Genomic DNA, 72,089 nt, shown 5'->3' with positions numbered 1-72,089 from the left:
CTGCCCTGCGACATAATTCATGACTCACCTAGAGTGCGCATGTACGAAGAAAGAGAAGCCGAGCTCGATCGGCAGGACAACTTGGACGCCCTAGAGGAAGAGCGCGACGTGGCAAAAGCCCGTTCCGCATTTTATCAATAGCAGGCCCGAAGATATCAAAGCAGAGAAGTACATGACAAAAATTACAATGTTGGCGAACTAGTTCTACGCCTGCCGGATAAGAAAAAGGACAAACTCAAGCCCAAGTGGGAAGGTCCATTCATAATCGACCAAGTCCTGACTGGCGGGGCATACCGCCTGCGAGATGCGTCGGATAACCGACTCGAGCCGAACCCATGGAACGCCACCCGTCTCCGAAGATTCTATGCCTAGCGCCGGACTCTGTGTTCGTCTCCTTCCTCTGTCCATTTTTTGCATTTTTCTATCTTACATTTCTCTCCTTCCCCTCTTTTCTTTTATAGCCCTTAAAGGCTTATCTAGTGACGCGCCACTCGCGCTCATTAAACCTGGGGGCTTCTTTAACAGAAGCTTATTTATACGGGCTTCACGCCCAACACATGCGTCAAACTTCCGCATGTACCTTTTTCTTCACCATTATATGCATCGATATGACTTCAGTTTTGGCCAAGCTGGGTTGCCTGGCTCCTGTGCTTACCCCTACGTTCCCGATTGTTCGGCTAGGTGGTAAAGGGAGCACCTCTGGGATTGTTACTGCCGGGTCAGCCGGATGTGTACCTCAGACTGGCTGAAGCCGAAAGCTAGCGTTCTTAAGGGAATATTCGGTCGGTGAGATAAGAGATGATCCTTTTCTTTTTATGCACCCCCAGATGCTTTTTTCTGCGTCTTTTTACGCAGTCCGGACATGCACTTTAGGGCATGCCTCCCAGTGAAAGGAACCCCTAACGGAACTATTCTCTCTGGAAGATGTTTCTTACTAACCATGTAATATAACATAACTAGTTGGGTACTTGTCTGATAAAGCACTAATGACCCCTACGCCTGGTCTCCACGCATACCACGGTTCTTATATAACCGCTATGGTATTCGGACACACTCCGGACCCTCAGGTCCCGAGGTCGAAGCGAAAAGGTCGGCAACGACAAATGATCTACAATCCGGCTAGAAGGCATTACACATGTCAATTCAAAATTACATAGTCATTCTGACTGATTGTATTCCTCTTCTATACCATCTAACAGGCTGTCTAATTTACAGTCCTGCTGGGAATACTTCGCGGCCAACTCTACTTGGCCGTATACTAAGCTCACAGGGATCTCCTTCCTGTCAGGCCCCACTGGTCCGACCTCGGCCATGTGGTTTGGGTCAGACTTCGTAAAACGGGTCTTCACCATGGCCCAGGCTTCCCTAGCGCCTTGTCGGCAGGCCGATATCTTCCACAACCGGAAGCGCCGCCGAGCTCCCTTCAGCTTCTCCGCAAGCTCTCCAAGGCCCTCGGGCATGGAGTGGGCAGGCCATAAGGCTTGGGCAACACCTCGCATCGCCTGCTGAATTCGCTTGTGCAGTTGCATGAGTTCGGGAAGAAGGTCACCCGTAGAACCGGGCATCTCCTCTGCAGGACGACGTATGAGCATACCTACAGACATTACTCTGTTAGTTGACTTCTTCGCCGAACTCTTTTTTCAAAGTTCGTTCAAGCACTTACTAAAAATTCCGCGTCGAAGCCGCTGATTCTCCTTCGTGGAGTCCGACAGCTGGCCACGAACATCTTTAAGTTCGACGTCCAGCTTGGTGTTGGCATCCTGAAGATCATTCTTCTCTCGCCTCACCCTTGTCAACATACTCTCACCGGCCTTTAGCTGGCGTAAGAGTTGTTGTTTGTCCGGATCGAGTCCGGCGCCATCTGCAATATGATTTGTCAGATTTACACCCACACCGCACAATACTAATCTTTCGAAGTGTATCTTACCTGAGGGGGTCTCTTTGGACTCCCCTGCTGCGGCTAGTGCGGCCTCTAGTTGGGCCCTGCACTTTTCCAGCTCCTGGGACAGTACAGTATTCTTCTCTGATGATAACAGAGAAGCTGGTCATGTTGAAATGGACCTTTGCTAGAAGCGCTCTGATGATAACTCACGGGTTTGGACCGGAGGGGCGAGGGGAGGATCTGCGATGGCTGGTCATGTTGAAATGGACCTTTGCTGGAAGCGCTCTGATGATAACTCACGGAAAGGAGAAGGTGTGGTTTGGACCTCAATGGTCGTGTTCATGCCAACCACACTGATCTCAATGAAGTTCTAGACCAGCCTGCTATCGTGATGGGTACACTCCTTGTAAATTTAGTACCTGCATCCGTTTTATTCGATTTAGGAGCATCACATTCATTCATGTCAGACGATTTTGCATACAAGCATGATGTTAAATGTGAGGAGATGAACACTTCGGTATTGGTAAAAACCCCGTGGGACAATGTCAAACCTCACTGGTTGGCATCGACGTCCGCATGGAAATCGAAGGGCTGGAATTCTATGCCTCTCCCATTATCCTGAAGTCGTCTAACATCGATCTCATTCTGGGGATGGATTGGTTGAAAGCGCATACTGCTTCTATAGTTTGCGCCACTAAGGTCGTCCATCTGCTACACCCTTCTAATGAAATAATTTCTTACCAAGCTCATCTAGTTCAGAACGCCGAGGCACGACTTTATGCCTTGAATGCGTTGAACGCTGCACCACTCGAGGGCATTGAAAACATTCTCATCGTTTGTGAATTCCAAGACGTCTTCACAGAAGAACTTCCAGGGATTCCCCCTGCTAGAGCTGTCGAATTCATCATCGACTTGAAACCCGGCACCACCCCTATAGCCAAACAACCCTACAAGATGCCGCCACATGAACTCATTGAGCTTAAGGAGGAAATTGACAAATCTCTTGTCAAAGGTTTCATTCGCCCAAGTTGCCCTCCTTGGGGAGCACCTTCTCTCTTTGTTAAGAAGAAGGATGGGACAAACCGATTAGTCCAAGACTACCGTCCTATAAACCAAGCTACCATTCAGAATAAATACCCTCTTCCTCGGATCAATGATCTTTATGATCAACTGGCTGGCTCATCAGTGTTCTCCAAACTCAACTTGAGGTTGGGTTACCACCAGATCCGTGTTCGTGAAGAGGATATCCCAAAAACCGCCTTCGTGACTCGGTATGGATCATACGAGTACACCGTCATGTCATTCGGCTTAACGAATGCTCCAGCCACCTTCTCTCGTCTGATAAACTATATATTCATGGATTACCTCGACAAGTTCGTCGTGGTTTATTTGGACGATATCCTTGTATTTTCCAAGATCAAGGAAGAACATGCTGAACATCTTCGTCTTGTGCTGGAAAAGCTTCGAGAGCATCAACTGTATGCTAAGTATTCCAAGTGTGAATTCTGGCTCCCCAAAGTAACCTATCTTGGGCATGTCATCTCCAAGGATGGTATTGCCGTCAACCCTGAACGACTTCAGGCTATTCTCGATTGGACTCCTCCGAAGAATGTCAAGCAAGTTCGAAGTTTTCTCGGTCTCGCCAGCTATTGCCGTTGATTCGTCGAGAACTTCTCCAAGATTGACAGGCCTCTGACTAATCTGTTGCATAAGGGTGTCAAGTTCGACTGGACAGACAAGTGTTAGGAAAGTTTCCAGGCGCTCAAAGACAAGTTGACTTCTGCCCCAGTGCTTGCTCCACCTGATACTAAGGACTTCGTCATTTACTACGATGCTTCCCGTCAAGGATTAGGCTGTGTCCTAATGCAAGAGCGCAGAGTGATTGCTTATGCCTCTCATCAACTGCGCCCTCACGAAGAAAACTACCCAGTTCACGACCTCGAGCTTGCTGCTGTCATTCATGCACTGAAGCAGTGGCGACATTACCTTCTCGGTAATCGTTGCGAAATCTTCACCGTGTTGGAAATATGCCCTAGAGGCAATAATAAATTGATTATTATTATATTTCCTTGTTCATGATAATCGTTTATTATCCATGCTAGAATTGTATTGATAGGAAACTTAGATACATGTGTGGATACATAGACAACACCATTTCCCTAGTAAGCCTCTAGTTGACTAGCTCGTTGATCAATAGATGGTTACGGTTTCCTGACCATGGACATTGGATGTCATTGATAACGGGATCACATCATTAGGAGAATGATGTGATGGACAAGACCCAATCCTAAGCATAGCACAAGATCGTGTAGTTCGTATGCTAAAGCTTTTCTAATGTCAAGTATCATTTCCTTAGACCATGAGATTGTGCAACTCCCGGATACCGTAGGAGTGCTTTGGGTGTGCCAAACGTCACAATGTAACTGGGTGGCTATAAAGGTACACTACGGGTATCTCCGAAAGGTGTCTGTTGGGTTGGCACGAATCGAGACTGGGATTTGTCACTCTGTGTGACGGAGAGGTATCTCTGGGCCCACTCGGTAGGACATCATCATAATGTGCACAATGTGGTCAAGGAGTTGATCATGGGATGATGTGTTACGGAACGAGTAAAGAGACTTGCCGGTAACGAGATTGAACAAGGTATCGGGATACCGGCGATCGAATCTCGGGCAAGTACAATGCCGCTAGACAAAGGGAATTGTATACGGGATTGATTAAGTCCTTGACATCGTGGAACATGTGGGAACCAACATGGGTATCCAGATCCCGCTGTTGGTTATTGACCGGAGAGTCATCTCGGTCATGTCTGCATGTCTCCCGAACCCGTAGCGTCTACACACTTAAGGTTCGGTGACGCTAGGGTTATAGAGATATTAGTATGCGGTAACCCGAAAGTTGTTTGGAGTCCCGGATGAGATCCCGGACGTCACGAGGAGTTCCGGAGTGGTCCGGAGGTTAAGAATTATATATAGGAAGTGCTATTTCGGCCACCGGGACAAGTTTCGGGGTCACCGGTATTGTACCGGGACCACCGGAAGGGTCCCGGGGGTCCACCGGGTGGGTCCACCTGCCCCGGGGGGCCACATGGGCTGTAGGGGGTGCGCCTTGGACTACATGGGCCAAGGGCACCAGCCCCAAGAGGCCCATGCGCCAAGAGAAGAGAAAAAGGGGAGAGTCCTAAAAGGGGAAGGCACCTCCGAGGTGCCTTGGGGAGGATGGACTCCTCCCCCCCTTGGCCGCACCCTTCCTTGGAGGAAGGGGCAAGGGCTGCGCCTCCCCCCTCTCCCTTGGCCCTATATATAGTGGGGAAAAGGAGGAGCAACCATACCTAAGGCCTGGCACCTCCCTCTCCCTCCCGTGACACATCTCCCTCCTCCCGCAGCGCTTAGCGAAGCCCTGTTGGAATCCCGCTACTTCCACCACCACGCCGTCGTGTTGTTGGATCTCCATCAACCTCTCCTTCCCCCTTGCTGGATCAAGAAGGAGGAGACGTTGCTGCTCCGTACGTGTGTTGAACGCGGAGGTGCCGTCCGTTCGGCGCTAGGATCATCGGTGATTTGAATCACGACGAGTACGACTCCATCAACTCCGTTCTCTTGAACGTTTCCGCGCGCGATCTACAAGGGTATGTAGATCCAATCCTCCCTCGTTGCTAGATGACTCCATAGATTGATCTTGGTGACACGTAGGAAATTTTTGAATTTATGCTACGTTCCCCAACAGTGGCATGATGAGCTAGGTCTATGTGTAGTTTCTATGCACGAGTAGAACACAAAGTAGTTGTGGGCATTGATTTTGTTCAATATGCTTGCCGTTACTAGTCTTATCTTTATTCGGCGGCATCGTGGGATGAAGCGGCCCGGACCGACCTTACATGTACTCTTACGTGAGACTGGTTCCACCGACAGACATGCACTAGTTGCATAAGGTGGCTAGTGGGTGTCTGTCTCTCCCACTTTAGTCGGATCGGATTCGATGAAAAGGGTCCTTGTGAAGGGTAAATAACAATTGGCATATCACGTTGTGGTCTTTGCGTAGGTAAGAAACGTTCTTGCTAGAAACCCATAGCAGCCACGTAAAACATGCAAACAACAATTAGAGGACGTCTAACTTGTTTTTGCAGGGTATGCCTTGTGATGTGATATGGCCAAAAGGATGTGATGAATGATATATGTGATGTATGAGATTGATCATGTTCTTGTAATAGGAATCACGACTTGCATGTCGATGAGTATGACAACCGGCAGGAGCCATAGGAGTTGTCTTTATTTATGACCTGCGTGTTAACATAAAAGTCATGTAATTACTTTACTTTATTGCTCACCGTTAGCTGTAGAAGTAGAAGTAATAGTTGGCGAGGCAACTTCATGGAGACACGATGATGGAGATCATGATGATGGAGATCATGGTGTCATGCCGATGACAAGATGATCATGGAGCCCCAAGATGGAGATCAAAGGAGCTATATGATATTGGCCATATCATGTCACTATTATTTGATTGCATGTGATGTTTATCATGTTTATACATCTTGTTTACTAAGAACAACGGTAGTAAATAAGATGATCTCTCATTAAAATTTCAAGAAAGTGTTCCCCCTAACTGTGCACCGTTGCGATAGTTCGTAGTTTCGAAGCACCACGTGATGATCGGGTGTATAGATTCTTACGTTCGAATACAACGGGTGTTGACGAGCCTAGCATGTACAGACATGGCCTCGGAACACATGCAAACACTTAGGTTGACTTGACGAGCCTAGCATGTACAGACATGGCCTCGGAACACAGAAGACCGAAAGGTCGAGCATGAGTCGTATGGTAGATATGATCAACATGAAGATGTTCACCGATGATGACTAGTCCGTCTCACGTGATGATCGGACACGGCCAAGTTGACTCGGATCATGTAATCACTTAGATGACTAGAGGGATGTCTATCTGAGTGGGAGTTCATAAGATGAACTTAATTATCCTAAACGTAGTCAAAAGATCTTCGCAAATTATGTCGTAGCTCGCGCTTTAGTTCTACTATTTAGATATGTTCCTAGAGAAAATTTAGTTGAAAGTTGATAGTAGCAATTATGCGGACTAGGTCCGTAAACTGAGGATTGTCCTCATTGCTTCATAGAAGGCTTATGTCCTTAATGCACCGCTCAGTGTGCTGAACCTCGAACGTTGTCTGTGGATGTTGCGAACATCTGACATACACATTTTGATAACTACGTGATAGTTCAGTTAAACGGTTTAGAGTTGAGGCACCGAAGACGTTTTGAAACATCGCGAAACATATGAGATGTTTCGAGAGCTGAAATTGGGATTTCAGGCTCGTGCCCACGTCAAGAGGTATAAGACCTCCGACGATTTTCTTAGCCTGCAAACTAAGGAGAAAAGCTCAATTGTTGTGCTTGTGCTCAGATTGTCTGAGTACAACAATCGCTTGAATCGAGTGGGAGTTGATCTTCCAGATGAAATAGTGATGGTTCTCCAAAGTCATTGCAACCAAGCTGCTAGAGCTTCGTGATGAACTATAATATATCAGGGACATATATGATGATCCTTGAGATATTCGCGATGTTTGACACCAAAGTAGAAATCAAGAAGGAGCGTCAATTGTTGATGGTTGGTGAAACCACTAGTTTCAAGAAGGGCAAGGGCAAGAAGGGATACTTCATGAAACGGCAATTCAGCTGCTGCTCTGGTGAAGAAACCCAAGGTTGAACCCAAACCCGAGACTAAGTGCTTCTGTAATAAGGGGAACAGCCACTGGAGCAGAATTACCCTAGATACTTGGTAGATTAGAAGGCTGGCAAGGTCGATAGAAGTATGTTGGATATACATTGTGTTGATGTGTACTTTACTAGTACTCTAGCACCAGGGTATTAGATACCGGTTCGGTTGCTGAGTGTTAGTAACTCGAAATAAAAGCTACGGATTGAACGGAGACTAGCTAAAGGTGAGCTGACGATATGTGTTGGAAGTGTTTCCAGGGTTGATATGATCAAGCATCGCATGCTCCCTCTACCATCGAGATTGGTATTAAAACCTAAATAATTGTTATTTGGTGTTTGCATTGAGCATAGACATGATTGGATTATGTCTATCGCAATATGGTTATTCATTTAAGGAGAATAACGGTTACTCTATTTATTTGAATAATACCTTCAATGGTCTTGCACCTAAAATGAATGGTTCATTGAATCTCGATCGTAGTGATACACATGTTCATGCCAAAAGATAGTAATGATAGTACCACCTACTTGTGGCACTGCCACTTAAGTCATATCGGTATAAAACACATGAAGAAGCTCCATGTTGATGGATCTTTGGACTCACTCATTTTTGAAAGGATTGAGACATGCGAACCATGTTTGTTGGTAGATATGCATGAAGTAACTCTATACAGATGGATCGTTTGGACTCACTTGATTTTGAATCACTTGAGACATGCAAATCATACCACATGGGCAAGATGACTGAAAGCCTCGTTTTTCAGTAAAATGGAACTAGAAAGCAACTTGTTGGAAGTAATACATTTTGATGTGTGCAATCCAATGAGTGTTGAGGCGTGTAGTGGACATCGTTATGTTCTTACTTCACAGATGGTTTGAGTAGATGTTGAGTACATTTACTTGATGAATCACGAGTCTGAATTATTGAAATGTTCAAGTAATTTCAGGGTGAAGTTGAAAGATCGTCGTGACAAGAGGATAAAAGATCTATGATATGATCATAGAGATGAATTACGAGTTTGGCACAGAACTAAGACATTGTGGAAATTGTTTCACAACCAATACAGTCTGGAACACCATAGTGTGATGGTGTGTCCGAACATCATAACTGCACCCTATTGGATATGATGCATACCATGATGTCTCTTATCGAATTACCACAATAGTTTATGGGTTAGGCATTAGAGACAACCACATTCACTTTAAATAGGGCACCACGTAATTCCGATGAGGTGACACCATATGAACTATGGTTTAGAGAAACCTAAGCTATCATTTCTTAAAAGTTTGGGGCTGCGACGCTTATGTGAAAAAGTTTCAGGCTGATAAGCTTGAACCCAAAGTGGATAAATGCATCTTCATAGGACACCCAAAACAGTTGGGTATACCTCCTGTCTTAGATCCGAAAGCAATAAGGGATTGTTTCTAGAATCGGGCCCTTTCTCGAGGAAAAGTTTCTCTCGAAAGAATTGAGTGGGAGGATGGTGGAGACTTGATGAGGTTATTGAACCGTCTCTTCAACTAGTGTGTGGCAGGGCACATGAAGTTGTTCCTGTGGCACCTACACCAATTGAAGTGGAAGCTTATGATAGTGATCATGAAACTTTAGATCAAGCCACTACCAAACCTCGTGGGATAACAAGGATGCGTACTACTTCAGAATGGTACGTAATCCTGTCTTGGAAGTCATGTTGCTAGACAACAATGAACCTACAAGCTATGGAGAAGCGATGGTGGGCCTGGATTCCAAAATGGCTCGAGGCCATATAATCCGAGAGAGGATCCATATATGAAAACAAAGTGTAGACTTTGGCAGAACTACTTGATGGTCGTAAGGCTGTTAGGTACATATGGATTTTAAAAGGAAGACAGACAATGATGGTAAATGTCACCATTAAGAAAGCTCGACTTGTCGTTAAGAAGTTTCCGACAAGTTCAAGGATTTGACTACGGTGAGACTTTCTCACTCGTAGCGATGCTAAGAGTCTGTTGGAACTATATTAGCAATTACTGCATCATTTATGAAATCTTGCAGATAGGATATCAAAACATTGTTTCCTCGATGATTTTTGAGGAAAGGTTGTATGTGATACAACCGGAATGTTTTGTCAATCCTGAAAGATGCTAATAAGTATGCAAAGCTCCAGCAATCCTTCTAAGGACTGGAGTAAGCATCTCGGAGTTGGAATGTATGCTTTGATGAGATGATCAAAGATTTTGGGTTTATACAAAGTTTATGAGAAACTTGTATTTCCAAAGAAGTGAGTGGGAGCACTATAGAATTTCTGATGAGTATATGTTGTTGACATATTGTTGATCAGAAATGACGTAGAATTTCTGGAAAGCATATAGGGTTATTTGGAAAGTGTTTTTCAATGGAAAGCTTGGATTAAGCTACTTGAACATTGAGCATCAAGATCTATAAGGTTAGATCAAAACGCTTAATGGTACTTTCAAATGAGCACATACCTTGACATGATCTTGAAGGTGTTCAAGATGGACCAGTCAAAGAAGGAGTTCTTGCCTGAGTGGTAAGGTATGAAGTTAAGACTTAAAGCTCGACCATGGCAGAATAGAGAGAAAGGACGAAGGTCGTCCCCTATGCTTAAGACATAGGCTCTACAGTATGATGTGCTGTGTACCGCACCTGAAGTGTGCCTTGCCATGAGTCAGTCAAGGGGTACAAGAGTGATCCAAGTATGGATCACAGGATAGCGGTCAAAGTTATCCTTAGTAACTAGTGGACTAAGGAATTTTCTCGATTATGGAGGTGGTAAAAGAGTTCGTCGTAAAGGGTTACGTCGATGCAAGCTTAACACCTATCCGGATAGCTCTGAGTAGAGATACCGGATACGTATAATGGAGCAACAATTTAGAATAGCTCCATGTAGAACAGTTATTTGAAATGGCTCCAAATAGAGCGTGGTAGCTGCATCTAGGAGATGACATAGAGATTTGTAAAGCACACACGGATCTGAAAGGTTCAGACCCGTTGACTATAACCTCTCTCACAAGCATAACATGATTAAACCCAGAACTCATTGAGTGTTAATCACATAGTGATGTGAACTAGACTATTGACTCTAGTAAACTCTTTGGGTGTTAGTCACATGGGGATGTGACCTTGAGTGTTAATCACATGGCGATGTGAACTAGATTATTCACTCTAGTGCAAGTGGGAGACTGTTGGAAATATGCCCTAGAGGCAATAAAAAATTGATTATTATTATATTTCCTTGTTCATGATAATCGTTTATTATCCATGCTAGAATTGTATTGATAGGAAACTCAGATACATGTGTGGATACATAGACAACACCATGTCCCTAGTAAGCCTCCAGTTGACTAGCTCGTTGATCAATAGATGGTTATGGTTTCCTGACCATGGACATTGGATGTCATTGATAACGGGATCATCATTAGGAGAATGATGTGATGGACAAGACCCAATCCTAAGCATAGCACAAGATCGTGTAGTTCGTATGCTAAAGCTTTTCTAATGTCAAGTATCATTTCCTTAGACCATGAGATTGTGCAACTCCCGGATACTGTAGGAGTGCTTTGGGTGTGCCAAACGTCACAACGTAACTGGGTGGCTATAAAGGTACACTACGGGTATCTCCGAAAGGTGTCTGTTGGGTTGGCACGAATCGAGACTGGGATTTGTCACTCGGGTGTAAATTATATATAGGAAGTGCTATTTCGGCCATCGGGACAAGTTTCGGGGTCACCGGTATTGTACCGGGACCACCGGAAGGGTCCCGGGGGTCCACCGGGTGGGTCCACCTGCCCCGGGGGGCCACATGGGCTGTAGGAGGTGCGCCTTGGCCTACATGGGCCAAGGGCACCAGCCCCAAGAGGCCCATGCGCCAAGAGAAGAGAAAAAGGGGAGAGTCCTAAAAGGGGAAGGCACCTCCGAGGTGCCTTGGGGAGGATGGACTCCTCCCCCCCTTGGCCGCACCCTTCCTTGGAGGAAGGGGAAAGGGCTGCGCCTCCCCCCTCTCCCTTGGCCCTATATATAGTGGGGAAAAGGAGGAGCAACCATACCTAAGGCCTGGCGCCTCCCTCTCCCTCCCGTGACACATCTCCCTCCTCCCGCAGCGCTTAGCGAAGCCCTGTTGGAATCCCGCTACTTCCACCACCACGCCGTCGTGTTGTTGGATCTCCATCAACCTCTCCTTCCCCCTTTCTGGATCAAGAAGGAGGAGACGTCGCTGCTCCGTACGTGTGTTGAACGCGGAGGTGCCGTCCGTTCGGCGCTAGGATCATCGGTGATTTGAATCACGACGAGTACGACTCCATCAACCCCGTTCTCTTGAACGCTTCCGCGCGCGATCTACAAGGGTATGTAGATCCAATCCTCCCTCGTTGCTAGATGACTCCATAGATTGATCTTGGTGACACGTAGGAAAATTTTGAATTTATGCTACGTTCCCCAACACACCGACCACCAAAGTCTGAAGTATCTGTTTACTCAGCCAGATCTGAACCTCCGTCAGCAGAGATGGATGGAGACTGTTGCAGACTTTGACGTGGGTATATCCTATACCCCCGGCAAGGCTAATGTAATGGCTGATGCCATGATCCGCAAGTCTTATTGCAATCACCTCCAGCTTCACAAAGTTCAGCCCTCGCTTGTCGAAGAATTTAGAAAGCTGAACCTTCATATTGTTCCTCCTGGAGCACTCGCCCCCCTCCCCCAGAGTTTCAGAAGATGAATCTTCTGTTGTTACTAAGGGTTCTCTAAATACCCTGGTTGTCGTACCAGATCTCGTAGCTGGTATAAAGACTATTCAAGGTTATGACTCTGAAGTCCATAAGATTAAACGTCATCTAGCAGAAGGAAAGACCTCCTTCTTCTCTATCACCGATGATGGCGCCTTGTACATCAAAGTCCGCCTAGTGGTACCACGTTCGAGGAAAACCTGGATCAGACTAAAGAGGTTAGGAAAGAAGCTCATGATACGCCTTTGTCTATTCATCCTAGTAGTACAAAGATGTACCAGGATATTCATCAAAGATTCTGGTGGTCTAATATGAAGCAGGATATTGCTCGTTATGTTGCTGAGTGTGACGTTTGCCGCCGTATCAAAGTAGAGCATCAACGGCCGGCTGGAACTCTGCAACCTATCTCTATTCCTGAATGGAAATGGGACCATGTTGAAATGGACTTCGTCACTGGATTTCCCAAATCACAGAAAGGTAATGATGCTATTCTTGTCGTCATTGACTGGCTTTCTAAAGTTGCACATTTTTTGGCGGTCAAAGGGACAATCACTACTAGTCAGCTTGCTACTCTCTACATGTCCAGAATTGTTTCACTTCACGGTATTCCACTGGTTATCAGTTCAGACCGTGGCAGCTTATTCACTTCAAGATTTTGGGCGAGTTTCCAAGAAGCTATGGGAACTCACATGTCGTTCAGTACGGCGTTTCATCCTCAGTTGCAAGGACAGGTTGAACGTGTCAACCAAGTTCTCGAAGACATGCTTCGAGCTTGTGTAATTTCCTTCGGCAAGAAATGGGAGGAATCTCTTCCATATGCCGAGTTCTCTTATAATAATAGCTATCAAGCTAGTCTGAAGATGACCCCCTTCGAAGTGCTATATGGACGAAAGTGCCGGACCCCTCTGAACTGGTCAGAAACTGGGGAACGTCCACTCTTCGGTCCGGATATTATCCAACAGGCCGAAGAACAAGTTCGCATTATTTGCGAGAATCTCAAGACTGCTCAGTCACGTCAGAAAAGTCAGTATGACCGCCATCACCAAGACATGGTCTATCAACCTGGCGAAAAGGCTTATCTTCGAGTTACACCAATGAAGGGTGCTCACCGCTTCGGGATCAAGGGCAAGCTAGCTCCTTGCTATATAGGTCCCTTCACTATTCTCGAAAGGCGTGGAAAAGTGGCATATCAACTGGAGCTTCCGCCGAACCTTTCCCAGGTTCACGATGTGTTCCACGTGTCACAACTCCGCCATTGCTTCAAGGATCCAATCCGAGCAGTGGATCATGAAGTGCTCGAATTGCAACAGGACCTCTCCTATAAAGAGCATCCGGTCTGCATTCTTGACCAAGCTGAACGCCGCACATGTCAGAAGGCGATCAAGTTCCTCAAAGTCCAGTGGTCACACCATTCTGAAGATGAAGCCACTTGGGAACGCGAGGACCGCCTGCGTGATGAATACCCCGCACTGTTTCCTTCTACCTCCTAAATCTCGGGACAAGATTTCTTGTAGTGGAGGAGAATTGTGACGTCCAGATATTTAAGCTACAGTGAATCTCTGCTAATGATGCCACGTCACCTCGTTTACTGTTGCTAATCTCGCGTCGGTTCGAAACTTTCAAATTCAAAATTTAAATATTGTGAAACATCAAAAGTTTTCAAACATCAAAACAAAAATGTTCGCTTAGTGCCAAATATTACATATAATTATAGTAAAGAAAACACAAATTTATAAAATACTTATATGCCCTAAGTTGAATTAAAGCAGTAAAACAAAATAAATAAAAGGAAAATAAACAAAACAGAAAGCAAAAATAAAATAAAAGAACCCCCCGGCCCCTTGGGCTTTGGCCCACTAGGCCATAGCCGGCCAGGCCACCGGCCCAACCACTCTCCTTAACCCCTCCCGAAACCCTAGTCGTCCACCCCGTCGCCCCACTCGCCCCACTCGCCCCCCCCCCACTCGCTCCCCCCTCGCTCCCCCGATCTGGATCGGGATCGGGGTGACCACGCCCTCGGCGCCCGACGTCGCCCCTTCCCCGCCTGGACCTCGCCGACGCTCCCCCCACCGGCCTGCCTCCTCGACGCCGACGACGTCCCCGTCCTCCCCCACGACACCTGCTGCCCCGTGCCCTACCCCCACCGTGAGCCCGCGCCTCTCTCTCTCTCTCCCTCTCTCTCTCTCGCTTGCGCGCTCGCGCCGCCTGTCGCCGCGCGCCGACCACGTCGTCGTGCCGCGCTGCCTTGCCGCAGCTCCGCCGCGGCCTCCGCTGCCCCCTCCTGCACGAACGCTCGCCGCCCCCCCATCACGCCCGTGCTCGTGCTCACGCATGTGCGCGCTCGCGCTCGCTGCACCGCAGCCACACCCGCAGCCGCACGGCCCCGCCGACCCGTGTTGCTCTCCACTGTTGCCCCGGCGTGCCTGCCCCGCGCTGCTCCCCCTCACTGGCTGCCGCCCAGCCCGCCTGCAGGCGCGCCCCGCTGCTCCCGCCGCCGACCATCACCTCGCGCCGCAGCTGCTGCTTCCTGTGCATGCTCGCTGCGCACGCGCGTGCCGTCCTCATCCCTGCCGCCACAGCCGCCATTAACGGGCGCCCGCCCGTTGCCCGTATCCCCCTCGCCCGTTCGGGCTGTGCCCGTAGCCCACACCCGCTATGGCCCTCCTGCCTATGTCATGTGGGGCCCCAACCCCCACAGAACGTTTAAAAAAATAAAAAAATAAAATTAATTAATTAATTAAAGGAAATAATAATTAACTTAATTAATTTTGATTAATTAAACTAATCAAATAATTAAACTAATTAAACATTAGTTATCTAATTAACCTGGTTAGTTAATTAGCTAATTAATCAGTAGGGCAGTGGGGCCCACCCCCTAATTAATACTAATTAGGGTAATTAAATTGTTTAATTAAAATGTGTCTCTGACCAGTGGGACCCACTGGTCAGGTTGACCAGTCAACCCTGTTGACTGCTGATGTCAGCATGACCTCATGTTGATGTCATAAATCCAATTCTGAATTAAATTAAATAATTAATTAAATTCCAGAAATTAATAAAATCTTTAGAAAATAATATCTTTTAAACCGTAGCTTAGATGAAATTATTTTCAACATGAAAGTTGCTCGGAACGACCAGACGAATCCGGATATGCAGCCCGTTCGTCCGCCACGCATCCCTAGCATAGCGAACACGCAACTTTCCCCCTCCGGCTCCTCTGCCCGAAAACACGAAACACCGGGGATACTTTCCCAGATGTTTCCCCCCTTCACCGGTACCACCTCGTACCGCGTTAGGGCACACCTAGCATCACGCTTTGCCATGTCATGCATCGTCTTGCATTTGTTTGCATTATATTTATTGTTTCTTCCCCCTCTTCTCTCGCTAGACACCGAGACCGACGCCGCTGCTACCCAGTACGACTACGGTGTTGACGACCCCTCTCTCTTGCCAGAGCAACCAGGCAAGCCCCCCCTTGATCACCAGATATCGCCTACTCTCCTCTATACTACTTGCATTAGTGTAGTGTAGCATGTTACTGCTTTCCGTTAATCCTATTCTGATGCATAGCCTATCATTGTTGCTCCAGCTGTTGATACCTTACCTGCCATCCTGAATGCTTAGTATAGGATGCTAGTTTACCATCAGTGGCCCTACATTCTTGTCTGTCCGCCATGTTATACTATCGGGCCGTGATCACTTGGGAGGTGGTCACGTGTATTTACTTATACATAATATATGATACTTGTGGTGATTAAAGTCGGGTCGGCTCGTAGGAGTACCCGCGAGTGATTCCGATGTTGGAGGCTGAAGGGGCAGGTGGCTCCATCCCGGTAGAGGTGGGCCTGAGTTCCCGAAGGCCCCCGACGGTTACTTTGTGGCGGAGTGACAGTGCACGTTGAGACCACCTAGGAGAGAGGTGGGCCTGGCCCTGGTTGGCGTCCGTGGTTATTCAAAATAACATGCTTAATGAGATCTTGGTATTTGATCTGAGTCTAGCTACTGGCCTATACGCACTAACCATCTACGCGGGGACATTTATGGGCACTCGATGTCGTGGTATCAGCCGAAGCCTTCGTGATGTCAGCGACTGAGCGGCGCGCGCCGGGTTGGACCGCGTAACACAACTTCCTTTGTAATGGAGACTGCTAGGTCTGCTCACCGGCCGCGTACGCAACGTGCAGGTGTGCAATGGGCGATGGGCCAGACCCCTGTGCCATAGGATTTAGACCGCGTGCTGACCTCTTTGTTGTGCCTAGGTAGGACTGCGACGTGTTGATCTTCCGAGGCCGGGCATGACCCAGGAAAGTGTGTCCGGCCAAATGGGATCGAGCGTGTTGGGTTATGTGGTGCACCCCTGCAGGGAAGTTAATCTATTCGAATAGCCATGTCCCTCGGTAAAAGGACGACCCGGAGTTGTACCTTGACCTTATGACAACTAGAACCGGATACTTAATAAAACACACCCTTCCAAGTGCCAGATACAACCGATGATCGCTCTCTCACAGGGCGACGAGGAGAGGATCATCGGTTAGGATTATGCTACACGATGCTACTTGGTGAACTTACCATCTACTCTCTTCTCCTGCTGCAAGATGGAGGTTAGCAGAAGCGTAGTCTTTGATAGGACTAGCTATCCCCCTCTTATTCCGGCATTCTGCAGTTCAGTCCACATATGATAGCCTTTTCCATTTGATACCAATGCATACATATGTACTGTAGCTCCTTGCTTGCGAGTACTCACAGTTGCTTTGCTCCCCCTTTCCCCCCTTTCTATACTCGATTGTTGCGACCAGACGTTGGAGCCCAGGAGCCAGACGCCACCGTCAACGACGACTACTACTACTCGGGAGGTGCCTACTACTACGTGCAGCCCGCTGACGACGACCAGGAGTAGTTTAGGAGGATCCCAGGCAGGAGGCCTGCGCCTCTTTCGATCTGTATCCCAGATTGTGCTAGCCTTCTTAAGGCAAACTTGTTTAACTTATGTCTGTACTCAGATATTGTTGCTTCCGCTGACTCGTCTATGATCGAGCTCTTGTATTCGAGCCCTCGAGGCCCCTGGCTTGTAATATGATGCTTGTATGACTTATTTTTATTTGTAGAGTTGTGTTGTGATATCTTCCTATGAGTCCCTGATCTTGATCGTACACGTTTGCGTGTATGATTAGTGTACGATTGAATCGGGGGCGTCACAACGGAGCTACTCTAGCTATTTGCTCCCACTTTCAGTATGTATCCAGATTGAGACTTTGAGTCATCTGGATCAGTGTCAAAACTTGCATTGACGTAACCCTTTACGACGAACCTTTTGTCACCTCCATAATCGAGAAACATATCCTTATTCCACTAATGATAATTTTGACCAATGTCCAGTGATCTACTCCTAGATCACTATTGTACTCCCTTGCCAAACTCAGGGCAGGGTATACAATAGGTCTGGTACACAGCATGGCATACTTTATAGAACCTATGGCCGAGGCATAGGGAATGACTTTCATTCTCTCTTTATCTTCTGCCGTGGTCGCGTTTTGAGTCTTACTCAACTTCACACCTTGTAACACAGGCAAGAACTCCTTCTTTGACTGTTCCATTTTGAACTACTTCAAAATCTTGTCAAGGTATGTACTCATTGAAAAACTTATCAAGCGTCTTGATCTATCTCTACAGATCTTGATGCTCAATATGTAAGCAGCTTCACTGAGGACTTTCTTTGAAAAACTCCTTTCAAACATTCCTTTATGCTTTGCAGAATAATTCTACATTATCTCCGATCAACAATATGTCATTCACATATACTTATCAGAAATGCTATAGTGCTCCCATTCACTTTCTTGTAAATACAGGCTTCACCGCAAGTCTGTATAAAACTATATGCTTTGATCAACTTATCAAAGCGTATATTCCAACTCCGAGATGCTTGCACCAGTCCATAGATGGATCGCTGGAGCTTGCATATTTTGTTAGTACCTTTAGGATTGACAAAACCTTCTGGTTGCATCATATACAACTCTTCTTTAATAAATCCATTAAGGAATGCAGTTTTGTTTATCCATTTTCCAGATTTCATAAAATGCGGCAATTGCTAACATGATTCGGACAGACTTAAGCATAGATACGAGTGAGAAACTCTCATCGTAGTCAACACCTTGAACTTGTCGAAAACCTTTTTGCGACAATTCTAGCTTTGTAGATAGTAACACTACTATCAGCATCCGTCTTCCTCTTGAAGATCCATTTAATCTCAATGGCTCGCTGATCAATGGGCAAGTCAATCAAAGTCCATTCTTTGTTCTCATACATGGATCTCATCTGAGATTTCATGGCCTCAAGCCATTTCGCGGAATCTGGGCTCATCATCGCTTCCTCATAGTTCGTAGGCTTGTCATGGTCAAGTAACATGACCTCCAGAACAGGATTACCGTACCACTCTGGTGCGGATCTCACTCTGGTTTACCTACGAGGTTCGGTAGCAACTTGATCTGAAGTTACATGATCATCATCATTAGCTTCCTCACTAATTGGTGTAGTAGTCACAGGAACATATTTCTGTGATGAACTACTTTCCAATAAGGGAGCAGGTACAGTTACCTCATCAAGTTCTACTTTCCTCCCACTCACTTCTTTCGAGAGAAACTCCTTCTCTAGAAAGGATCCATTCTCAGCAACGAATATCTTGCCTTTGGATCTGTGATAGAAGGTGTACCCAACATTTTCTTTTGGGTATCCTATGAAGACACACTTCTCCGATTTGGGTTTGAGCTTATCAGGTTGAAACTTTTTCACATAAGCATTGCAACCTCAAACTTTAAGAAACGACAGCTTAGGTTTCTTGCCAAACCATAGTTCATACGGTGTCGTCTCAACGAATTTAGATGGTGCCCTATTTAACGTGAATGCAGCTGTCTCTAATGCATACCCCCAAAACAATAGTGGTAGATCGCTAAGAGACATCATAGATCGCACCATATCTAATAAAGTACGGTTATGACGTTCGGACACACCATTACACTGTGGTGTTCCAGGTGGCGTGAGTAGTGAAACTATTTCACATTGTTTTAACTGAAGGCCAAACTTTTAACTCAAATATTTTACCTCTGCGATCATATCGTAGAAACTTTTATTTTCTTGTTACGATGATTCTCCACTTCACTCTGAAATTCTTTGAACTTTTCAAATGTTTCAGACTTGTGTTTCATTAAGTAGATATACTCATATCTGCTCAAATCATCTGTGAAGATCAGAAAATAATGATACCTGCCGCGAGCCTCAATATTCATCGGACCACATACATCAGTATGTGTCAGTATGTATGATTTCCAACAAATCTGTTGCTCGCTCCATTGTTCCGGAGAACGGAGTCTTAGTCATCTTGCCCATGAGGCATGGTTCGCAAGCATCAACTGATTTGTAATCAAGTGATTCCAAAAGCCCATCAGCATGGATTTTCTTCATGCGCTTTACACCAATATGACCTAAACGTCACTGCCACAAATAAGTTGCACTATCATTATTAACTTTGCATCTTTTGGCTTCAATATTATGAAAATGTGTATCACCACGATCGGGATCCAACAAACCATTTTCATTGGGTGTATGACCATAGAAGGTTTTATTCATGTAAACAGAACAACAATTATTCTCTAACTTACATGAATAACCGTATTGCAATAAACATGATACAATCATATTTATGCTCAACGCAAACACTAAATAACATTTAATTTAGGTTTAACACTAATCCTGAAAGTATAGGGAGTGTGCGATGATGATCATATCAATCTTGGAACCATTTCCAATACACATCGTCACTTCACCCTTAACTAGTCTCTGTTCATTCTGCAACTCCCGTTTCGAGTTACTATTCTTAGCAACTGAACCAGTATCAAATACCGAGGGGCTGCTACGAACACTAGTAAAATACACATCAATAATCTGTATATCAAATATACCTTTGTTCACTTTGCCATCCTTCTTATCCGCCAAATACTTGGGGCAGTTCCGCTTCCAGTGACCAGTCCCTTTGCAGTAGAAGCACTTAGTCTCAGGCTTAGGACCAGACTTGGGCTTCTTCACTTGAGCAGCAACTTGCTTGTCGTTCTTCTTGAAGTTCCCCTTCTTCCCTTTGCCCTTTTCTTGAAACTAGTGGTCTTGTCTACCATCAACACTTGATATTTTTCTTGATTTCTACCTTCGTTGATTTCAGCATTACGAAGAACTTGGGAATCGTTTCCGTTATCCCTTGCATATCATAGTTCATCACGAAGTTCTACTAACTTGGTGATGGTGACTAGAGAATTCTGTCAATCACTATCTTATCTGGAAGATTAACTCTCACTTGATTCAAGCGATTGTAGTACCCAGACAATCTGAGCACATGCTCACTGCTTGAGCTATTCTCCTCCATCTTTTTAGCTATAGAACTTGTTGGAGACTTCATATCTCTCAACTCGGGTATTTGCTTGAAATATTAACTTCAATTCCTGGAACATCTCATATGGTCCATGACATTCAAAACGTCTTTGAAGTCCCGATTCTAAGCCGTTAAGAATGGTGCACTAAACTATTAAGTAGTCATCATATTGAGCTAGCCAAACGTTCATAACGTCTGCATCAACTCCTGCAATAGGTCTGTCACCTAGCGGTGCATCAAAGATATAATTCTTCTGTGCATCAATGAGGATAATCCTCAGATCACGGATCCAATCCGCATCATTGCTACTAACATTTTTCAACATAATTTTTCTCTAGGAACACAATAAACTGGGAGCAACATCGCGAGCTATTGATCTACAACATAGATATGCTAATACTACCAGGACTAAGTTCATGATAAATTAAAGTTCAATTAATCATATTACTTAAGAACTCCCACTTAGACAGACATCCCTCTAATCTTCTAAGTGATCACGTGATCCATATCAACTAAACCATGCCCGATCATCACGTGAGATGGAGTAGTTTCAATGGTGAACATCACTTGTTGATCATATCTACTATATGATTCACGCTCGACCTTTTGGTCTCCGTGTTCCGAGGCCATATTTGTTATATGCTAGGCTCGTCAAGTTTAACCTGAGTATTCCGCGTGTGCAACTGTTTTGCACCTGTTGTATTTGAACGTAGGGCCTATCACACCCGATCATCATGTGGTATCTCAGCACAAAGAACTTTCGCAACGGTGCATACTCAGGGAGAACACTTATACCTTGACAATTTAGTGAGAGATTATCTTATAAAGCTACCGCCGAACTAAGCAAAATAAGATATATAAAAGATAAACATCACATGCAATCATAATATGTGACATGATATGGCCATCATCATCTTGTGCCTTTGATCTCCATCTCCAAAGCATCGTCATGATCTCCATCGTCACCGGCATGACACCATGATCTCCATCATCTTGATCTATATCAATGTGTCATCACATGGTTGTCTCGCCAACAATTGCTCTTGCAACTATTGTTATCGCATAGCAATAAAGTAAAGCAATTATTTGGCGCTTGCATCTTATGCAACAGAGAGATAACCATAAGGCTTTTGCCAGTTGCCGATAACTTCAACAAAACATGATCATCTCATACAACAACTTATATCTCATCACGTCTTGACCATATCACATCACAACATGCCCTGCAAAAACAAGTTAGACATCCTCTACTTTGTTGTTGCAAGTTTTACGTGGCTGCTACGGGCTGAGCAAGAACCGTTCTTACCTACGCATCAAAACCACAACGATAGTTTGTCGAGTTGGTGTTGTTTTAACCTTCGCAAGGACCGGGCGTAGCCACACTCGGTTCAACTAAAGTTGGAGAAATTGACACTCGCCAGCCACCTGTGTGCAAAGCACGTCGGTAGAACCAGTCTCGCGTAAGCATACGCGTAATGTCGGTCCGGGCCGCTTCATCCAACAATACCGCTGAACCAAAGTGTGACATGCTGGTAAGCAGTATGACTTATATCGCCTACAACTCACTTGTGTTCTACTCGTGCATATTACATCAACGCATAAAACTTGGCTCTGATACCACTGATGGGGAACATAGTAATTTCAAAAATTTCCTACGCACACGCAAGATCATGGTGATGCATAGCAACGAGAGGGGAAAGTGTTGTTCATGTACCCTCGTAGACCGAAAACGGAAGCGTTAGCACAACGCGGTTGATATAGTCGTACGTCTTCATGATCCGACCGATCAAATATCGAACGCACGACACCTCCGAGTTCTGCACACGTTCAACTCAATGACGTCCCTCGAACTCCGATCCAGCCGAGTGTTGAGGGAGAGTTTCGTCAGCATGACGGCGTGGTGACGATGATGATGTTCTACCAACGCAGGGCTTCGCCTAAGCATCGCTACGATATGACCGAGGTGGATTATGGTGGAGGGGGGCACCGCACACGGCTAAGAGATCAAGAGATCAATTGTTGTGTCTTTGGGGTGCCCCCTGCCCCTGTATATAAAGGAGTGGAGGAGGGGGAGGGCTGGCTGTAACACCCCGGATGTAACTTTCCCAATTTGTACTCCAACTCTTGCCGTTTCCGGCGTTAAGTTATTTTATTTTCTCGGGTTCGGGTCTTTGTCTCCGTGTGTTGTTGTCGTTGTCATGCATCTCATATCATGTCATCATGTGCATTGCATTTGCATACGTGTTCATCTCATACATTTGAGCATTTTCCCCGTTGTCCGTTTTGCATTCCGGCGCTTCGTTCTCCTCCGATGGTCATTTCTAGCTTTATTTTGTGTGTGGGGATTAAACATTTTCGGATTGGACCGAGACTTGCCAAGCGGCCTTGGTTTACTACCGGTAGACTGCCTGTCAAGTTTCGTATCATTTGGACTTTGTTTGATACTCCAACGGTTAACCGAGGGACCGAAAAGGCCTCGTGTGTGTTGCAGCCCAACACCCCTTCATTTTGGCCCAAAACCCACCATAACCTCCTCCATCATCTAGAGCGTTCTATCACGATCGTGTGGCCGAAAACCGCATCTCATTTGGACTCTCCTAGCTCCCTCTAGGCCTATAAATAGGTCCTCCTCGAAAATCTCGGATCCCCCTCCCCGAAACCCTAAAAATCGTCTCCGCGCGGCCGGACATTGTCCGCACCGCGCCGGACACATCGCCGCCACCCACTCCCATCGCGCCAAGTGGCGCCGCCACCGCCTCCACCGCCGCGGCCCGCCAGGCCTAGCGCCGGCCCCCGCGAGCCCGCGAGCCGCTGCCCGCCTCCTTCGCCGCTCCGCCACCGCCTCCGCCCCGCGCCGCCGCATCGCCGCGCCGCCCCACGCCACCGCCGCCTCGACCGCGCCGCCCCCACCGACGCCGCCCTCCGCCGTCGCCGCCCTGCCGCCGGCCAGATCCGGCATCCCCACGCCCGGATTCGGCGCCGGCACTCCTCTCCGGTGAGCTCCGGGTCCTCTCCGGCGAGCAGTGCCGCCACCTCAGTTCGCGCGCCGGACGAACCCTAGACCCGGAGGTCGAAAATTCTACTAAGTCCCTGATATTTTCCGTTTCAAGTGCCCATGTTCTTAGCCCCATAACTTTGCATCCGCAGCTCCGATTCATGCATATAGCATATCAAAATGTTCATCTCAGAGAGTACATCATTTCATTCCATTGCATCATTTTCTTTTGAGTTCATCTTGATGCCCGAAATGCTGTTAGAAGAGGGCTACTTGAGTTAATTGTCAGATCTGCTACTCCATTTAGCTTTTTGTCATTTTTGTCATGATTATTGTGTGCATGTTATGCCCTGATGTTCTACATATGTTTTGTTAAGGGTTTTTTCATCTTTCCAGAGGTGCAACCCATGTATTTTTGTGATGTGTGTGGTGACTAGCACAAGCTTGCAAAGTGGTGCACTTGTTAATTCTGATTTCAGGGACTTAGTCTTTCCACTAAGTCCTTGAGCTGTTTATCTCATGATGCCATATGTTCACGTTGTTTCCTAGTGATCCGTGCCTCTTTTGAGAATGATCAGCAAGGATGTTTTGTTAATCTTGTAGTGCTCTATTCATCCATGTCTTTGTTTGCAATTATGGAGCACGCTAGCTTGAGTCAATCGAGCTCTACTTTTGCTACTTTGTGAATCTGGGCAGATTGTCAACTTGTTTGCAATTTTGCCGATGATATTGTAGTTGATCCGTGCATGCTATGCTATTGTTCTTGCCATTTCTAGCTTGCATTTTGTGTGTTCTTGATAGATGTATGCTTAGCTTATCATGACTTGCACCATAGTGAGTGCATCGAGCTCGTAAACATGCCTACTTGATATCTGTTTTCAGCATGCTCCAGTTTTCACTAAGTCTGTGATCTGGTTATGTTTTTGCTATGTTCACATGCTTGCAATTGTATTTTCTGATCCCTTTTGGCTCAAGGTCACTAAGGGACTTTTGTTAAGCTCTTTGAGTATCTCCATGTCATGCTTTACTTTGTCATGTTCAGATCCTGTAGCATATAGTTTTGTTGCTCCGAAGAGGGCTACCTGATCTGAAATTCCAGACAAGTGTTAATTTCACTAAGTCTGAGATATGTTGGTCATATGCATTTTTGCCATGCTTGTTTGAACCTGTTAGTGGATGAATTGGCCATAGCTCAGTGCTAGACTTTTTTTAAGCATCATGAATGCATCCCTGACATGTATTGTGTTGTCATGTTTGGGTGCTGTAGCTTGTTCATCTCATTGCATTAAATGGCTACTTGCTGTAAATCGCAGACCGATGTCATATTTGAATCGCTTGCCATTTCCAAACCGTAACTCCGATTCTGGTGTTCTTTATATCGTTTTCAAGCGATTTCATCTCATCTTTCTAGTGGCACACTTGGATTTCCATGTTGAGGCCAGGTTCTTGCATTCCCTGTCACATCTTGCATATGCATCCCGCATCGCATCCCGCATAGCATATCATCTTTGCATCATCTTGTTTGATCCTTGCACGTGGTTGATTGTGTCTTTGTTGCTTGTTTGTCTTGTTTGGGTAGAGCCGGGAGACGAGTTCGCTAACGAGGAGCCCATTGAGTTTGCTTTCGAGGATCCAGTCAACTCTGACAACTGTGCAGGCAAGATGATCATACCCTCGAAATCACTACTATCTTTGCTATGCTAGTTTGCTCGCTCTTTTGCTATGCCAATGCTACGATGCCTACCACTTGCTTTTAAGCCTCCCAAATTGCCATGTCAAACCTCTAACCCACCATGTCCTAGCAAACCGTTGATTGGCTATGTTACCGCTTTGCTCAGCCCCTCTTATAGCGTTGCTAGTTGCAGGTGAAGATTGGAGGCCGTTCCTTGTTGGAACATTTATTTACTTGTTGGGATATCATTATATTGCCATGTTATCTTAATGCATCTATACACTTGGTAAAGGGTGGAAGGCTCGGCCTCTCGCCTAGTGTTTTGTTCCACTCTTGCCGCCCTAGTTTCCGTCATATCGGTGTTATGTTCCCGGATTTTGCGTTCCTTACGCGGTTGGGTTATAATGGGAACCCCTTGATAGTTCGCCTTGATTAAAGCTTTTCCAGCAATGCCCAACCTTGGTTTTACCATTTGCCACCTAGCCTCTTTTCCCTTGGGTTTCCGGGGCCCGAGGGTCATCTTATTTTAACCCCCCCCCCCCCCGGGCCAGTGCTCCTCTGAGTGTTGGTCCAAACTAGAGTCCTGTGCAGCGCCCCCTTGGGGAAACTCGAGGTTTGGTTTTAGTTGTATGGAGCGCTCATCTGAGTGTGCCCTGAGAACGAGATATGTGCAGATCCTATCGGGATTTGTCGGCACATTCGGGCAGTGTTGCTGGTCTTGTTTTAACCTGTCGAAGTGTCTTGAAGAACCGAGATACCGAGTCTGATCGGAACGTCTTGGGAGGAGGTCTATTCCTTCGTTGACCGTGAGAGCTTGTCATGGGCTAAGTTGGGACTCCCCTGCAGGGATTTGAACTTTCGAAAGCCGTGCCCGCGGTTATGGGCAGATGGGAATTTGTTAATGTCCGGTTGTAGATAACTTGAACCTTAACTTAATTAAAATGAATCTACCAAGTGTGTTACCATGATGGCCTCTTCTCGGCGGAGTCCGGGAAGTGGACACGGTGTTGGAGTAATGTTTGCGCAGGTTGCTCTCTAGTTTCTCGCTCGCGCTTTCCTCCTCTTCTCGCTCTCTTTTGCGAATAAGTTAGCCACCATATTTGCTAGTCGCTTGCTGCAGCTCCACATATATTTACCTTACCTTACCTATAAGCTTAAATAGTCTTGATCGCGAGGGTGCGAGATTGCTGAGTCCCTGTGGATCACAGATTACTATTACACCAGATGCAGGGCCTGATGATTCCACTCCAGGAGACGCGTTTGAGCTCAAGTGGGAGTTCGACGAAGACTCTCAACGTTACTATGTTTCTTTTCCTGATGATCAGTAGTGGTGCCCAGTTGGGGGTGATCGGGACCGTGTTGCATGTTGGGTTATCTTTTATTTTGGCGCCGTAGTCGGGCCATGAGTGTTTGGTTGATGTAATGTTATTTATGTACTTGATTGATGTGGCGAGTGTAAGCCAACTATGTTATCTCCCCTTTTATTATCTATATTACATAGGATGTTGTGAAGATTGCCTAACTTGCGACATATGCCTTCAATGCTTTTATGCCTCTAAGTCGTGCCTCGACACGTGGGAGATATAGCCGCATCGAGGGTATTACACTGGCCCTCTCTATGGTGCCCCCTAGGGGAGTCCTGCTCCCACTGGGAGTAGGATTCCCCCTTTCCTAGTAGAACTAGGAGCCCTTCCAAGTAGTAGGAGTAGGAGGGAAGGAAAGGGAAGGGAAAAGGAGAAGGAAGGAAGGGGGCGCCCCCCCTCCCTAGTCCAATTCATACCAGCCCATGGGGAGGGGTGCGGCCACCCTTTGAGGCCTTTCTCTCCTTTCCCGTATGGCCCATTAAGGCCCAATATGAATTCCCGTAACTTCCCGGTACTCCCGAAAATACCCGAATCACTCGGAACCTTTCCGATGTCCGAATATAGTCGTCCAATATATCGATCTTTACGTCTCGACCATTTCGAGACTCCTCGTCATGTCCCTGATCTCATCCGGGACTTCGAACTCCTTCGGTACATCAAAACACATAAACTCATAATATAACCGTCATCGAATTTTAAGCGTGCGGACCCTACGGGTTCGAGAACTATGTAGACATGACCGAGACACGTCTACAGTCAATAACCAATAGTGGAACCTGGATGCTCATATTGGCTCCTACATATTCTACGAAGATCTTTATCGGTCAAACCGTATAACAACGTACGTTGTTCCCTTTGTCATCGGTATGTTACTTGCCCGAGATTCGATCGTCCGTATCTCAATACCTAGTTCAATCTCGTTACCGGCAAGTCTCTTTACTCATTCCGTAACACATCATCCCGCAACTAACTCATTAGTTGCAATGCTTGCAAGGCTTATAGTGATGTGCATTATCGAGTGGGCCCAGAGATACCTCTCCGACAATCGGAGTGACAAATCCTAATCTCGAAATACGCCAACCCAACAAGTACCTTCAGAGACACCTGTAGAGCACCTTTATAATCACCCAGTTACGTTGTGACGTTTGGTAGCACACAAAGTGTTCCTCCGGTAAACGGGAGTTGCATAATCTCATAGTCATAGGAACATGTATAAGTCATGGAGAAAGCAATAGCAACAAACTAAACGATCAAGTGCTATGCTAACGGAATGGGTCAAGTCAATCACATCATTCTCTAATGATGTGATCCCGTTAATCAAATGACAACTCATGTCTATGGCTAGGAAACTTAACCATCTTTGATTCAACGAGCTAGTCAAGTAGAGGCATACTAGTGACATACTGTTTGTCTATGTATTCACACCTGTATTATGTTTCCGGTTAATACAATTCTAGCATGAATAATAAACATTTATCATGATATAAGGAAATAAATAATAACTTTATTATTGCCTCTAGGGCATATTTCCTTCACTACATCCACGTGCCACCAAGAGATTATGCTTGAGATGCGGGCTATGGGACAGGTAATTAGTCCACGGGACTGCCATACCCCCATACATTCATATTTTGGTATCTATATATGCATTAAGGATATACAATTGCTTACTTTGTGTTTCTCTATCATTCAAGCCATGGTACTGTTTGTATTGTATGCGACAATTTACTTCTGTGAAGGCATAGGCAACGGTGATGAACCCCTCTGTTATGGCCGGTTTAGCTAGGCCCACCGGGCAATCGTAGCCCACAAGTTATCTTAGGTTAATTCTTATGCAAGTTATCTAGGTTATAAATATAGGCCGTAAGACTCTTTTTGGAATTAAGCAATAAGAATATTATTATCCCTATTGCCCGGCTCCCAGAGGAGCCGGAACCCTAGCCGCCTCTAACCCTAGCTACCGCCGCCATCTTCCTCCGACGCAACGGCGCCCAGCCGCCGACGCGCCCGATCATCGCCCCGTCCCACTCCATCCTTCCCCTACAACCTCCGGAGCAGGTCCAACAGGACCCCTGGTTCTACCAATTTGGTATCCAGAGACTCGGGTTTGATCATGTCGTCATCAACACCCACGCCGCCGCTGCCCATCATCACCACCGCCCCGATGACCACTGTCGGGTCCCCAACGCCGCCGGCCCCGATCACCTCCGCGCCGCCGCCCCCCGTCATTTCCGTGCCGCCGACAACCTCCATCTTCACGTCGGAGGATATGACCAGCACCCTGTGGGACCTCGTGACGGCCGTCCAGGGCATCTCCCTGTACTTGGTCGGCCCGCACACCACCCCGCCGGCTGCGCCCCCCGCCTACAGCCACCCGGCGACGCATTGGCTGATCTAGAATGCATCGGGCCCGAGCGGGATGCCCTTGCTGCCGTTCCAGGCGGGCTACACCGGCGGGCCCTCGCCGTTGCTGCACCTGTCCTGGTACTCGGTACCCACAGCGATCGCCGGGGCCCATCCGTCGCTCCAGTCGTCGCCCGCCCAGTGCCGTCCTGGCCGCAGTGGCCCGCGCCGGTTCTCGTGGCGCCACCCGCACCTCCCACGCCCGCCCCAGCGCTGCAGTGGCCGCACTGGCCCGCGCCGGCCCCAGCCGCGCCAACCGCGCCGCCCGCGCCGGTCCGGCTCCCAACGCCGCCGCCGCCCAGCTCCGGATTGGGCCAGTCCACATCGGGAGGACTTCCGATCTAGCAGGCCCGATTTTCGCCGTCATCGTCCCTGATCCCGGCCTAGCTAACCTGGATGTCGCCACCGCCAGTTTACACAGAGGCCGGGGACCCAGCAGTACCCACGCTGCAGTCTGGGGCCTTGTCTGGCTCCGCGAGGGCCTACGACGGCCTTCCCACCATTGACCGGGCGCCGTCATCATCACTGCTCCGCGTCGCCGAGCCGATCGGCGATGGCACGCTGACCCAGACGCCGTCACGGTTCGCCAAGATTGATTTCGCCACTTATGACGGCATGGAGGACCCGCTTAACTGGCTCAACCAGTGTGAGCAGTTTTTCCGTGGCCAGCGCACGCTCGCGTCGGAGCGCACTTGGCTGGCATCCTACCACCTCCGCGGTGCAACCCAGACCTGGTACTACGCCCTCGAGTAGGACGAGGGCAGCATGCCCCCTTGGGAGCGCTTCCGCGAGCTCTACCTCCTTCGCTTTGGGCCTCCGGTTCGCGGGAGCCTCCTGGCGGAGCTCGGCCGCCTTCCCTTCACCTCCACAGTGCAGGACTTCGCCAACCATTTCCAGGGCCTGGCATGCCATGCGTCGGGCATGACGGCGCAACAGTGGGCCGACCTCTTTGTCGGTGGACTTCCGGATCACATCCGCGTGGATGTGGAGCTTCGGGGACCCCAGGATCTCCAGTCGGCCATGTACTACGCCCGCACGTTCGAGCGCCGCGCGGTGGCCATCCAGCAGGAATCACCGTCCCGGACCGCTGGGTCACTACCCGGGTCGGATTCCGCGCAGGGTCGGCCTGCGCAGGCTTCTGCGGCACCCCTCGCTATGACCGCGTCGCGCCCGTTCCGCCGGCTCACCTCAGCCGAGCTACTTGAGCGTCGCCGTCAAGGGTTTTGCTTCAACTGCGACGAGCCCTACACGCCCGGCCATGCCTGCCCACGACTCTTCTACCTGGAGGTTGCAGACTACATTCCGGAGGACGCCGTCGCTGCCGACCTGGCCGCCCCAGCTGTCGAGAAGGTGTTTGACGCTGGTTGATCGCCTCGAGGAGTTCCGCAAGCGCTTCCCCACCTTACAGCTCGAGGACGAGCTGTTTGTGCAGGCGGGGAGAAGTGTTATGGCCGGTTTAGCTAGGCCCACCGGGCAATCTTAGCCCACAAGTTATCTTAGGTTAATTCTTATGCAAGTTATCTAGGTTATAAATATAGGCTGTAAGACTCTTTTTGGAATTAAGAAATAAGAATATTATTATCCCTATTGCCCGGCTCCCAGAGGAGCCGGAACCCTAGCCGCCTCTAACCCTAGCTGCCGTCGCCATCTCCCTCCGCCGCCAGCGTGCCCAGCCGCCGGCGCGCCCGATCATCGCCCCATCCCACTCCATCCTTCCCCTACAACCTCCGGAGTAGGTCCGGTAGGACCCCTGGTTCTACCACCCTCTTATCGTGATGGCGTGAGGTGATGGTAAAAACTCGATGATGCCGAGCAGATTACTATGAATGAAACTTTGCCGCATGATCTCCGTGAAGAAATAAATGTGTTCGAAATTAGGTACCATTACCCTGCCTGATCTTCAATCTTCCACACTGAATGTTCTAATCTTGCTTTGCTTCATTTCACACGTTGTTCCAGTAATGAATTAAGTTCAAAGACAAATAAGTTTTGGGACTGCCTACTAGCATATCACTTCAATAAATTGAGGCAGGCATAAAAGCCAATGTATCTTCACAGATGAAATCCTCATATCACAATGTATTGTAGTGATTGACATGATTTGTTAGATTTACTTAACATTTGAGTTGATTAGCCAGTGGCACGCTGCACCGTTTGCTTCAAAAACACACGGAGCATATGAGTTTGAGTGGGACTTCATTAAAGCTTATGCTGAGATTCGTAAAGACTATCCTTACATGTTCACTTATTAAATAATCTTCTTTCTTGCATTTCCATTAATTCCCTTTGTTTGCTCAACTCTATACAACATCGCTATTTTCTGAAAATGTGTTGTGCAGAAAATGAATCTGTTTGACTATCTAACTACTCGTGAAAAGGGATAATTTACTTGATTATTTACCTACATGCTCAATGGTGTGCTAAATGAAAAACCTTTTAGGCAGTAATACTTCTCTATGCATGCCTTCAGCTCATCTGCATTCCTCATGTGAAGGATGGCATCAACAACGATGTAGTCTAGGAGGAAGAGACCAGCTATAGTGCCTGCTCTCATGTAAGTATGACCGATAAATCATAATCATTTCGATATTTCCTACATTATGTTTATTTGTACACTAAATTTCTATATATATACCTTATATTAACATGTACTTTCTAATGCATTTCATCTGAAGCTTCATACTTCTTTAGTGACAATATTCTTTGCACTTGTTCTTGCTTACAGATGTTTCTCACTCAACCATGCTTCTCATCTTTTGGTTTGGTTTTTCTGATGTGTGTGGTTAAGATACCAGCTTACAAAACCATCAGGAAGTCCAGAAAAAAAATCTTTGAGTGCAAGTGTGGAGGTTATGAAAGAACCATTAATTCGTATCTTTGGGATGCTATGTAATTATTATTTTACAAATGAAGAGGCCATATATTCTTACCATGATTGGTTAAAATACCATTTTATAGAGCCTTATATACTTTAGAATTATGGTTACTTTTGATAAAAACATATATTTACGTTTATTTTTATGCTTTGATATATTCACTAAATTCCTAGCATTCCATCGCCATAATGGACAGGCGCGACAACGCGCGCCATCGATGATCTAGTTCCTAGTAAACAACCCTAGTATTTTTGACAGCATAATAAACAGCCCTAGTAGGCAAGGAGGCATTATTTTTCCCTCAATTCTTCAACCGTACTTTAATATCATCGAGAAAATGATTTTATTTTGTTTTGTTTTCCAAGATCTTGATAGGTGGCCGTGATCAGGTAAATTGTTGCCATTTGCCGAGGTGATATGATATGGATAAAAAATTGCGCTCACTTTTTAATGAATAATGTCGGGTGTTTATAGGTGGTAGTTGTTAATTATCCTCCATATCACAAATAAGTGGCATCTTTGGCATTCTCATGTTCTTCATGGTATAAAAATTTGACTATTATTTGGTATTAAAATGTGTAAAACCCAAGAAATTACAATATTCTAGCAAAAAAGGAGAAGATAAATATACATATGCGACTTTGAAAGTTTCAATCCAGATAATTAAAATGATATTTCTAGTCACCGAAGACTTGTCCAAAACATATTCTATGGTATGGATGGAGTAGCAAGTGCCTGGCAGCTCCATTAATAATACCACTCCTTATATGTTGCTGCTCCTCATATATATGTTTCATCTTGAAAAAGTTATTGTAAAAAACTTTTGGGATAATATGAGTTGGGTTATATTTAACATGTTAAAACTTCTTTAAGCCCAAAGGGAAAATGATATAACATACAATGATTATTGTCTCCTTTGGTAATTCACATGAGAAAAAACTTAAATAAAAAAAAGTGAGTTTAAGAATAATAAATGTGTTCTGTATATTTCCTTTAAACCCATGAGTGGGGAAAATATGAGGTATAACATATAATCTTGTGTTGATACTACTGTACAAAAAATTTCTCATGGGAACCTTGAAAACAAACTCAAAAAGGTAAAAGAGTATAAAATAGGATGTTTGAATAGGTTACCATTCACGAAGAGACACTCTAACCTTTGCAAATATCGAAGTCATCGCATATTTTCAATGAACATATCTTTACTTTTTGAAATTGGTAAGGACTTTGTGAACAAGTCGGTGAGCTTATCGCAAGACTTGGCTTGCAGAAGTGTTTATTTCTCTACTTTAGTGTAACTCAAAGGGATAAAATGATTTAGGGGCAATATACTTAGCACATTTAGGGGCAATTTACTTAGTGATATTTCTCTTTATATAACTTGTCTATTTATGTGCAACATAGCACATTGTATTGGTAGATACTCCCTCCGTTCCAAAATATAAGGTGTATTGGTATTTTCAAAAGTCAAACATGTGCATGTTTGACCATTTAAAAAAAATCAATACATACAGTACCAAATATGTATCATTAAATCCATCACAAAATACTTTTATATTTTATTTATTTTGTATTGTACACGTCGATAGTTTATTCTATAATCTTGGTCAAATATACATGAGTTTGACTAACTGGAAAATCAATACACCTTATATTCTGGAATAGAGAGAGTAATATGGATGATGATTTAATGAAACATGATAGCACCATGGTGTCCTAATCTTTTAGTAGGACACATATTTAAGCAATTTGGGTGGAGTCAACTACGGTTCGATACAACATATGCGAGGACGACACACCTTAGTAGTCTATAAGCCAACTCCGGAGAGGTTATTGATCATGTCGGGGCATTATCAACCAGACCAAGAAGGTTTATCCATGCAAGCAATTAAATGCACCCCACGTTCCTAAATATAAGACATTTTAACAGTTCAATTTAAACTACCAAAACATTTTATATTTTAAAACAGAGGTAGTAAAAAGCAAGAACTATAATATGAAATCTAGATATTATGTATATAGATAAAAACTTATGGTTCCGATAGTGGTCTTGGCCTGGTTATTGAACACAAACAAAGTTCACAAAGTTGTAGCAATAGTTAATTCTTAACTAACCCTAATACAAACGGTGCCTAGGGTGTATTTAAGAAGGAAAGGGCTAGTGGTTCAGTCAACCCAATGATAAGGGTCAAATCCAACCATATTTGGTTTTCTCAATGGTTATGGACTCTAAAAGTTGCCTGGAGTGACATTTTAAAATATATAGGACTAGCCCGAAGATAAAGTGCTGCAACACCTATACATATTTATGCATATGCTGTCTCCAAAGTCCTGATATTTGTGCTTGAATTTTCATGTTCATTCCTTTCCTTGTGCGTTTGCCTCCATCTTCATATTTGGTTATGCTCCAACACTCCGCCATTCATGAGGTCCTTCATATCTAAGTAATACAAACACATTTGATTTATGCAACATCATAATCTCATGAACAATAGAAATAGTCCCTAGAAACATGATCCATTGAGTTGATGTGCCCGAGCTCTAGTATTGATGTCCAAAATTTGTGAATTTACAAGAATAGGTCAGTATCCTTAGTGCTTTGGAGATACCCAAAAATAAATAAAGTACGCCCAGCCCATTGGATTTGCTAGATCTAGTGACACTAAGATATACAATATGGAGTATCGGGTACTCCGATGCAACATGTTTAGATTAGTAAGTAATATAATCACACAATGGATAAAAAATTGTGTGACATTTATTATACAAGACAAAAAGGATAGTAAAAAATATGTACCTATTCAGAAAACATCCATTCCGAACATATGTGGCCTTAAAGTTTCTACAGTCCGTTTTGCAAAGACAGAATCGAAAAAACTGACTATTGTTGATCAACAACTACATTTCCACTGATTCTAATATAAGATGCCCTCCACTCACAACTACATGTTCTCCAAGGCTTTGAATGCAATTTTATTTTTCTACATAAGTGTGTTTGTAAGGACTTGTGATTAAACTTGATCATGGGCAGCCCGACTTGGACTTGCCTCTCGGGGGGCCCGGGCTTCATTTTACAACACGAAAGAGGATTCGAGCCGGGCTTGAGTTTTTTTTTGATTTTCGGCCAGGCTTGCAAATGCGTAGCCTAAAAAATAGTGTTAGATCAGGATTTCAGGCTTCAAGCTGCTTTTCAAGCAGGGCTCAGACATAAAAAAATAGCTATCTTTGGTCTTGGGGACAGGTTTAGTCTTCTAGTTTCACAAACCCGGTCTGAAACCCGACCCAGCCCGGCACATGATGAAGTTTGCGTGTGATAGTATATATGACCTTAGGCCATTTCAAAAATAATAATAACAAATGCAACACAAAATGCAATGTTAAGATGGGAAACTTCAGAATCGCGTCCGACACAAAACTGGGGAAAATCTAGCTGAACACGGTCTATTTGAGCCCTTGTTCACCGAAGGTTTGCTAGGGCCAGACTCCGACTGGAAGAGGGAAAAAACGGAACAGCCCCAAACCCCGTAACCCTACCCCGTATAAAACCCCGAAGCTGAGATAGGGCTTCCCCTCTCCGTCGCCGCCGAAATCTCTCTACTCGTGCTCCCCTCAAGTCCCCGTAGCTAGCCAGTGTTGCTGTTCTCGCGCGGCCTCGGTGGCAGCCATGGAGGAGGTGACGGAGGCGGTGAACAACCTTACCATAGGGGAAGGAGCAGCGGCGACGGCGGGAGCGGAGGGGCACAAGAAGAACCGCATCCAGGTCTCCAACACCAAGAAGCCCCTCTTCTTCTACGTCAACCTCGCCAAGGTAGGGAAACAAGTCCTGTGGACGAGTGGATGAGAGAAGCGTGCCGTTGGTTGGGGATTTCTTCCGGGTTTTAGGGGCACATCTGTTGTGGGGTTAAACTCTAGAGAGGGTTGTCCTCTTTGCGTAGGAGGGGTCCGCCGAGGAGATATCTTTGCGAGTGATTTGATTGGATTTGGGCGTCCTGCTAACATTTACCATGAAATCAACAAGACTAATTTGGTTTGTGACGCTGTTTGTGTGCAGAGGTACATGCAGCTGCACGAAGAGGTGGAGCTCTCGGCCCTCGGCATGGGTAAATCTTCACTCGCCGAAGCGTATTTTTGTATCAGTTTAGGCCTCTGTTATGTTACTTTGGCAATGATTTGCCGTATGCATAGGCGCATATAAATGTTTGATGACCTGGTATACTGTGATGGGTATCTTTCTGCTTGTCCATGAGTGGCATTTTATTACTCCTGCTAACTGAGGTTGTTGCAGCTCATTTAATGGGGGGAAAAGTCTACATTCATGTCACATAGTTCTTGCTTGCCTACAATTTATGTTCTTCCTTCATCTCAGTCTGAGCCCTTTAGCTTTATACCGCACTTTATGTTACTTTTACTAATAAGAATTTGAAGTTGGATCTCTCACCTGGTTGTGGGAAGAATTACACTTGCCTATTCTGTTCATAAAGGCTGTGGAAAAGTAAATTATACTATTCTGGGAAGTTCTCAAAAGACCAGTCTCAAGAATAAAGTACTACTCCCTCCGTTCTAAATTACTCGTCGCAGAAATGGATGTATCTAGAACTAAAATACATCTAGATACATTCATACCTGCGACAAGTAATTCGGAACGGAGGGAGTACCATGCAAAGAACTGACAATTGATACTCCCTCTGTCTCTATTTACATGTCGCTCATGTATTTCTAGGTTCAACTTTGACCTTTGGTTTGACTAACAAAACTTGGGCTATGTGTCATTAAATTTATACCATTCCATTCGTATTAAAAATTTCAAGCGGTGTAATTTTTGTGACAGACGACAAACATATTATTTGTCAAAATGATGGTCAAATTTTGATCATGAGAAATGATGACCTCATGTAAATGGAGGTGGAGGGAGTACTAAAAACAGAGTGAGCTGAGCCTTCATCCACTGGGTTACAGAGTACTAAAAACAGTTTTCATTGCTCGTTGATAATCAAATTAATATTGCTTGTATGCGCAAGTTTGTGCTGATGTAATAATATGTCCAGCCAACAGTCATCTAGCTCTGGACATGTAATACTCATATTAAATCAGAAACTGCTGATGACATTGTTGTCCAAAAGTTATTTTCTGCATCATAGCGTTCTGCTGTCAGTTGTAGCTGAAGTCTAGTAGCCAGCTTTTGCACCTGTGTGTTGCTATTTAAGCCTTGGGTTACAGTGGTTTTAGGCACCTTAATATGATATTAATTTTGGTTAGACTATTTGTAAGGTTAAATTTACATGGATGTGTCATATACTCATGATAATAATGCTTCAACACTTGTGTATGGATGCTTGGTTTATTTTCTTTGTTGGTCAGCATGACCCTTTGTTACTGTCGGACCTCTGTTATTTATCTACATTCCTTTTTTTGTCGTGATGAAACTATTTTTAACTTTGTCCTTTCAGCTATTGCAACTGTGGTGACTGTTGCGGAAATTCTAAAAAATAACGGCCTTGCTGTTGAGAAGAGTGAGTCTTGTTTCTCATTATTCTGCTCGATTATGTCTTCTTTTCAGTCTCTTAACTTGGTCGAAATTACTTGCAGAAATAATGACATCTACTGTTGATGTCAAAGATGATACAAGGAACCGCCCTATCCAGAAGGCCAAGGTTAGTGTTCTTCGGATGACATACGGACCGTACTTACCATGATTTATCCACATGACTGTTTTTCCTTACTCTCATAACCTGTACTGGGCAGATCGAAATATTGATTGGCAAGACGGAGAAATTCGATGAACTGATGGCTGCCGCTGCAGAGGAGAGGGAGGCAGCGGGCGCTGAGGAAGAGCAAAGCTGAACACTTGGAAGGTTCCTGTTGTAGCTTAATTTTACTGTTCTTCTGCCCTTTGCTGTGTTTTAGTTTGTTGTGTCGACAAGAGACAAGTGCTTGCATAATCAAGTAAGGGCGCAGCTTATTTTAGTGCGCTTTTTGTTGATTTGTTAGGGTTACATGGCAACTTGTGATAATGGGATTATGAGTCTGATACGCTCTTGATTTGTCCTCGCGTGCATTTTTGGTTGGCTGTTTCTCCTATTACGCCTGTGGTGTGCCATACCCGTTCAGAGTCACGCGAGGTATATTTACCAAGGATTGAATTTCAAGATATAAATCAACTAAAAAGATCTCTTAGTATAACACACGTTGTGGATGCAGCTTAGATCATTATTGGATGAACAAAGTCCACTTTTGGACCCTGAATTTTGCCCCAAGTTCACTTCTGGTCCTTCAGTTTTTCGAACTGTCGCAGTTCACGTTTGGACTCCCCAGGATTTTGGCTAATATAGAGCGTCAATGTGAGCTGTTATTTTTTTCAGGGTCTATGTCAGCTGGTTTTATTGATGTAGTTGCCACAGACAAGAGTATGCGCCGTCCGACGATGATGCTGAGCAGTCGAAGCTGTCTGAGCCGTTGCAATTGCAGCATCCCCTTGACGTGGCTGCCTTGTCTTCTTTCGTTCGCACGATGCCTACTCCTTTGCTCCCCTGATGCCCTTGTTTTGTTGCGGCGCTGCTGGGTTTTCCTCGTGTCGGTGGATGGTCAAGGGGGCCGCCGTTGCAAGAAAAAGGGTTTTCCCCCGCTTTGTATTCCAAAGCAACCAACCGATACATCAAAGGATAGGTGCTGGGGCGAAAGCAGCACAATCACACTAAAAGAAACGAAAGAGAAACAACAAGAGAAAAGAATGCCGACAACGACGGATCGACGAAAACGAAGAAGCTTCACGACCACTGCGCCCACCGAAGATCTCCCACGAAGCTCCAAGGCTCCGAAGCACCGGTACCAATCAACACCTTCAAGAAGGACCGCGACGAAGACGACGCTGCTGCCAAGGGTTTCCCCCGATACACGACTAGGCGAGAGGAAGGGTCGCCCCCGACACCCTCCAGGAAGGTCCGGCGGCACCCATCAGCGTCGCCGCGTCGGTGTCGGACAGGCCGACAGGGGTTTCCCCCGATCCCAACCTTCACCTCGGGTGCTCCAGAGCCTGCCACCAAACTGACCACCATCTTGCGCCACCATGGTCAAGAAGCCTCCATGCCGTCTCACCACGGTACCACGAGATGAGGTCTGCACAACAAGGGATAGGAGCCGGGACTAGGGGCTGCAGCACCGTTGGCACGCGCAAGGGCACAACCTCCACCATCAACGACAGTAGCCGACCGGACACACTAGCAGGAGCCTACCAGGCCCGTGTGCCTATAGGCCCTGCCGGGAACTCCATTCCCGAAAAGCTCCCGCCATCGCGCTGCAGCAGGCACGCCATCGGCATCGCCGCCCCCCATCCGAGCCGCTCCTCCTCACCACACAGACGACGACGAAGCCACACCAGGGACCGGCCCGCTAGGACCCAGATGGAGCCGGGAGGGCCCAGATCTGGGCCGAGGACACGCCGCCGGCCACCGCACGCCACCACGCCGCCCTGCTGCCAAGGGCAGCACCGCCACCGCGCCTACCGCCGGCGACCGCTGCCGGGTCGCCGGGCCGCCGCCCAGCCGAGCATCACTGCCACCATCACCAGCCCCGGGAGGGAGACGAACGCGCGGGTACAGAAGGGCCCGCCGCCGCCGCCAGCAACCGGGCCAGCGCCGGGGCACCCGCCGGCGGCGGCGGGGGAGAGCTCACGGGAGGGGGGGGCGAGGGAAGAGGAGGGCGCCGCCCCGGCCACCTCCCGGGGAGGTGGCGCAGGGGCGGGAACGAGATGGGGAGGGGGAAGAAGGGGGCGGGGAGGGCCGGGGCGCGCGAGCCGGCGGCCGCCGCAGGCGGTGGCGGAACCCTAGTGAGAGGGAGCGGACGGGAGCGGCTCTCGTCGACCGGGGCCGCCGTTGTCAAGCTGAGCTTGTCCATAATTGACGACGCCGCTGGGGCGAGAAACTAGCGGTTCAGAAGAAATCGAGCAGCGGCAACATGTTCTGTTTTACTTCATTATTATCTTTACACTAGTAGAATGCCCGTGCGTTGCCACGAGCTTTTGAGAAAAAAAGATACTACTCACTGAGCTAGGATTACCGAGAACAATGTCACATCTTTTTCTTCAACAATCAGCTAACACACATCATAGTATCAAACACAATAATCTTATAGAGCACCTATAGCCCGTCCCCTCAAATCTACGGACACGCCCTGTCGTTGACCGAATATGAGAGAAGAAAAAAGGTGACCCAACCAGACCCCTTATATCATCACCATAAGTCCGAGTTGTCTGCAAACTATCATATTAACACCCAACATAGGAAGGATATGAAGCTCGCAACACCTAGTCAATCCGCCAGGTAGGACGCCCGTGCGTTGTTACGGGTAGAAGACGAAAAATGCCACAAACACGTTACAACAAGCACTAAAGTTTCTCTTCCTGCATCCTACCTTTTCACCACTGTGATTCCCAAACATTTGTCCAAATCAAAATGGGCATAGAACATAAGTACAAATGTTTGGAAGCTAAAAGTATACTACATAATTTTTCACTTATAACACCTTTCTCCCTATTTTTAACAGTGACTCACTACTGCAGCATAAACTAATTCATTCTTGAAATATTCAGAAGAAAACATATTGACCAAGCAAAAATCACTTTACTTTAGCACAAGAACCTTGTGACAACTATAGAAAAAAGATTGAGATGGTTACTCTCATAGAAGACACCTTCGAATATAATTTTAGGAAATAACTTTGTACAATATTGGCCTAGACCGAAAGAAAAAAGCTCATACATGCAGTATCATGAAGGAAACGATTCCTCGTTATCTCAGTTCCAAATGGAAACTGGTATCAATTCACTAAGATTTAAATGAATGAGAACCGTTAAATCCATGTCTATCTCCATTTTTAGCGAGTTCAACAGCGGGCTCACGGGTATCTACACAGCAGAAATATAGAATATGAGTTTCGGTTCACTTTATGTGACAATTATAGAAAAGGAACAACCAGAAGAAAAAACAAACAAACATGAGAAAGCACATGCAAGCAAATAAGCCTTTATTTTTTCTGATGAACATATGAAACATCATAGTAACTAAACACAGTAACAAACCCATTTGAAGGTAAACATATTAGTGCCCATAGTGCATAGTTATTTGATCCATATTTGTTGTCACGGGCGACAAGTACATAAAAATTGATGAATGGTCAAAGGGTATTTGGTCAAAGGATAGTTAGTTCTACTTCACAAATTGCGACCATGATACATTACAAGTTTCATAGATTTTTGGTTTAAAGAATGTTCAGCTAAGAAGAAAATGAATAAAATATCAACATCTTAATCTCTACTATTAAAGCGCACTTGGTACATTAAATGGTACCCACGTATCCACCACTCGCATAACCTCCCCACATCATCGTTTTTTTCAACCAAACCCATTTCCCGATGCAAGGAAAAAAGCCCTAGAAAACCGACCATCCTTTTCCTTCTCCCTGGTACGACCCCCACGCGCACGATTGCTCCTACGGCGCCGATTTTGACCATGCCTCCCATGTGATGTTGCCTTGTCCCGCTCCCTCTTGCCATCCAGACGCACTCCCTTGCCGCCTCTCCGCTTCAAGGTGTGTGCTCTGAAACCGTCGCCTCCTTTCTTCAGCCCGTGGCATCTATTCTCCACTAGATCATCTCAATTTTTCGTCCTTCACTGAGTCCGGCGGCGACAACCAAAGAACCAAGTCCCCATCCATTTTGTGAGGGCATGCAATTAAAGAAGGGGATGTGTGGCCCATGAGGTTGCTGCCATCAGCCGCTGCTGAAATCTAATGAAAAAGTGCCTACGGTACAGTTCATTTCCACTCTCAGTTGATAGAAATAATCAAATTTCAAGCATACAAATTCAAAATGAAAAAGTCTATTATGAGCACCAGAAAGATAGAAATGATCCATTTATTTCAATGCATACTACTACACCTTGGTGCTTAAAGACAAAACTTAGTTGCAAACAGTGCATTACCTAGGAACAACATTTGGTGTACTGAGCATAACAATTCAAAATTATTCTATGGCTATGAAGTGCCTAAATCTGAGATTGCAACATGAAAGCAAGCACTCAGCAAGTACTGATCAAATTGACAAATTATATGGTTCATTCGTCCATAGTGAACACAAAATTAAAAGAGCTGCCAGAACTCATGGTGGCACATTCTATAGAAGCATCATTCTTCTGTAAGTATAGTGTTCTCAAGAAAGCATGGTGTAGCCAAGAGATCAAGGCGTTATACAAGCATTATTTCATAGCACAATCTAGGGGGAAAAATCCTTCGTTCTGGAAGAACGACAACCCAAGATGTACCGACGACAAGATCCACAGTTGCTTTGCATTACTCCAAATCAAGAGTTGCGATAGCAACCTGTTAATCTGACATACCTTTAGATAGAAGCTCAACGACAATTTCCTTCTGAACCCATATTGAGAAAAATAAGCCAGATTTGAATTTTAATATCTTTGCCAACATTTATTTTCAACTGCACAAGCAAAATAAAACATGAATTTCACACCGCAGAAACTACTAAATATGAAATTACAGAATTTTAGCATTTGAATATGAGAGAACTGTAAAGCATTGTACATGATAGTAATCGTGTTTCAGAGAACTTTGTCAGTGGTAGTGACATGCCGCCGACACCAAATGCCGTTTATAATGTACTCCATAATGATCTTTTTTTTTAGTTTATCCATAATGATCTACAACCATTCCTTGAGCTTCACATGGTACCTGGTCCTGATACCAACATCAAACAATGCAGAGTATTGCTATGTTTTAAAGTGTGCTTGTCTTAGCAAGGTGTGCCTTGGTTTTCGATTGCACCATGGTGAACCTCCCACTCTCTATATCTCTCTCTAAACATCTCCGCCTCCATCATCGCCCCCGCTCCCCTCACTATATCTCTATGCACTGCCACTCCCCTGCTACCCAGTGTTGGTCCCCGTTAAACTGTTTAACCATTCATGAATTAAACACTATGCCTTGAAAAAGACTTTCCCTTTATAATGAAACATGCCTACTTCTTTTCCTAAATATCATTCATCAATTTAAATTTGTGAGGTTTCTCTACTACTTAAATAGTGCATTGTATCAACATAAACTTCAAGTGAGTACAATAATTAAGTGAGGTAGCTACATGCTTGTATTTCACCTAAAAAATGATTAAAAGAAGTACTATTTCGCTCTAAGGTGGCATACAAACAACAATAACTCAGTGGACTTTCTGTACAATTTAGAAGAAAGCGCCTAGTATATCACCCCACTCGACCCTGCTTGTGGAAAGAGAAACCAGATGTGTCAATATGATGTTGGACTGTCACTACTTGTAAAACTGAGTTTTCTTCTCTCTAGTAATTTCTTCCTGGAAAGATGATAAAGTACTCATGTCTGTTAAAATACAAACATGTGGATCAATAGATAATAAAGTGACAACGAAAGTTATACGAAACTTGCAAAAGAGATGTTAACCTCAGAACCTTTACTGGATGGTTGGTGCACGGGGCAGCACAACAGAACTGGGAAGTGAGCTGGGAGCGGACGGACGATCTGGCTCTTCATTGCGTCGTGCTACAGTCCTCTCGTCCAAATCATCCGACAACGCTCATGTCCTCATCAGTCATCTCATCCAAATCATCCTACAACGCTCATGTAAAATGTTTTCATAAATAAACACATGTTCTTGCAGGACAAGAGATTTAATTGATAGCTAACAAAAGTACCCAATGCTTGCAATTAGCCTGGTGTAGCAGGTCCAGCTCCTCATTGATGGCCATCAAGATGCGCTTTGTGTTGGTATATGGTCTCCTCCAGCCTCTCCAACCTCTGTATCACGATGCACCGTTGTTCAGTTCACAGTAAACGAATTTGTTTAGGTTAGCACCAGTGGAAAACATACGTTGGTGTGTGGCCAAGCATGGATGGAGTTACCGTACATACCTTTCATAATGTTCTTCTGTAGCTCAATGTTCGCCGTGCATCTTATGTCCACCACCACACACCTGTCCTCGTTCGGTCCAAGCAGGTCATTTTGCTAGGTTCAGAAGGAGTGAAAACAAGATATGGCTTAATTGCTAGGTTCAGAAGGAATAACAAGAAGTTGCATTGAGTTTCCAGTAAAAGGCACCTTAATTGCACGGTGTGGCACAATCTGCCTTTTAGTATTTTCCATTTTAAGAAAAGCTTATTTGAAAATAACAAGAAGTTGCATTGAGTTTCCAGTAAAAGGCACCTTAATTGCACGGTGTGGCACAATTTGCTTTTTAGTATTTTCCATTTTAAGAAAAGCTTATTTGAAAATAACATACATCTGGTACTTAGATGGCACTACTTCACTGCAAGTCTGCAATATACAATATGCACAAAACAGAAATTCCTTGAAATGCTTTGTACACTTACTAATTATGATCAACATCAGCTATGAAGTTCATTGTAAAATGTACTCTTGTTAAATCTGGAACTAAGTTATGTGTATGCATTTAACAGCATAAACTTAAGGGCATAAATTAAGAAAAAGGAAAAAAATAAAATTTAACCACCTTGGCTGATCCATAATAACATATACATAGCAGTTGCCAGCCAACTCTTGTTGATCCTACTTACCACATGAACTTGTTCACAGTTGAGTAAGCATACTGAATTTAATAATATCAAGTAATGTGGTATAGGGAAAGGGGAAGCTTAGAGCCTGAATAATGACTGACAAAAATAGAGATATCTCCAGCTCCTTCATGTTGGCGCCCACCCCATTCTAGCTCAGCCTTGACCTCCTCGTAATTGATCTGCCTGCCAAGTTCTCTGCAATCACCTGCAGGAACACATCCACACAATTTGTACATTCACTTACAACTCAGGCTCACATGGATATTGGTGAGGCAATGAAATAGATGATGCCAATGAAATCAGTTTATCTCCGGGAAATCATCAGGGGCGAACACCTGATTTCGAAATCCCTAGGACCCAAAGAATGAAAACAACAACGCACTCGGACTGGCCGGTGGCGGTGGATCCTGCATCCTCATTAGCATGGCCACGCTCAGGTCCTCATCTGCCGAGGAGGCACTTTTATACCGCATCAGCATGAAGCAAAACAGTGGCGCCAGCACGACCACCTCCACCTGACATCAACAAATGTACAAACAGATTATGTGAACTGAAGTCTCTGTACTCTGCAAAGTGTGACATAGCTCATAATTCAGATGAATTTAATCCTACAGATATGCATATCACAACAATGAATAATCTTTTCCATGCATCCATGGATAACTCAAGCTTGCCAATATCTGGTTATTGATCAAGACTGAAGGGACAACTCCAATCTACAATAAACCTGATCAGGCTGCTGACATGAATGGAGCAATTTGCAGTGATCTGGTCGCATCACCGGGCCGCCGACGGGCGTCGATAAGGAGTCGGCGCCGTCGGGCTGCCGACGTTGAGATAGAAGATGGAGGTTCTGCTTCAGACTATTGGAGCAGCAAAATTATCCGAATCAATAGAGAAACTGAAGATATTGCAGCAAAATTGTCAAAATTATATTAGCCACTAAAACTCCCAGGTCCAGCAGCAGCAAGATAGCAGAAAGAGATGGGCCGGGAACATAACATAATTTGTTCTTCCAATATGTATTCCGAACTGTTCTAAAAAGTACATAATTAATCCAATGTATTCTGTTTGTGCATCAACATTTGACACGCCCAACTCGCTGTATATATCATTTACCGGATGTTGAAATTATAGTTTGTATCTTTGTTCTGACGCTATACTTGAAATCTTTGTGTTTTCAAGAAATAATCTATTACACTTCTACAAAGGAACGAAAATGTACAATTCTGTTTGCGGACATGCTTCTTCTACTGCTATTTAACGATTGCATTTACTATTATTTTAGAAGATAACACCGACCAAATATCTGAGAATGCATTAGTACGTACATGATAATTAAAATGTAAATAGTCAGACCAAAACATCAAATCAAAGGAGATTATATTCACATAAACTTGACTGAAATTAAATAGGAAAAAGCCATGTAGTACAAGACGACAGCAACAATAGACATGTAGTGCTAGCTTCCAAGGATTCATTTCAGTACAGGAAGAATTAAGGGGGAGTTCTGTTCAAAATAACAATCAAGGAGCGGCCGTTTACATACCTATGGACGCATACAAATGGACAACCAAGGAGCAGCCGCATACTGCAAGTGCCATTCACATCCAGACGCATACAGACTGAATACAAACTGAACCAAAGAACCAACCAAGATGTTTATCCATATGTATGTATGTAACAGATGCTAGTGCCATCCAGATTTGGGGGTAGAGAGAGGGGAAGCTCACCACGTCCACGTTTTAAGTGTCGCGTACAGGAGGAGGCGAATCCACGAGCGTGAGGATGAGCTGGACAACGCCGGATGGGTGGACGGGATTTGGGGACGGGGGTGTCTGAGCTATACCGGTGCGCGTCCTTGGAGGTAGAGGACGAGAAGGAGCACCGGCATTCGCCGCCACCATCGTCGACTGGGACAAGGTTGTCGCGCCCGCGCTCATCCCGAATAGCCGCTGCAAGGCGCGCCGCGTCTGCACAACCTACGGGTGGAGGGCCTCCGTGCGGCCCTGTTCCCGGAGCACCATCCAGCAGGTGCCGATGGGGATCCGCAGAGATAGAAGACGAAGCAGCGGCGGCGGTCCTTGATGGAAAAGGGGGAAAGCGGAGGTCGGGATTGACGCACACAGTCCTCCAAACAAGGCAAGGCCGACAGGGTCTCCTCCAATCAGGGCAACGCGACCACGCCCTTGGGGATCCGCGGCGGTGGCAGCGACATCCCTGGGGATTCGCGGCGGCGGCGAGCGGCGTCTCTGGTGATTCACGACGGCGGTGGCGTGCGGCGTCCCTGGGGATTCGCAGCGGCGGCGGCGTGCGGCGTCCCTGGGGATTTGCGGTGGCGGCGGCGGCGTGCGGCGTCCCCGGGGATTCGCGGCGGCGGCGGCGGCGGTGGTGTGCGGCGACCTGGGTAGGGAAGGTGGAGGGGCGTGCGGGGACGAATAAAAACTCGACAAAAAAACCAACAAAACTGGAAGGTGCGATTGAGGACGAAAATTGACCGGCGGAGACTACCAACTGCTTCATTAGGAGTAGAGATTAACACCAAACCACAGTCCGTCTCACGTACGGTGACGGTTGGTATGTCCGGCGATTACGGAGGCGATATTCTCCCTCCTGATTCCCGCTGTTCGTCCGCCCCGTGCGTTCAGATCTGATCGCCGGTGGTCGCTGGTTGAGCCCTTCCGCCGTCCCGCGGTGAGGCGCCCTGCCCGCCCTGCGAGACCCTGTCCCCCACCATAAGCCTTTCGGGTGTTCCCTAGGGCACACGATCGTAAAACACCTGTCTAGGGTTTCCGTCTTGTGCGCTGTTTCCGTGCGGCCATGGAGAAAGTAGCGGGGCTGATGGAGAAGATGAAGTTGTTGGAGGAGGAGAGGAGAGGAGTGAAGATCCGATGGACGACGCGGGCCAAGGAGAACAAGGCTGGGGTTCAGGCGGTGGGGAAGGTGATGTCGGAGAGGCCCGCGCACCATGATGCGATCTGCCTGTCGCTGGGGAAGTGCTGGTGCCCCCTGAAGGGCGTGGACTGCAAAGAGTTGGGCGACAATATATTCCTGTTCACGTTCAAACAAGAATCAGGCAAGCGCAAGGCGTTGGAGGATGGTCCGTGGATGTTTGATAATGATCTCGTGGTGGTGGTGGACTTTGTGCCAAGTAAGAAAATTGAGCAGTACGTGTTCGATGAGATCCCAATCTGGTTCAGAGTGTTTGGGCTGCCGCTGGGGAAGATGGAGGAGGAGATGGCGGAGGAGATTGGAAACCTAGTGGGCAAGTATGTAGAGATGGACTCAGGAGTGGATGGCTCGGCGGTGGGGAGGTTTTTGCGCATCAAAGTACGTATGCCAATCAACAAACCGATAATGAGGGGAATCACTCTGGATGAGGAGTCTAAAAGTGATGAGGAGAATGGGGGTGAGCGTGGAGGAGATGGCGATAGGGAGAGGCTATTTTGCCGTTTTGAGTATGAATTCGTCCCTGACTTCTGTTATATCTGTGGACTCATTGGACATGTGGACAAAGGATGCTCCATCAGACTAAAGAAGGGGGAGAATGCGCAGTATGGGAGATGGTTGCGTGCTGACATGATGCGACGACGTGGTGCAGAGGAAGGACGGATGTGGAGGAGCAATCAGAGTGGGAGTGGGAGTGGCTCTGGAAGTGGGCGATCGTATGGGCGGGAGGCTGGCGGGTAGGTCTCGGAGTGATAATCTCGCGAAAATTTGACCCCAAGACAGTTGAGGGTGGGACGGAGGAAGAAGAAGAGGTCACTAGCCCTAGCAAGACTTTGAAGGCGAACGGGGGAGGGGGGCTTCCAAAGAGGCTGACTTTTCAGACCGCTGGTGAAAGCGAGGAGGTGTCGGGGGGAGATGCACGATCGGATCAGGGGGAGGTGGAGGAGAAAGGAGGAGCTATGGAAGTGGAGGGGGAGGATGGGACAATTTGTAAGGAGGTGGTACACCAACCGAAGAAGCAGAACGGGAAGGCAGTAGTAGAGGAGAGCGATGTGAGGGTGGACGGGAGAGGAAGTAGTGGTGGCCATGTCCCAAAGAAATACAAGAAGATTAGAAGGGAAGGGCCGGTGGTGGCAAAGGAAGACGGTGGAGTGGGCTGCTTGTTGGGTCAGAAGAGGAATGTGGAGGGGGAGGAGGAGGAAAAGATGAAAAAGAAGGGAAGAGTGGAAGATGGGGAAGAGAGAAGGGTGGGTGAGTCAGTAACGGCTCCAGTAAACATGATATCGGCCGGGCTGCAGGAGCAGCCCCGCCGGACACAATGAGGATTGTAAGCTGGAACTGCCGGGGACTCGGGAATGGCCCGACAGTTCGTGGCCTCTTGGATCTCAAGAGGGTGGAGGATCCCGATGTTTTGTTTTTGTGTGAGACAAAACTGTTGGAGAAGGAGTTGGAGCAGTATAGGTGGAAGCTAGGGTTGGCTAATATGTGTGCTAAGGATTCGGAAGGGAGGAGCCGGGGGGTGGCCATCTTTTGGAGGAGGGGGATCAACCTCTCTTTGAGATCAGTGGGTAGAAGGCATGTTGATGCAGACATAACGGAGGAGGATGGTTCAATTTGGAGGATTACTGGAGTATATGGGGAGTCGCAGTGGGGAAGGAAGAAGGAAACCTGGAGGACGATGCATTTGCTTAACCAGCAGCACCCGGAGGGAAGGCCGTGGCTTTGCTTGGGGGATTTTAATGAAATCATGTCCAATGAAGAGAAGAGAGGGGGTGTGGACCGATCGGACGGGTGTATGAACCAGTTTAAAGATGCGTTGGAGGAATGCAAGCTGAGTGATCTAGGATATGAGGGAGATGTTATCACTTGGTGGAACAACTGCACGCGTGCGGATGGCTATGTCTGTGGTCGTCTCGATTGGGCTACTGCCAACATGGAATGGTGCTCAAAGTTCCCGGAGTTTCGAGTTTGAAATGAGGTCCCGAGGCATTCCGATCACAGGCCGGTGGTGGTTGACACGGAGGAGATGGGGGACGGGGGAAGGAAGGGACCGGGATGCTTTCGGTTCGAAGCCCGGTGGTTGAAGGAAGAGGGGTGTGATTTGGTTGTGAAGGAAGCATGGCGAAGAGTGCGCGAGGGAGGGGCTCTGGACATGGCCGCGGCACTGATGGGCGTGGCTAGAGATCTCTCTAGATGGAGTAGAGATGTCGTGGGAGATACGAAGAAGAAGTTAAAGGAAGCAAAGCGGGAGTTGGAAGCTTGTAGGAGGGAGGGTGTCACACCGGAGAAGGTGGCTGAGGAGGTGAGGCTAAGAGTTTTGGTGGACCATTTAGAGGAGGTAATTGACATTAAATGGAGGCAGCGAGCTCATGTCTGGTGGCTGAAGGAAGGGGATAGGAACACAAAGTTTTTTTTCCGTTATGCCTCGGCGAGAAGGAAGGCTAACAGGATTCGGAGGCTTAAGAGGGAGGATGGAGTAGTTGTAGAGGAAGGGAGGGAGCTCACTAACTATGTCATGTCTTACTTTCAGGGCTTGTTCACCTCCAATGGCGTTGGCCAATATGATGAGCTTCTCCGAGCTGTTCCGGTGAAGGTCACTAGTGCTATGAATGATGGCCTCACCGCTCCCTTCACGGATATGGAGATCAAAACCGCTCTGGATCAGATTGGAGACCTCAAGGCACCGGGGCCGGATGGCATGCCTGCGGTGGTGTTCAAGAAATATTGGCAGCTTATGGGCAAGAACATAGTTGATGAGGTGCGGCATGTTTTAGAGGGTGGTGAGATGCCAGTGGGCTGGAATGATACTCATGTTGTGCTTATACCCAAGGTGAAAAACCCGACTCGGGTCAAGGATCTCAGGCCCATAAGTCTGTGTAATGTCCTATATAAGATTATCTCCAAGGTTATGGCGAATCGCCTCAAGATCATTCTGCCACAGATCATCTCACATAATCAGAGTGCCTTTGTGCCTGGACGGTTGATAACTGATAATATCCTTATGGCTTATGAGATTTCACATTTCTTGATGAACAAGCGGTCGGGGAAGGAGGAATTTGCTGAGGTCAAAGTGGATATGAGCAAAGCATATGACCGGGTAGAGTGGGGTTTCCTCGAAGCAATGATGAACAAGTTGGGGTTCGCGAGAAGATGGGCCAAGCTAGTGATGAAGTGTGTAACTTCGGTAAAGTACAGTATCAAAATCAATGGTTAACTCACCCAGCAGTTTGTACCTTCTCGAGGGCTCCGGCAGGGCAACCCAAGCTCACCATATCTTTTTGCCATTGTTGCTGAAGGACTGTCGGCCTTACTAAATGATTCCCAACAGCGTGGTTCGTTTGGAGGAATACAAATCTGCCCGGGGGCGCCATCCATCTCGCATCTTTTCTTTGCGGATGATTCGGTCCTCCTGATGCGAGCCAGGGCTGCTGAAGCTGTGGAACTACATCGGATACTCCAAGTTTATGAGAGATGCTCGGGCCAGTGTGTCAACTATGAAAAATCTGCTGTCATGTTCAGTAAAAACTGCACCGAACAGACGAAGGGTACTGTGAAAGGAGTTTTGGGGATTGCTAGCGAGGCGTATAACGAGAAATATTTGGGGCTTCCCGTGTACATCGGCCGGTCCAAAAAGAAGGCCTTTGCTTACCTGAAGGACCGGATCTGGAACTATATGCAAGGCTGGAACGAGAGAACACTTTCTCGGCAAGGAAAGGAGATCCTGGTTAAGGGTGTTGCACAAGCGGTTCCAACTTTTGCTATGTCAGTGTTCTATCTCACTATGTCCTTTTGTGAAGAGTTAAGCTCTATGATTGCGCGTTACTGGTGGAGCCAGCAAGATAAGGACAATAAGATACACTGGATTGGGTGGCAAAAACTTACACGATCGAAAGGGCGGGGGGCCTCGGCTTCCGAGATATTCATGATTTTAACATTGCCATGCTTGCCAGGCAGGTGTGGCGTCTGATTGAAAACCCGGACAGTCTATGTGCTCAGCTCCTGAAGGCCAAATACTACCCGAACAGTTCCATCCTTGATGCGGGACAGACCACAAACACGTCCTACGCTTGGCGCAGCATCATCCACGGAATTGATCTAGTTAAACAAGGTATGATATGGCGTGTTGGAGATGGCGCAAGTATCCGCATTTGGGATGATCCTTGGATACCCAGAGCATGGTCTAGGCGGGTCATCACTCCTCGTGGGGGAAATATCTTGACCAAGGTCTCTGAACTAATCGACCCAGTTACTGGCAAGTGGGATACGGAGCTGATCAGGGACACTTTTTGGGAGGAGGATGCAGGATTGATACTCCAAATGCCTCTTCGGGATGGAGCAGTTGATTTTTTGGCTTGGCACTTTGACACCAAGGGCCTCTTCTCGGTTAAGCAGGCGTATAAACTAAAGAGGGCTCTTGCTGAGCCTGAAGCCGAACAAGGAGTTGGGATCCCTCCTGTTGCCGGTAATCTTGAGGGCGGAGGAGAGGCAAAGTGGAAGAGAATATGGAGACTTCCATGCCCAGGGAAGATTCGTCATTTCATGTGGCGACTTGCGCATAACACACTAGCCACTAAGGACATTTTGTGTCGAAAAGGAATGAAAATCGAGGATCACAAATGCTTCATGTGCAACATGAGAAACGAGTCGGCAAAACACCTATTCGTGGAATGACACGAAGTCAAGCAGGTGTGGCGGAGTCTCGATCTCGAGTATGCCAGACAGCGGCTGGCAGAGTGTGATAGTGTGCATACAACCTTGGAATTCTTGTGGCAGCTTCCTAAAAAGGAACGGATGATGATCATAACCATGTGGCGGCAGTGGTGGACTCAACGAAACAAGGTTAGAGAGGGAGAAAAGCCAATGGAGCACACGCAGTTTGCCATTAGAGCTGCATGCACGGCCGAAGAATTCCAGGACTGTTTCTGCAAAGTGACCCCGGCGCCGGCCTGCATGCCTCACTGGAACCCGCCCCCACAGGACATGCTGAAATTCAACGTCGATGGTGCTTTCATCGAGGAAGGCGGGCGGGGAGCATGGGGAGTCATCGTCCGGGTTAGTACAGGGGATGTTGTGGCGGCACGGGCGGGGCGAATGGACCATGCCGTCGATGCGTTCAGTACGGAGCTGCATGCAGTGGAGAAAGCCTTGGACCTTGCTGCAGAGCTGGGGGTGGTGCGCCTGACGGTCGAGATGGACGCCCTCATGCTTGAACATGCCTTAAACAAGAGAACCCTGACTACTCACGTCAAGCATAAGCGATTGAAGACATTAAAGTGCAATCCAGATTATGGTTCTCCTCGTGTGTGTTTGCCCACTGTAAGCGCGAGGCTAATATGCCAGCGCGTCATATGGCCAGATTAGGACTTGCCCGTCAAGAGGGGGATATCCTTGTTGCTGATCATGTTCTTCCAGCAAGTGTTGCTGAGTTTGTAATGGGCGATATTGCCCAACTCATTTCGTAATAAAGCTTATTGCTTGCCCTAAAAAAAGGAGTAGAGATTAACAATGCAAACAAAAAAAAATTATGAGAGAAACTTTTGATCTATTCACATCATATATAAGTCATAAAAGTTACAAGCACTAGAGCGAGTCGAAGGCATGCCGCCGTCATCGCCCCTCCCTCACTATCTTACTAATAGAACGCCCATGCATTGCTACGGGTTCTTTGTATATAACAATAGTTCAACATCACTTGTGTATAATATATACTTTACCCTCATACTAATTATGTTTATGCATCATTGTCGACTTTTTTTTATGTAAAGACCCTCTTTCTCACTCTGTCTCTTATCTCCAACACTCTTCTTTCTTTTTTTCCATCCATTTCTTTATTGTGCCCTCATCTTCTCCATCCTCTCAAATTCCCTCAATCAATTATTTAAGTGTTCGACTATGCACAAAATAATATTTTTCATTATAATATTTTCAGGACTAAGAGCATCTTCAACAGACGGTCGATATGAAGGAAATATGCCCTAGAGGCAATAATAAAGTTATTATTTATTTCCTTATATCATGACAAAAGTTTATTATTCATGCTAGAATTGTATTAACCGGAAACATAATACATGTGTGAATACATAGACAAACAGAGTGTCACTAGTATGCCTCTACTTGACTAGCTCGTTAATCAAAGATGGTTATGTTTCATAACCATGGACAAAGAGTTGTTATTTGATTAACGGGATCACATCATTAGTTGAATGATCTGATTGACATGACCCATTCCATTAGCTTAGCACCCGATCGTTTAGTATGTTGCTATTGCTTTCTTCATGACTTATACATGTTCCTATGACTATGAGATTATGCAACTCCCATTTGCCAGAGGAATACTTTGTGTGCTACCAAACATCACAACGTAACTGGGTGATTATATAGGAGCTCTACAGGTGTCTCCAAAGGTACATGTTGGGTTGGCGTATTTCGAGATTAGGATTTGTCACTCCGATTGTCGGAGAGGTATCTCTGGGCCCTCTCGGTAATGCACATCACTTAAGCCTTGCAAGCATTGCAACTAATGAGTTAGTTGCGGGATGATGTATTACAGAACGAGTAAAGAGACTTGCCGGTTACGAGATTGAACTAGGTATAGGATACTGATGATCGAATCTCGGGCAAGTAACATACTGATGACAAAGGGAACAACGTATGTTGTTATGCGGTCTGACCGATAAAAGATCTTCGTAGAATATGTAGGAACCAATATGGGCATCCAGGTCCCGCTATTGGTTATTGACCGGAGACGTGTCTAGGTCATGTCTACATTGTTCTCGAACCCGTAGGGTCCGCACGCTTAAGGTTTCGATGACAGTTATATTATGAGTTTATGCGTTTTGATGTACCGAAGGTTTTTAGGAGTCCCGGATGTGATCACGGACATGACGAGGAGTCTCGAAATGGTCGAGACATAAAGATTGTTATATTGGAAGCCTATGTTTGGATATCGGAAGTGTTCCGGGTGAAATCGGGATTTTACCGGATTACCGGAACCCCCCCGGGAGGTATATGGGCCTTAGTGGGCCTTAGTGGAAGAGAGGAGAGGTGGCCAGAGATGGGCCGCGCGCCCCTCCCCCCTTGGTCCGAATAGGACAAGGAGAGGGGGCCGGCCCCCCTTCCTCCTCTCTCTCCTCTTTCCCCCCCTTCGCGAATCCTATTCCAACTAGGAAAGGGGGGGAGTCCTACTCCCGGAGGGAGTAGGACTCCTCCTGGCGCGCCTCCTCTTGGCCGCCCCCCCTTTGAACCTTTATATACGGAGGCAAGGGGCACCCCTAAGGACATAAGTTGATCCACGTGATCATATTCTTAGCCGTGTGCGGTGCCCCCTTCCACCATAGTCCTCGATAATATTGTAGCGGTGCTTAGGCGAAGCCCTGCGACAGTAGTACATCAAGATCGTCACCACGCCGTCGTGCTGACGGAACTCTTCCCCGACACTTTGCTGGATCGGAGTCCGGGGATCGTCATCGAGCTGAACGTGTGCTAGAACTCGGAGGTGCCGTAGTTTCGGTGCTTGATCGGTCGGGCCGTGAAGACGTACGACTACATCAACCAAGTTAACGCTTCCGTTGTCGATCTACAAGGGTATGTAGATCACACTCTCCCCTCTCGTTGCTATGCATCACCATGATCTTGCGTGTGCGTAGGAATTTTTTTGAAATTACTATGTTCCCCAACAGTGGCATCCGAGCCTAGGTTTTATATGTTGATGTTATATGCACGAGTAGAACACAATTGAGTTGTGGGCGATATAAGTCATACTGCTTACCAGCATGTCATACTTTGGTTCGGCGGTATTGTTGGACGAAGCGGCCCGGACCGACATTACGCGTACGCTTACGCGAGACCGGTTCTCCCGACGTGCTTTGCACATAGGTGGCTTGCGGGTGTCAGTTTCTCCAACTTTAGTTGAACCGAGTGTGGCTACGCCCGGTCCTTGTGAAGGTTAAAACAGCACCAACTTGACAAACTATCGTTGTGGTTTTGATGCATAGGTAAGATTGGTTCTTGCTTAAGCCCGTAGCAGCCATGTAAAACATGCAACAACAAAGTAGAGGACGTCTAACTTGTTTTTGCAGGGCATGTTGTGATGTGATATGGTCAAGACATGATGCTAAATTGTATGAGATGATCATGTTTTGTAACCGAGTTATCGGCAACTGGCAGGAGCCATATGGTTGTCGCTTTATTGTATGCAATGCAATCGCGCCGTAATGCTTTACTTTATCACTAAGCGGTAGCGATAGTCGTGGAAGCATAAGATTGGCGAGACAACAACGATGCTACGATGGAGATCAAGGTGTCGCGCCGGTGACGATGGTGATCATGACGGTGCTTCGGAGATGGTGATCACAAGCACAAGATGATGATGGCCATATCATATCACTTATATTGATTGCATGTGATGTTTATCTTTTATGCATCTTATCTTGCTTTGATTGACGGTAGCATTATAAGATGATCTCTCACTAATTATCAAGAAGTGTTCTCCTTGAGTATGCACCGTTGCGAAAGTTCTTCGTGCTGAGACACCACGTGATGATCGGGTGTGATAGGCTCTACGTTCAAATACAACGGGTGCAAAACAGTTGCACACGTGGAATACTCAGGTTATACTTGACGAGCCAAGCATATACAGATATGGCCTCGGAACACGGAGACCGAAAGGTCGAGCGTGAATCATATAGTAGATATGATCAACATAGTGATGTTCACCAATGAAACTACTCCATCTCACGTGATGATCGGACATGGTTTAGTTGATTTGGATCACGTAATCACTTAGAGGATTAGAGGGATGTCTATCTAAGTGGGAGTTCTTTAAGTAATATGATTAATTGAACCTAAATTTATCATGAACTTAGTACCTGATAGTATCTTGCTTGTTTATGTATGATTGTAGATAAATGGCCCGTGCTGTTGTTTCGTTGAATTTTAATGCGTTCCTTGAGAAAGCAAAGTTGAAAGATGATGGTAGCAATTACACGGACTGGGTCCGTAACTTGAGGATTATCCTCATTGCTGCACAGAAGAATTACGCCCTGGAAGCACCGCTGGATGCCAGGCCTGCTGCTGGAGCAACACCAGATGTTGTGAAGATCTGGCAGAGCAAAGCTGATGACTACTCGATAGTTTAGTGTGCCATGCTTTACGGCTTAGAACCGGGACTTCAACGACGTTTTGAACGTCGTGGAGCATATGAGATGTTCCAGGAGTTGAAGTTAATATTTCAAGCAAATGCCCGGATTGAGAGATATGAAGTCTCCAATAAGTTCTATAGCTGCAAGATGGAGGAGAACATTTCTGTCAGTGAGCATATACTCAAAATGTCTGGGTATAATAATCACTTGATTCAAATGGGAGTTAATCTTCCAGATGATTGCGTCATTGACAAAATTCTCCAATCACTGCCACCAAGCTACAAGAGCTTCGTGATGAACTATAATATGCAAGGGATGAATAAGACTATTCCCGAGCTCTTCGCATTGCTGAAAGCTGCGGAGGTAGAAATCAAAAAGGAGCATCAAGTGTTGATGGTCAACAAGACCACTAGTTTCAAGAAAAAGGGCAAATGGAAGAAGAAGGGGAACTTCAAGAAGAACAGCAAGCAAGTTGCTGCTCAAGAGAAGAAACCCAAGTCTGGACCTAAGCCTGAAACTGAGTGCTTCTACTGCAAGCAGACTGGTCACTGGAAGCGGAACTGCCCCAAGTATTTGGCGGATAAGAAGGATGGCAAGGTGAACAAAGGTATATGCGATATACATGTTATTGATGTGTACCTTACTAATGCTCGCAGTAGCACCTGGGTATTTGATACTGGTTCTGTTGCTAATATTTGCAACTCGAAACAGGGACTACGAATTAAGCGAAGATTGGCTAAGGACGAGGTGACGATGCGCGTGGGAAACGGTTCCAAAGTCGATGTGATCGCGGTCGGCACGCTACCTCTACATCTACCTTCGGGATTAATATTAGACCTAAATAATTGTTATTTGGTGCCAGCGTTAAGCATGAACATTATATCTGGATCTTGTTTGATGCGAGACGGTTATTCATTTAAATCAAAGAATAGTGGTTGTTCTATTTATATGAGTAATATCTTTTATGGTCATGCACCCTTCAAGAGTGGTCTATTCTTATTGAATCTGGATAGTAGTAACACACATATTCATAATGTTGAAGCCAAAAGATGCAGAGTTGATAAAGATAGTGCAACTTATTTATGGCACTGCCGTTTAGGTCATATCGGTGTAAAGCGCATGAAGAAACTCCATACTGATGGACTTTTGGAACCACTTGATTATGAATCACTTGGTACTTGCGAACCGTGCCTCATGGGCAAGATGACTAAAGCGCCATTCTCCGGTACTATGGAGAGAGCAACAGATTTGTTGGAAATCATACATACTGATGTATGTGGTCCGATGAATATTGAGGCTCGTGGCGGATATCGTTATTTTCTCACCTTCACAGATGACTTAAGCAGATATGGATATGTCTACTTAATGAAACATAAGTTTGAAACGTTTGAAAAGTTCAAAGAATTTCAGAGTGAAGTTGAAAGTCATCATAACAAGAAAATAAAGTTTCTACGATCTGATCATGGAGGAGAATATTTGAGTTACGAGTTTGGACATAAGTTGATCTATGTGATCATATTCTTAGCCGTGTGCGGTGTCCCCTTCCACCATAGTCCTCGATAATATTGTAGCGGTGCTTAGGCGAAGCCCTGCGACAGTAGTACATTAAGATCGTCACCACGCCGTCGTGCTGACGGAACTCTTCCCCGACACTTTGCTGGATCGGAGTCCGGGGATCGTCATCGAGCTGAACGTGTGCTAGAACTCGGAGGTGCCGTAGTTTCGGTGCTTGATCGGTCGGGCCGTGAAGACGTACGACTACATCAACCAAGTTAATGCTTCCGTTGTCAATCTACAAGGGTACGTAGATCACACTCTCCCCTCGCGTTGCTATGCATTACCATGATCTTGCGTGTGCGTAGGATTTTTTTTGAAATTACTACGTTCCCCAACACCATATGTAAAAATAACCAACTTTTGAATCTTCTGAGGCAAAAATTATCTCTCCAACAGATGGTCCATATGCAATTTTTTTACATTTTCGCCTCCACGAGATGTAAAATACAACACCTCGCGGTGCAAATTTACATCTCCAGAGTCAGAAGATGTAAAAACCGCGGCCGCGCACCAACGCCCAACCGCCCTTCAGTTCATTTCTCCCCTTCTTCCTCCCGCCCGCCCACCGCCGCCCCGCCACAGCTCCGCGACACCGCCCCGCCGCAGATCCAGCCCCGTCCCTACCCCCCGCTGATTCCACCCTGTCTGGACCGCCACCCGCCGTCGTACGGGTGGATCAGGCCGTCACCGCACCGCGCCGCCCCGGCCCCGTCCGCCTCCGCTCCGGCCGCCTCCACCCCGCCCCGGACCCGTCTGCCTTAGACCCGCCCTGGCTCCGCCCACCTCCGCCCCGCTCCGGCCTCCGCCTGCATCGCTCACCGCCGCCGCCCTCCCTTGCCGGCACTGCACGCCACCGCCCCGCTTCGTCCGCCTCCGCCCCACACCGCACGCCGCCGCCCGCTCCCCGCTCGGCCGCCGCCCTGATCTCTCCCCATCTACCGCTGCCCTGACTCACTCCGGCCGACGCCGCCACCCGATGGCGTCGAAGAAGATGCCGGAGGGCAAGTCGGGTTTCTTCGGCGTAAGGGTGAAGCACTCCGGGAACTTCGGAGTAGAGTTCTTCGACGCCGGGCGGCGTTGGTGGCTTGGCACGTATCCCACCGCCGACGAGGTTGCATGTGCCCACGACTTGGCGGTGTGGCGTGTCGGACGGCCGAAGACGGACGTCAACTTCCCGGCAATCGAGACCTGGGCGGTGGCAGAGTGGCTCGTGCTGCAGGGCATCCGGATGGAGGAGATGCCGACGACGAAGAAGAAGAGACCGGCGACTGTCATCACTCCCGGTGAGAGCGACGAGGCGGTGATGGCTTAGTTTGCGCAGGAGCATCCCGAGTATGCCCAGGCCGAGCAGGAGTTCTACTGGAAGTGTGATGCCGAGGAGAAGAAGAAGAAGGAGGAGGAGGAGGAGGAGGAGGTGAAGAAGGAGGCCGAGGCCGGCCCCTCAACGGTGATCCCCATCCTCCATCATCGTCGGAGAAGGACGAGGAGTTCTGGGGGCTCTCGGATGACTCCGAAGGGTCATACTGGATGCCCTCGGACAACGAGTAGTTCTGCTATTTTAAATTTATGTCAGCTATATTTGAACTATGTTTGAATTTGATGTTTGAACTATGTTGAGATGAAGTAGTAGTGGTCGTTTTCAGAATTTTACATCTTCGTTTTGGACCATCTGTTGGAGTTGCTCTTTTACACCTCCGTTTTGGACCATCTGTTGGAGTTAAGCCTTTTTGGAGATGTAAAAAGCACTTTTTGGTGATGTAATTTTTTACATCACCGGTTTGGATCACCAAAATATACATCATCTATTGGAGATGCTCTAAGCATTATATTTGCCACCACAACAAAAGGAATTTCATGAAAATTGTTTTGGGTAATTCGCTCCATCCTTAAAAGTTTTCAGGGGTCATGAGAAATATTTTGTGGAGCACTACAACATACTCCACACATATGATGGAGTAATTTTTCATTTTTGATAAGAAACATTTTTTTATCTATTTGTGTGAAGCATTGTAAGCAGGATAGTTAGGTTTGTGTGGATATCATGATACGAACCAGAATATGTGCAAGTTTAAAATATTTCATGGAAATAATCTATGTACTCTCTTTATAATTTATTTTGCACTATCATAAACCAAGTCATTACAAACACTACTTGCCTTGGTCCATCAAGTATTCTCTTAGCCTATTGAATAACCTTAGCAAGATTTTTTTTATGTAGAGCGAAATGCTAATATTTATACATCAAATACATCAAAGCTTAATCAGCCTGTAGATTTTTCCTACATTAAAACCAATTAACTCTTCTATGAGGTAGTTATTTTACCACATGCAAATTCTTCTGATTACCTCCATCCCCTTTATAGCAGCACCCCTTATAAGCACTCCTACTTCCTATGAAGTTGAATCTTCATCAAATGTTAATGTCTCATTTTCTTCCTTGATGTCTTATACTATTTATTTTCATAGATATAGGGTGCTTTGCTTCCACTGTGGTGATATTCCCCTATGTCATTTGTAAAAACATGTCTACTTTGTAGTATCCAATGTATGATGCCCTTGTGTCTTCTCGCCATATAGTCTGAACTGCAGATAAGGCTTCAAAAACAACGGTCACGTGTAAGATCTAGACTATTTACTTAAGTGACATTGATGGTAGCTATCTGCAAGTTTTCTTCAGTCAACTGCTCCGACTGGCGTACCCGCTGATAATTCTACATTGGTTGTAGGCAAGTAGGCTGGTATGTTCATCTATTATCAAGAACTCCTCTTCACATCTGAATTTTGGTGGAACAACAATTCTACTATGACCCTGGCATTAAAAGCAGCACGGCAAAGACCGGTAAACAAATTTTGTCAGATAATAGAAATTTAGAATCATTGAGGGACATAATACCACTCTGCTATCAAATGGTGCATAATTGCATCACAAAATATTTGAGCTAGCATGTCTTCTTTTCCCAATCAAATATATGCATTTCTTTTCTCAAAGCTAGTCTTTGCTGTAAAAATAACTTTATACTTTTTGTTTGCAGTTTGAATATGGTTAGCTCTTCTGCTGCTTTACAGATTATGATGGTTCTATTTTATCTATGTAGCTATGGGATACTGTTGGACTGAAAAAGTCAAGGGTCTTGGTGTTGCATAACTACGGAGTATGATTAATTGTCAGTCTCACGTACAAATCTATCTTGTGTAGGATATAGTAATTCTGATACCCAGAGACCAAAAAGTGGTGCCTGAATAATACTATGAAAAGGATGGCCTAAATAAAATTTTGCTCATAAGATTGCATGCGTAGCAGATTGCTGACAGGAAATAAATTGCACTAAAAGGATGAACAAATCTGACTTTATGGGAAGAGAGTACAACAATCATGGAGAGTGGAGTATATTATACCTAATATGTGCTGCCAAAGGTAATGCCTTCAAGATGAATTATCAAACTGATACTCAAGGTTGTATTATTGACGTGAAGTACCAATACATGGGAGCAATGAACATGGCGATAGTGGTCGACGACTGCACAAAGGCGACCGCCATTCAAATGAATAACACACCTGTTACAGAGACCTCGCATCGCCATCTAGAGGAGAATCATTTGGAGGAAACATAGAGTGGAGGGCCGGAGGGGAGGGAGAGGGCCGACCGTCGCCGATCGCCAGCCGCCCTTGTTACCGCACACGGAGGCCTGCCTTCTCACCGAATCGGGTTGGAGCGGCGTCCCGAGAGAGAAGATGCACACGGTGCCCGCCCCCTTGATCTACCTCTCCCGGTGTGGTCCATCTCGACAAGATGTGGCCGTGATGGATCTGACCGCCGCCCCGCTGGCTTCCTCGACTCGATCTGGAGCCTCCCCACTTTAAGAGAAGAAGGTGAGTGGAGGGCGGCGCCGGTGGGGAAGAGGGCGGCTTTGGGTGGGGGAGAGGGAACAAGGCGGTTGTGCACGGGCGTTCGAGGGGGCCTCGTTCGCCCATGAGATTTCTTTGTTATGATTTACACATTAATTTTCTTAAAATTGGTTATTTGTTTCCTAATTAATGTGATTGAGTGATTTTTCTTAAAATAAATTATTTGTTTTCTAATTAATGTGATTGAGCGATTTAAGGTAATGTTAATTAATTTAGATTTGATCTTTAGAGATTGATCTTGATTGATTCTACATTACTAAATAATTTGCGCCAGCATGGAAAATTCTGGTATGTTCAGATTTCTTTCATTGTGTGAGAGGGTGACGCAAAAATAAACCGGTGAAGTGGGGGAGGGGACGAAAAAAAATCTATGAAAAAAACCCAGCGAAAGTGGGACGTGGGACGGAAAAAACCCGAAACGAAGACTACCAATTGCTCCATTAGGAGTAGAGATTTACTCCAGCATGGAAAATTCTGGTATGTTCAGATTTCTTTCATTGTGTGAGAGGGTGATGCGAAAATAAACCGGTGAAGTGGGGGAAGGGACGAAAAAAATCTATGAAAAAAACTAGCGAAAGTGGGAGGTGGGACGAAAAAAAATCAGGAACGGAGACTACCAACTGCTTCATTAGGAGTATAGATTGTAGTAAATAGTCAGGAAGTCACCGTGCTAAGGCCTCATAGGACCAGTGCACTAGAGCAACAACCATTGTCGATGAAGAAAGTCGTAGATCAAAAGGATCAAACCTAAACACATCAACGAAGACCGAATCCAGATAGATCGACCTAAGACTAGCATCGACCGAATCCCGCGAGGACCGACCGAGACAAACCCCACACGCCGTCTGACGATGCTAGACGCGCCGTCGGGAAGAGGATCGAACGTCAGGGGAATTATTCTTACCGAGGCTTCATTCGGTTAATCCCCCTAGGGATTGGGGTCAAAACCCCGTGGATCGGCCAGGATTGTCGCGGTTGGGGATTTTTCACGGTCTGTTTCATACAGTGCATTCGGTTATACTAGACGGGGATAGAAACCCTGTCAAATCCCCTCGCAACCCTACGGTTTTGACCCAAAAGCCGCCCTACATATGCATGGAATTAATCCCGCCATTGTTGCAGAGGGGGTGAAGGGGCGGGGTCAACCCAACACCCGTGTGGATTGTATCCTCTACGGGGTCAAATCCCTAATAACCGAACATAGCTTGTGGAACATCGCCATTGTTGTACAACCCCAACCAAGACACCTAATAAGAACAAGAGCAGGGTCCCTCCCGCCTGAAAGTGCTAATGGAACTTAAGCTATATTTTGGTGTGATGACAATGTGGTTAGTTGAACTAATATCGGTTGCTAAAGTTTATCTCAGGTTATTGGTTCTAAGTGCCCGCGATGGAGATGTGCGACCCCCCCCCCCCCCGATTTCAAAAAGGACAAAGGCATGGTCTTTTGACGCTTCGAAGGTTTAGTTTTGGTGTGCTTCGAGTCGTAGGAAAGACCGCACTATTAAGAGGGGTCTGTGTGGATAAATGTTGTGTGGGAATGCCTTTTGTTACGGCATATCTCTCTCAAGGTAGTTTTGGTGATTGATGACAACATGTTTGCGGACTAATCTTGTGCTTTGAATAATTCACAGATTCTCCCCTGGCATGAGACGCTTTCTTCCCCTCGGAGTGTATTTCAAGACGGTGTAGCTCTTTCGTTTCTTTCTCGATGGACTAGTTGTGTAGAGGGCACCGTACTATCAAGAGGGGGTCCGCTGGGGTATTGCATGGGTGGAATCATCACGTACACATCAGCTTCTCACCCTCCGAGCGTCTCCATTCCATTGAAGAGATCTCTCCTCTCTTCCTTCTCCTGTCTGGGTCCAAGCGGTAGTACCGCGCAACCCAGCGGTAGTACTGCCGAGGAGCCACAAGCGGCAGTACCGCTCCACAGCGGTAGTACCGCCCGTGGCTCCACAACAGTAGTACCGCTGGGGTGCCTGGCACCTCCGCCTCGTCCTCAACATCTTTGAGAGATTCTCTCTCTCTCTTTTGCGCCCCAGCGGTAGTACCGCACTGCCAGCGGTAGTACGGCCGAAGGGTCACAAGTGGCAGTACCGCTCCACAGCGGTAGTACCGCCCGTGACCCCGCTGCCGTAGTACCGCTGGGCAGTCTGGCTCCTACCGCCTCGATTCGAGAGGTCTTTTTCTCGTGTCGGGTTTTGCGGCACTAGTCGCGGTTGTAGAGGCGGTAGTACCGTTCTAGGAGCGGTAGTACCGTCCCTACCACCGCGGTAGTACCGCGGTTGGGTCCTTTCCTACTAGTCTCCTCTGCACGGCAGTGCCGCTGGCTGGCGCGGCAGTACCGCTGTCCTGGCGGTAGTACCACCCCCTCTCAGCGGTAGTACCGCCCTGTGCGGGGCTGGTTGGTGGGGGGCAACGGTTGGATTGTTGCCCCCACTATAAAAGGGAGTCCCCTTCTTCTCTTTGACCTACCTCTTCCTCCCCCAAGCTCCATTTATTTCTCAAGCTCCATTAAATGCTCCAAGCTCCATTTTTGCCCGATCTATCTCTCTAGCCAATCAAACTTGTTGATTTGCTCGGGAGTGGTTGAGAAGGCCCCAATCTACACTTCCACCAAGGGATTTTCGATTCCCCCACTCATCCCTAGCGGATCTTGTTACTCTTGGGTGTTTGAGCACCCTAGACGGTTGAGGTCACCACGGAGCCATAGTCCATTATGGTGAAGCTTCGTGGTCTTGTTGGGAGCCTCCGATTAAGTTGTGGAGATTGCCCCAACCTTGTTTGTAAAGGTTCGGTCGCCGCCTTCAAGGGCACCAATAGTGGAATCACGGCATCTCGCATTGTGTGAGGGCGTGAGGAGAATACGGTGGCCCTAGTGGCTTCTTGGGGAGCATTGTGCCTCCACACCGCTCTAACGGAGACGTACTTCCCCTCAAAAGGAAGGAACTTCGGTAACACATCCTCGTCTTCACCGGATCCACTCTTGGTTATCTCTTACCTTTACTTGTGCAAGCTCTTTAGTGTTTCTTCCCTTGCTTGCTTGTATGCTTGTTGTTATTGCATCATATAGGTTGCTCACCTAGTTGCACATCTAGACAACCTACTTTGATGCAAAGTTTAATTTGGTAAAGAAAAATAAAAATTGGTAGTTGCCTATTCACCCCCCCTCTAGTCAACCATATCGATCCTTTCAATTGGTATCAGAGCCTCGTCTCTTTATTAAGGACTTTACCGTCCAAAGAGTATGGTTGATACCGTAGACGGTGTGGAGGAACACTCCGGTGTGAACCCGATCTCGTCTACGGGCGATGGGGGAACCTCGGTCTCTCGTGAGGAGTTCAATGTGGCCTTGGAGACATTGAAAACCTCCATGACGACCGAAGTTGAAAGCATGTTTACCAAATTTCTTGAGGGGCTTAAACTATCCACCGCACCATTGAAAGTGGGTGACCCTGCCAACAAGGTGACGGATGCTATCCCCGACAAGGGGGAAGCTAGTAGTGAAAAGGCTCCTTCTTCTAGTGGTAAGAATGGCACCGACATCTTTGCCCATGTGGAACCACCACTTGTTTATGGTGGACCGATTCCTTCCACTCATTTGAATCATGCCGGTCCTCCCCCTAAGATTGTGAAAAATGAGGATTTTGATTCTTGGGTTTATCGCTTTAAACATCATTTAAATCATGTGAACACTAACCTTTGGAGAATCATTGAAGAAGGTTTCTATCCACATGATCCAAGCAACTTCACTCCTCGAGAAGCTGCGGACAATCAATTCAATGAGAATGCTCTCTTCATCATTCAAGATGCAATTCCACCCAAAGACCTACCTCATCTTCGTCCCTTCGCCTTGGCCAAAGATGCATGGCATTGTGTTGTCTCTCTCTACCGGGAAAGCGCAAGCATTCAACGCTCCAACTATGAAGTGGTACAAGATGAGGCCGATGAGTTTGCAATGAAAGAAGATGAAGAACCTCGTGAGCTTTATCGGAGAGTAACCAAACTCGCGGTCTCACTACGAGATCACGGGAGCAAGGACACGGATGACAATTGGATCAAGCGCAAATTCCTCAAGGCAATGATGCCCTATCACAAGGCCATGTCCTCCGTCATTCGTCAAAGACCGGACTTCCACACTTTGACATCAAGCGAAGTGTTGGATGAGTTTGTGGCCATGAACATTTTGGACAAGACCGCCGACAATGCGGTGCTCCGTTCTCAATGGGCAAAGAAGCCTAACCTTGCAGAAGGCCAAGCTCACCATGGAAGAAGAAGAAGAGGAAGAAGAGGAAGAAGAGGAGAGCAACCCCGAAGATGCGAAGTATGCATATCATGAACACATGGCACTTGCTTCAAGGCAATTTTGGAGCAAGAAAAACTCGAGGCCAAACTTTAGCAAAAACAACTCGAGTGGCACGAGGGGCAAGCAACGTGTAAGGACTTGCTACAATTGTGGCAACATGAGTCATTTCATTGCGGAATGCCCGTATGAGAAGAGGGAAGACAACGGTGGAAAGCTCATCCGAAAGGACAAGGCCAAGTCGTTCCCCAACAAGAACAACTTCACCAAGAAGACTCCTCCCAAGGCTTTGGTTGTGCAAGAAGAGTACAATGATGACGATGACGATGATGAAGATGATGAGTCGGTTGGCATGGCCTCCGTTGCCATTGCGACGACGTCACGGGTGTCTCTCTTTGACTCACCCAATGAGAGCATCACTGCCAAGTGCCTCATGGCTAAAGCCACCAACAAGGTAACCCCCAACATCAAAACTACCATCATTAATCATCCTTCTCCGATGGATAGCATTAATGAACTTGAGGGAGCTAATGTGGAGGCTAACGAGTTTGAGGCCTTTATGGGCAAACTCAAGGGAAAATCCAAGAAGCACTTTGTTGCTCTCTTGGAACAACTTGGTGAAGCCAATGACATGATCGAGGCTCACGAAGACACCATCACTAAGATGGAAGGGCATAGTCGTGACTATGCCGATGAGATTTCAGATCTTTCCAATGCTCTTGAGGAAGAGCGTGGTCTACGTTTGGCTCTTGAGGAGTCACACAACGTTGATCATGCTAAGTTAAAGAAAGATTATGATCATGTCCTCATAGTTTCTCATGTGCTAAACTCCGAGAATGCCGAACTTGAGGTTGATCTTGCTAGACTCAAAGAGGAGTTTGATCTACTTGACAAGGCTCACAAGGTCTTGAAGGGTGCTCATGCTAGCCTCAAAGAGTCTCATGCTCAACTTCAAGTAAAGCTAACCAAGGAAAAAGCCACTTTCCCTCGTATGATGTTAATTGATAATGCAAATGCTACTAACCCGTGTTGTGAGCATGTGCATCTCGTTGAGGAGAACTCTAAGCTAAAAGGACAACTTGAGAGAGGTCTTGCAACTTGCATACAAGGCAAGAAGAACCTCAACAATCTCTTGATCAACCAAAGGGGGGTTGTGGCCAAGGAAGGGGTTGGGTACGTGCCCGACTCCAAGAACAAGAAGAAGAATGACAAGACCAAACGACCTCCTCCTCTCATGAAAACCTTTGTGAAGGAGGGAGAGAGTGCCTCCGAGCAGAAGAAGAACAATGTCAAGAAGGGCAATGTCACCCCTCCCAACAAAGCTGGCGATTTTAATCCTTCTTATGTGTTATGCCGTGCTAGTGATGGGCATGTTTATGCCAAATTTGTTGGTTCTCTTCATGAGTACATTGAATGGTCTATTTGGGTTCCAAAGACCCTTGTTACTAACATCAAAGGACCCATTACAAAATGGGTACCTAAAACCAAGCATTGATCTCTTGTAGGTGTTTGCTTCCGGTGGTGGATCATGGTTGCTCGATAGCGGAGCTACAAATCATATGACCGGAAGCAAGGACTTGGTGGTGGACGTGCACAAGGTTCCATCTATGCCCACCAATGTCGAGTGGGGTGACACCTCATCTTCTAAGGTATTGGGACTTGGCAAGGTGGTCATCTCTCATGATCTCACGATCGAGAAGGTCATGCTTGTTGAGTCCCTTGCATACAATTTACTTTCTGTTCATCAACTTGCAATCATGGGCTTTGCCACTTTCTTTGATATCGATACCGTGGCCCTCTTGTGGAGCAAGACTCTTAAAGTAGCCTTTGTTGGGCATGACGAGAATGGTCTATATGTGATTAACTTTTCGGAGCGACCCACTAAGACCGCGACGTGCCTAATGGCTAAAGTTGATGTGGGATGGCTTTGGCATCGTCGTTTAGCCCATGTCAATATGAGATCTTTGCAAAGTCTCCTCAAGGGGGACCATGTCCGTGGACTAACAAATGTTAGTTTTGCTAAAGATCGTGCTTGCAGTGCCTGTATCGAAGGAAAGCTACATGAGAAGGCTCACCCTCCCACGATGATCATTTATTCGAAGAGGCCTTTGGAGCTCCTTCACATGGATCTCTTTGGGCCTCCATCTTTCGATAGTCTTGGAGGTAGGAAGTATTGCTTGGTGATTGTGGATGACTACTCAAGGTACACCTGGGTGTATTTCTTCGTGGTAGATCTACTCTTGTACTACCCATATCATCAATATTAATCAAGCAGGACATAGGGTTTTACCTCCATCAAGAGGGCCCGAACCTGGGTAGAACATCGTGTTCCCTGCCTCCTGTTACCATCCGCCTTAGACGCATAGTTTGGGACCCCCTACCCGAGATACGCCGGTTTTGACACCGACAGTCACTCTTCCATGTCATATACAACTTGGTGGAGCGCACAAAATGATCTGAGTGAAATAATAAGCACGCATCACCAAAGACATAAGTTAATGATCATACACAAATAATGATAGAGATAAGCTGTAATGACCAAGATGCGGCTATATCTCCCACGTTTCGAGGCACGACTTAGAGGCATAATCGCATTTTGGTTTTGTCGTAAGAAGGGTCATCTTCACACAATCGCATGTACAAGAACAAGGATAAATAAATAGTTGGCTTACAATCTCCATGTCACATAAGCATTAATCATCACATGAAGCATATTATGATCAATCACACGACACAAACATAGTATCTCACACACATAACAAACAAAGTACCACAAATCAAGGGAAATAGTAGCTAGAACTCAAGAAAAAACAACGAGCAAAAGCGAGACACTCTCTCTGAAAGCCTAATGATCTATACAATTTCGCCCCCTTTGGCAACAACTACCAAAACAACACCCCTGTTTCTAAACTTATTCCTCACGCGTGGCTTCGCATTTAATTCACGAGCCACCTTCATTGTCGGAGTAATTTGCCACGGGTACCCCGAGGACGGCGAGACAATAAATCAAGACATCGGGGCCAGCAAAGCCCCTCAGTCCGACTGCCCGGCCGCTCCTGTCGGCTCCCCGTCCGACTGCTCCACACGGCCGGCTAGCTACCTGGCCGGCTGCCGGCTGCCGACTGAGCCAACCAGTCGGCTGCCGACTGCAGCCCCGACCCGACACTGACAAAACCCCGACGAGATGGCCGTACCGCAACGTCATCTACAATGTACCGTGTCCCGTGGGCATTGATTTATAAAATGCCCCAGGAAACAAACATGACATGCACCATGCCTCATACATGGCTTGGTTTGTAAGCTATCCAACGTAGCTTACAACCAAACCCACCCACCATGCCCACTTGCCCCCATGCCACTAGCTAGCTTACATACTCAGCTAGCCTCACTATATATAGCATCCATCCGTCTGTCCATCCACTCTCACATGAACTCACGCATGAGCACATACATGATCACGGCCATAAGCCATGGGCATGGCCGGCCACTAGAGTAGGCCGCATACATGCATATATAAAACCAGATGTCCGTGGCACTGCTTTCAAATACAGCTTCAGGAGTAACTCTGTACTACATATACATACCAGATATACTCAAACATGCAGGAGTAGGAGTGTTATCTCTTCGGAGAGGCCCGAACCTGGATAAACTAGCGCGTGCTACTCACATACCCGCTCTCGGGCCTATCAGCAGCAGCCCTGCCCTCACACTAAGCCACCCTGTGGCATCTGTCGTCTTGCACCCCCCGTGAGAATACCACGACAGTTGGCGCCCACCGTGGGACGGTACTATGCTACCGTGCTGCTGCTGGTTTCGTAGTCCGGGCGGGACCATCTTCGTCTTCATCGCCGCGGTGGCGTGCCGTCTCTCTAATAGCGGCCGGGGCTCGACATTGACATGCCCCCAGAGTGGCCGCGAGGGCGGCGCGTCCTTGCCGTTGGCCTCGCCATCTTCATCATCACCGCGACGTCACCGCCGTCTCTCCGGCACCGGTAGGGGGCTCGACATCATCATGCCCCTGGCGTGACCGTGCTAGACGGCCCGTCGTCGTCGTCATCTGCCCTCGTTCTGCATGCTCGCAGCTCCGCTCTGCTCCGCGGCTGTCCCGAGCACCTCCGGTTTCTGTGCATACACGCGTTCGTGCACGACTAGCTAGCGAACACGATGAATTTGGCTGCAGCAGTGTGCGTACTAGCTTCGCTAGCTAGCTTAGTTCGTGTGCGCGTGTGTGACTCGCCGGACGAGTGAGCCTCGTCGTTGCTCCGGCCGGCGACTCCGTCGCTGTGCTGCGATGTTTCCGTTGCTACCTGCCACCCCGCTTATACGTTTTCTAGATGCAAGTCCTACAATGCTCATACATCAGTCCTAAGCTAACCATGCATCAGTCAATCAAAGTCAAACATTGCCTTTATGCAACACATACACCGGCTCGCCTCCGCTTCGCTCGGCCCGCGCGTGCGCGCACATGCTCCGGCTGGTCTCCGCTCCGCTCCATCTTGATGCGCCCCCGTTGCCTCCTGGCGTCGCTCCGTCCGAGCGCCTCCGCTCCCGAGACGACATGCCTGCGTCCTGCCAACAGGCTCGACTGCTCCGTCTGTGGGTGCGTCAGGCTCGCGGCGTGCGCCGGCTCGGCCTTTGCTCCGGCCGCCACCGCGCTCGCCGGCTCCGCCTCCGCCTGTGGCCGCCTCCGCGTCCGACCATGGCCGCCTCCTTGCGCCGACCGACTCCTGCACCCGCCGGCTCGTGGCTCCACCCAGCCTCCCGCACAGCCCCGTCCGGCTCCGCCTCGCCGCTGAGCCCGGCCGCCTCCTGCTGCACCCGGCCGCCGGTCGCCGGCGCCCCCGCCCTCTACGCCGTCGCCGCCTGGGTCCACCTCACGCGCGCCCGGCTGCAGCCAGTCGCTTCGGTGGGCCGGCGGGCTGCCTGCGTTGCCTCGCGCCTCTGGCCCCTTCCGGCCACTCGTGCGCGTCCGCCACCGCTGCCCCGCCTTGCGGCTCCGGCCCTCGCGGTCGGCCTCCCACGGCTCGGTCGTGCCCGACTGTTCCCCGCTCCAGTTCCACGCTCCGCAACGCCTACCGGCTTCGTGCCGCTTCGCCGCGTCCGCCCCTCTGCTCGCAGGCCGGCCGGCCGGCTGCGGCGGCGGCTCCGGCCCCGCGCGCCTGTCGGCTCCATCGCATCCGCCTCGACCCTGCCGGGTCCGCGCGCACCGGCCGCGCCAGTCCAGCTCCGCGCGGGCTCCCCCGCCATCCCCATGCTGGGTTCCTGCCCCTGCCATGTTGGCCTCCCGCATCCCGGCCCCTGCGGCTGCAGCCCTACGCCCCGCCGTGCACTGCCGCCTCCGCACCCGGACGGCCGGCCCCGCCCACCACCAGGCTCGGCCTCCCCTGCCGCCGGCTGCTGCGCTCCAGGTCTAGCCGCCTGCTACGACTGAGTGCCCGAAGAGAAAAACAGAGGCCGGCTGAAAAGTAAGGAAGAATAAGAGGCCGGCTGTCCAAGTCAACGGCCGACTACCTGTCACCGGCTTGCTGAAAAAAAGAGAAGAAATGGGGCCGGATGAAAAAGA

The 72,089-nt window shown here is 47.1% G+C and overlaps 2 protein-coding genes across 18 annotated transcripts; one reads left to right on the top strand and one right to left on the bottom strand.

The window, feature by feature from the left end:
* The first annotated feature begins 35,521 nt into the window (after nucleotides 1-35,521).
* Nucleotides 35,522-38,102, top strand: LOC123127239 (uncharacterized protein At2g34160). The gene is made up of 5 exons (XM_044546842.1): nucleotides 35,522-35,869; nucleotides 36,113-36,161; nucleotides 37,509-37,571; nucleotides 37,648-37,712; nucleotides 37,804-38,102. Exons 1-5 carry the CDS (start codon nucleotides 35,726-35,728, stop codon nucleotides 37,900-37,902), a joined length of 420 nt encoding a protein of 139 aa, XP_044402777.1. The 5' UTR covers nucleotides 35,522-35,725; the 3' UTR covers nucleotides 37,903-38,102.
* A 2,631-nt stretch (nucleotides 38,103-40,733) lies between these two features.
* Nucleotides 40,734-47,144, bottom strand: LOC123127238 (uncharacterized). Of its 17 annotated transcripts, none has more exons than XM_044546832.1 (10): nucleotides 46,401-47,144; nucleotides 46,217-46,303; nucleotides 45,395-45,530; nucleotides 45,050-45,182; nucleotides 44,769-44,872; nucleotides 44,005-44,098; nucleotides 43,788-43,890; nucleotides 42,652-43,703; nucleotides 42,450-42,547; nucleotides 40,734-40,960 (listed from the first exon to the last, which is right to left on the bottom strand). In XM_044546832.1, exons 2-7 carry the CDS (start codon nucleotides 46,285-46,287, stop codon nucleotides 43,841-43,843), a joined length of 588 nt encoding a protein of 195 aa, XP_044402767.1. In that variant the 5' UTR covers nucleotides 46,288-46,303; nucleotides 46,401-47,144; the 3' UTR covers nucleotides 40,734-40,960; nucleotides 42,450-42,547; nucleotides 42,652-43,703; nucleotides 43,788-43,840. The 17 variants fall into 17 exon arrangements, 14 of the variants coding, with proteins under 14 accessions (XP_044402767.1, XP_044402773.1, XP_044402774.1 ...); XM_044546838.1 differs by having other exon boundaries at nucleotides 43,327-43,703; XM_044546839.1 differs by having other exon boundaries at nucleotides 43,537-43,703.
* Between the last annotated feature and the right edge of the window lie 24,945 nt (nucleotides 47,145-72,089).

Source organism: Triticum aestivum, chromosome 6A (genome assembly GCF_018294505.1).
Source record: "Triticum aestivum cultivar Chinese Spring chromosome 6A, IWGSC CS RefSeq v2.1, whole genome shotgun sequence".
NCBI classification, from domain to species: Eukaryota; Viridiplantae; Streptophyta; class Magnoliopsida; order Poales; family Poaceae; genus Triticum; species Triticum aestivum.
Note: the sequence above shows the minus strand (reverse complement) of the source record. Positions and strands in the feature narration are given on the sequence as shown.

What these genes read in the sequence shown, in the direction of transcription:
- LOC123127238 (XM_044546829.1), bottom strand. Translation starts at nt 46,287, where the DNA reads ATGCGTCTGGATGTGAATGGCACTTGCAGTATGCGGCTGCTCCTTGGT. An exon ending in CCATTTGTATGCGTCCATAG is followed by an intron (nt 45,531 to 46,216) that starts GTATGTAAACGG and finishes CTGCTCCAATAG; the next exon opens with TCTGAAGCAGAACCTCCATC. An exon ending in ACCGCCACCGGCCAGTCCGA is followed by an intron (nt 44,873 to 45,049) that starts GTGCGTTGTTGT and finishes GTGTTCCTGCAG; the next exon opens with GTGATTGCAGAGAACTTGGC.
- LOC123127239 (XM_044546842.1), top strand. Translation starts at nt 35,726, where the DNA reads ATGGAGGAGGTGACGGAGGCGGTGAACAACCTTACCATAGGGGAAGGA. An exon ending in TCTACGTCAACCTCGCCAAG is followed by an intron (nt 35,870 to 36,112) that starts GTAGGGAAACAA and finishes GTTTGTGTGCAG; the next exon opens with AGGTACATGCAGCTGCACGA. An exon ending in GCCCTATCCAGAAGGCCAAG is followed by an intron (nt 37,713 to 37,803) that starts GTTAGTGTTCTT and finishes TGTACTGGGCAG; the next exon opens with ATCGAAATATTGATTGGCAA.